The following is a 72,089-nucleotide window of genomic DNA, read 5'->3' as shown; positions in this document are numbered from 1 at the left end:
GACAAACTTGCAGGCTATCGAATGTAGCCTGCCCACAGGGAAGAGTCTGGCAAACTCCCCGTGGCATACCAAATATGCCAAATACCAGTAACAATGATGGGTCTCATTCTCCTAAAGAGCCTTGAATATAATCTCAGGGCTAGGATAAAAGAGACGTTACTGGGGCCTGCTCGAGGCAATCAACGAATAACAGGATGATGAAATGAAATGAATGAAAATGAATTTTATTAAAAATTTTGTGGGGCAGGGCTTCACTGGGGCCCCTTGGAGGGGTGGGCTGAGTTTCCCCCTCTGCCCCGAGCAGAGCCCCGGCAGCCGAAGACCTCCAAAACCAGCCACAGTCATGCTTAGAACCACTCTCTACATGTTCGGATGAGCCTCACGCATGAAGAAACCAGCAGAGGAACCAGGCATGCAGGACCCGGGGCTGAGATCTCCAAGTCTACTCAGATCAGGACTGGGCTGCCTCCACCCAGATCCCCCATCTTCCAGTAGGTAGGCGTTACACCCACCAACTGCCTCTGGCACCGTGTAATCCCATCAACAGCGAGGACCCAGAGACTATAAGACCCAGCTCCTGGAAGCGGCATCCTATTATCTAGTTCTTACTCTGGAGATCCAGGCAGGCTACCGAAAGTATCCTGCCCACACGGCAGAGTCTGGCAAACTCCCCGTGGCGTATTCAATATGCCCAAAACCAGTAACAATGATGGGTCTCATTCCCCTGACCCTGAAAGAGCCTCGAATGTGACACTTTCTAAAATCTCAGGGCTAGGACGAAGGAGACGTTACTGGTGCCTGCTTGAGGAGATCGATGAACAATAGAATGACAGTGATATAGTGATACAGTACAGTAGAGTGATAGTACAGCGGACAGAGCACTTGCTTTTTAAGTTCCATATGATACAGACACTGATACGGTGATACAGTGACACAGTGGGACAAGGCACACTCGTTTGTGGTCAGGGCTTATTTCTGGCTCTGGGCTCATTGGTCACTCCTAGAAGTGCCAAAAGTACCCCAGGCATCAGGCAGTTCTGGGGATTGAACCAGGATCAGCTTCATACAAGGCAAACACCTTAGTCCTTGTCCTATCTCTTGGGTCCAATACATTTCAAATATTATAGTAAGAAGAGAAAAAAAGAGGGAATTTTAAAGATCCTTTTTAAAGAAAAGTTATCATAGCAGTCAGGTTTGGAGAAAAAAGAGTGAAAGCACGTCTTTTTCTTTTTATTTCACTGTATAGGGTTTTGAAAATGTAAATTTACACTTTTGACTGATTGGACCGCATTGATATTTTTTCTCCATGACATAATAAATGACATGTTTTTATAATGTGATGGGAAAAAAATCAACTTGAAAATAAGCCAAGGTCTGTAACTGCTGAAGTGCCAGTCTATACTAAGTTGGCCTGACTGATTATAATTTTCATATCTCTTAAACTCCTTGATACTATTTTCTCTGTATCCCCTAATTCTTTTTTGTTACTGTTGGTTTGGGAGCCACATCTGGTGGTGTTCAGGGCTTTGTGCTCAGGGATCACTCCTGGTGTGTTCAGGAGAACCACAGGTGGTGCCTGGAATTGAACCTGGCTTAATCCCATGCAAGGCTCAACCCTACCCACTCTACTATTTTACCAGTCCCTACTTTTAGTTCTTAAACAAGGCCCCTGTACCTAAAAGATGACAACATGACTTAAATGCAGTAAAAGTTTATTTTTCACTCTCGTAAAAGGTGTAGGTCACAAAGTGACTCTCCCCAGGCAGTGACTGAAGGGCCCAATTCGTACCACCACACTCTTCCCATCTCTTAAAGTCTCCTTGGGAGGGAGGTGTTGAGGAAGAAAAGGGTTTCTTCAAGACCTTGGCCCAGAAGTCTTACATCCCATGGATTGGAGATTACCCACGGAGGCCCGATCTAATGCAAAGGCTGCTGGGAAATGTAGTCTGGTTGTGTAGTCCTTTTCATGGACGACAAGGACACAGACTCAGGAGCAGCTAGAAATCTCTGACCCTGCTTTAAGGGCTATCTCTTCTCTCTTTCTGGATAGTTGTGACTGTATCCCTTGATGCTGATTCTCTGCAAAATGCAAAACTTTGTTATTCCCGGGTGTTTCTTTCCTGCTGCCACCATAACCAGTGACCCCCTGCAGGGCTCACACAGAGCAGATGCATTCATTGTCTCCCAGTTGGGAGGCGCAGAGGAATCTGTGGGCGGTCACAGGCATGGACAGCGCTATTTCCTCCAGGACTCCCTGGAGAATCTGCTCCATTGCCTTTCCCACATCCTCATACCTTGGCTTTGGGCCGTTTTTCATCTTCAAAACAAGCATCTCATCCCACCGACCTCAATTCCATCTCCATCTACTCATTCTCTTACTCCCTGGCCTTCCTCCTTCACATAGGAGGGTCCTTAGGATGCCCATCGGCCCTCCGGGATAATCCAAGCGAGCTTCTACATTGCAGGATTCTTCGCGGTTTTGATTTTGGCATTTTATATTGAGCCACACCTGGTGTGCTCAGGGGTTACTCCTGGCTCTGCACTCAGGAATTACTCCTGGGGATGTTCGGGGAACCATATGAGATGCTGGGGATTGAACGCGGGTAGGCTGCATGCAGGGCAAGTGCCCTACCTGCTGGACTAACTCTCCAGCTATTCTTAGCTAGAGACAGCTACGAGATCTATTCACACCAGTTCCAGGAGCTGTGAATGTGGACACATCGGGATGCCCATTGTCTGCCTAACTGGGGGGGAGTCTAGATGGGGAGCCCTGTGGTCTCATGGGAGGTTTTTCTCTTTATCACTTTCCCAGTGTCACTGTACCTTATTTTATCTTTATCCTCGACCTTGGACCAACCTCCTGTGATATTAGTACTCTTCAATACTATTTGCCCCCTTGTTTTTAAGTTTACTGATCACTTAATTTTTGGCTTTATTTTGTCACTTTTTTATTTTTGGTACTTTGTTCTTTTTCAGGTTCTTGGTGTTTTTTTTTCCTTCGGGACTGCTCCCTGATTCCTCTGAGTCTCAGAACTGGAAAAGAGTGAGTTCTGTTTTTTTCTTTTTTAAATTTTTAAAAATTGAATCACAGTGAGATACACAGTTACAAAGCTGTTCACGATCAGCTTTCAGTCATACAGTGTTCCATCACCAAGCCCTTCACCAGTGTACATTTCCCACCACCAGTGTCCCCAGTTTCCCTCCAGACCAGGACCAACCCTCCTGGCCCTTGTTTCTACTGTCTTTTGGTATTAGTCTCAGTCATATATGTACATATATATGTATACTACCGAGAGTATTCGATATGCCAAACACAGTAACAACAAAGTCTCCAATGGAGACATTACTGGGCCCGCTCGAGCAAATCAATGAACAATGGGAGGACAGTGACAGTGACAATTTTACAAAACATCAAAATAGTCCAAACTAATGGCCATGTTATGCTGATACAATTTGAGGAGCAGAAACTAACAAATTCCTTAGATACAATTGTAAAATAATATGTGCAAATTAGAGGGTGAAAGATAAAGTCATTCAAAGTACCCATTCTTTATCTGTTAGGGTTCAATCAGGAAAGAAAAATTATGTGGCTAATTTCAATATAGAGACTTTAATATAGAGGCTGGAGCGATAGCACAGCGGTAGGGCGTTCGCCTTACTAGCGGCCAACATGGCCGATCAGAGTTCGATTCCTCTGCCCCTCTCGGAGAGCCCGGCAAGCTACCGAGAGTATTTGATATGCCAAACACAGTAACAACAAAGTCTCCAATGGAGATGTTACTGGGCCCGCTCGAGCAAATCGACGATCAACGGGAGGGCCTTTACCTTACCTTTATATGTGTGTGTCCCACAAATGAGTGTAATCGTATATCTGTCCCTCTCCTTCTGACTGAGCATGATACTCTCCATGTCCATCCTTTGTGAGTTCATTTTTTCTAACAGCTGCATAGTATTCTTTTGTATAGATATACCATAAAGTTTCTTTAACTAATCACCTTGTTCTCAAGCACCTGGGTTAGTTCCATATTCTGGCTATTTTTTGAGTAGTGCTGCTATGAACATAAAAGTTTGGATGGCAATTCTGCTTTGTCTTTGTGTCCCAGGGTATATTCCCAGAAATGGTATTGCTGGGTCATATGGAAGCTCAATTTTTAGTTTTTTTGAGAATGCCCATATTGTTCTCCAAAAAGGCTGGACCAATTGTCATTCCCACCACCAACAAATTAGAGTCCCTTCTCCCTGCATCCGTACCAGCACTGGTTGTTCTTGCTCTTTTTGATGTGTGCCAGTCTCTGTGGTATAAGATGATATACCACTGTTGTTCTGATTTGCATCTCCTTGATAATTATCAATGTAGAGCATTTTTTAATGTGTCTTTTGGCCATTTATATTTCTTTTTTGAGGAAGTTTCTGTTCATTTCTTCTCCCCATTTTTTGCTGGGATTACATGTTTTTTCTTATAAAGTTCTACCAGTGTCTTACATATCTTGGATATTAACCCCTTATCTGATGGGTATTGGATAACTAATTTTTCCCATTCTGTGGGCTGTCTTTATATCTTGGTCACCATTTCCTTTGAGATGCAGAACCTTCTTAGTTTAATGTAGTCCCATTTGTTTTTCTTTGATTCTACTTATTTGGTCAGTGGTGTTACAGCTTTAAAGATGCCTTTAGCTTCGATGTCATGGAGGGTCCTACCTACATTTTCCTCCATGTATCTTATGGATTCAGGTCTGCTATTGAAGTCTTTAATCCATTTTGATTTGAATTTTCTTACAGTATTTCAAGTTGAGGTTCTTAAACTGTGGGTAGCAATATTGAGAAATGTTGAAAAGTCTTTTTATCATTTATTATCAATAAATATTTGATTTTTATAACTGTCTTCTATACCTAGATATCTGGGACCACATTTAAAAAAATTCTCAGGTGAAAGAAGTCATGAGGGGAAGGAGCTTCAGAAGCCTTGACTTAGAATATATTGCTTTTTCTTTCTGATGCTTGAAGAATATTTTATTCTGCCTTTTGTTCCTCAAGGCATTACATTTACCCATAAATAAATATGCTTGAACCTCTATTTTGACTTATGAGCAAGTTGACTTAACACTTGCTTCTTCTATTGAATCTCCACGAATGTCAATGTTTATTTGTCCTTTCATCACCCCACAGAAATGCAGCTCTAACTTTGATTTTTAACGTGGTTATTTTTAATATGTTGCCATGGGAGTGGTTCCAACTTCAGGATTTATGACATTTACCTACAACAGTTGTCACTATTCTCTCTGTGTGTGGCTACGAATTGAGTCCTCACCACCAGCTCATCTGTCACATTATCCTCATTTTATTTCCTTCTGCCTAAGTCCACGTCTCACTGTGACAAGCCTTACTCCTTTGGTCCCTGAAGAATTCTTTCTTTCCTTTTGCATTTTATTGTCCTTATTGGACTGTCTTAGTGAGGATCATTCTGTGTCTTTTATATTCCAGCAATATAAAAGAAGATACAGAATAATCTTATTGCCTCTTGATTAGGAGATACTTCATTTTAGAAAGAACGGTTTTGAATACAATATTGCCTTGAGTAGCTTTTCTATTCCCTTTCTATTCCAATTTCTATTCCATTCTTTTTCATGGACACCAGTTGTCCTTGAGTTGGACTGCTCTGTGCTTACTAAATGTCTTTGTCCTCAGCATTCTGTTCAAGTGCCTCCACCCACAGTCAGGCTCGTGTTTTGTTTTCAGACATGTCCATTCCATTTCTGGCAGATTCATGACTCCTTTTAAGCCAGTGTTGCCCTCACCTGTTTCTGATTATCTCCTGATATTTCCCACCTCTTCCTTAAGTCTTGTTTATCTTGAGACTTTTTGAGTGCTCCTCTAGAGCAAAAAAAATCTGCGAAAATTACTTTTCTTCCTTCCTTGGAACAGTGTGACCTTTCTCCATCAATCATCTCTTGCTTTTTTAGGCCGTTTCCACTTGGCCTCTTTTATTTTTTATTTTGAGTAAGATCTTATATTTCAACATAGTGTGACTGAGTTAACCTGTAGCTTTTATTAATCTTTTTTTGAGACCTCTTGCTTTTGCCTTGGAGATTCAGTTTGAGGACTGAGATTTTTGTACCTTTCCCCCCTCCTATTTTCAGTTTCCTGATATGAGAAAGTGGAGCTGGTGACTAAAACTCTGCTCTTAAAACACTTTTAGTCAACATCCTGCTCCTGACTTGTCCTGCCAGAGGAAAACAACCGACTCACTGTGATCAGGATAGTCTCTGATTTAGAATGGACATTAGGCATCAATGGGAATTCTGTCCATGTGGGTCCCATGGGGGTCCTGGGGATGGGGGGGAAGAAAGCAGCTAACTGCCCTCTCACTCCAGGTCAGCCGTTTCCAACCTAACCATTTCTCTCTGACTCTGGGGGCTTCTATTTCCTTCTTCTGCTCCATGACCCCACAGAGTCATCCAGCTCTGACTCTTTCTACTTGGTGACCTGAGGAACAGCAGCAGATGGCTGAGGCAGAGTTGGCCCTAAGGAGACACCTGACCCTTGGTCTCAAGCAGTGGTCATGGCCATGGGCAACCTGCCCTGTCTCTGCCTCTTAGGAGAAAGACCCCCTCCCCCTTCTTCCCACAGTATCCACACTACTGCCCGATGACTCGCTGACCTTCCATCAGTTTCTATTCATGGAGAAAAGAACGTGCGTGTCCTCCACATGCTCCACACGCAGAAAAAAAAATGAAACGTTCATTCTCCATATATCCATAAGGTGCCAGAGCAGTGTTATCATGTAAATCAGATGATGCCATTTCCTTACCCCAAAGTCTCCAACAGCACCTCTTAGCACCCTTTGAGTAAAATGCAAGACATTTACTGGGGAGGTGGTGTGAGGGCTGGAGCACATGTTCTGCATGGAGGAGCCCCGAGTTTAACCTCCAGCACCACGTAGTTCCCCAGTATTGCCAGGGGAGAGCCCAGAGCACTAAACCAGGAATAGCCCCTCAGCTCCCCTGGAATGACTCCTCACATATTCACAAGAATTACCATGGCCCACATACTCTCACAGTATATTCGATGCCCTTTGGCTAGTGCCCTCTGCCCTACGTCCTTTGCCCTTTTTCATCCATGCTCCTTGTATGGGAGAAGGTTATACCATTCCCAAATATGGTCCTTTGCCATGAGGATCGTTTGAGTTGGCGGGTTTGAGAATTAAGTAACTCAGAACAGTTCTCCTACTTCCTGTTTTAAGCCTAAAAGTAGGGCACAAATTTCCCTTTTTGAAGGTTCTCCCCCTCCACCCCCCTACATATAGGGAATATCTGATTGACTTTGATAATTAGATCTGGAGAATGGACACAGGAGTGAGACCATGTAAATCTTTTGGAAGTAAATCCCCACCTTCTGTTTGTTTCCTCGTCACCTTCCAACCAGCTATCATCCCTCATAGCCAGCCCCTGCTCCTTCTGCGTCCCAGAGGACATACAAGGCCCTAAGTTGACCCATTTCTTTGAGTTTTGCTTCTTTTCTGTAAACTTCCGTGCATAGAAAATAGTAACAAGATGTATGTCCTTTCTCCCTTTTGTCAACTAAGTTCACAGACTCCAGATACTGAACCTCAAAGGCTAGAGGCATTCTCAGCCTTCGCTCCCCATCTCCTGCACTAAGCTCCTTTGACTCCCCTGGAATGCAGCACTCATTCTGCCCTGCCCTCATCTCTGCCCAATTTTCCCAGTTTCCACACAGATGTAGTAAGACCTGCTTAGCCCTGCCTATCCGTCATAATGTTTCTCAACTGGTCTCCTTTCATTGAAGTGCTTGGTCCAAAGGCAGAGAGCAAACCTGGCATCTGGACCATCCGATGATTCTAGGCGCCCCATGGGAGCTCAGAGACATTTTGGCGGGGTGGGAGAGGGAGGGGTAAATATAGCATGATAAACAAAAGGTTTGGGGGCTGGAGTGAGAGTACAGCAGGGAGGGCGTCTGCCTGGCATGCAGCCGACCCAAGTCCAATCCCCAGCACCCCATATGGTCCCCTGAGCACCGCCAAGAGTGATTCATGAGTGCAGAGCTAGAAATAACCCCTGAGCATTGCTGGCTGTGACCCAAAAAAGAAAAAACAATAAGCAAAAGTTTTGAGTGAGTTAAAATAAAGGGGTGCCACAGACTCCCCAGGGTCCTCTTTGATACACCCATCTAAAGACCCACTTTCACCCAACTCTCAGCAATCTGTCCACGAGAAGCTCTTCTCCCAGGAAACCACAGGGATGGCAGTCACCCCCCATCCCCCCACCATCACTTCCTCCTTTGCCTGGCACAACCTCAGGGCAGGGGTCACTGCAAATCCCTCTGATAATTTTCACTTCCTTGAAATGGCAGGGTGACACATTTCAGAAAGCCCAGATCTCTCCGAAAAGCCTTTCCTTGTGTAACTTTCCAGAGAATCTCAAAAACGACGTTGCAACATTTTAAAGAGGAGGATGCCACAGGAGGATACATCAACTGAATTAATTATTTATCTATTTTCTGTAAAGCAGCCCAGAAATACCTTTGAGGCGTCTGTGTTAAATTCTGCTAAAAGATTAGCAGTCTGTCCAATTTCTCCCTTTTATATCTTACTAACTTACCCCCCCACTTCTCTGTTTACTCCATTAAAGCCTATAATAGTGGAAAAGATGAAAGAATGCATTCAATTATTTCAAAATGCTAATTTCACCAAGCCTATAGCGGGCTGTTCAAGGTGATTTCTCCTTTAATGAGGAAATGACTTGGTAAATTTCTGACTTCCAGTGTAAACTGTTCCGTGTTCAGTTCACAGCCCCGCTAATGCATGTGTTAATTTGGTCAAGAGTCGTTTACACTGCAAACGCACATCCCCTGCATTTCCCACACAGCAGCATGGTGTCTGCTTTGTCAACATGTCCATCAAGCTTTGGCTCCTCTCTGGAAGGTAGAGACCAGAGGCTGATGAAACTCTGAGTGGGTAGAAATTCGTGTGCCCAGAGATAAAAAAAAAAGGAAGCAAAAATGATAGAAATAAAATCATAGCAGTGGCAAAAATAGACAGAAAACACACTAACCAGGATAGTGGATGCCCATGAGCTGTTACCTGGAGGGACAGGTGCCAGGGTCACCTGAAGAGCAGGAGCAGAAGCCAAATGACTCTCTAGTCTGCCTGTGAGACCTAGCTCTGACCCTGATCTAACTGACAAGAATACAGGACATCGTTTCCATTGTTGGGGGTAGTCTGAATGGGCCATGTCCAGCAAAATGTCCCCAGTCAAAGCCATTGCTCCCTGCCACCCCTTCCCTATTCCCCTCCCCCATACACACACCATGCCCTGCAAGGAGGCAGGCCACAGAGATGATTGACTCAATACTAGTATGCAGAGAGAGGGTAGCAATCTGTCTCTGAAGCAATGGTTAAGTGGGAGATGCCCTTATCCTACAAGTACTCAGCAAGGGTAGGCAAAGTTGTACCAGCCTGAGATCAGAGGCAGGGACCCCAGGTTGAGTCGAGTCATACAGTTTGCAGCCTGGCTCTGGGTGCTGCAGGCAACAGGGCAGAGCTTATACCAAGACACTGTATCTGGTAAGATGGCAGACTTGGGTGGGAGCATGGAAAACTGGGCATATTGGTGGAGGGAAGGTCCCACTGATGTTGGGATTGGTGTTCTAATGTTGAATGCCTGAAACAATTGTGTTATGGACAACTTGATTATTCATGGTGTTAGATAAACATATAGAACAGACCTTGAATTTAATTTAATCTGCAAAGTCTTTTTTGCCATACAAGATATTCACAAGTTTGTGAGGATTGGGATCAGCCCTTCTTTTGCTATTTGGAATAGCAGAGATCATCCCTTATGCCCTGCAAGAAAAGGAGTGTTATAGGTAACTGCTCATGAAAGCAGACAGAATTTCTAAATCTTGAGCACAAAATTCTGCAGAAAATAATACATGTGTGATTGAGTGTGCTTCCTGTTTAACAGATTCTAACAAATTTTGACAAACATGTCAAATGGCTTGATCCTGTTCGTATTGTTCATTCCCCCTCCCTAAACAAGATGTGTAGAATAGTGCATCTGTTTTTTTCTGAGTTAATAGTGACTCTATGTAAATATAAGGGCAGGTCTTTCCAAAAAATCCATTACATTATATAAATGAGTAGGAGACTAAGAACATTTTAGAACTTGATCAGCCTCACTGATGTGGTGAATTGCAAAAGATTCTTCCGGAATCTGTCCAGAGAGTTTCCTAATGCACTGCAATAGCCCAAAGTGATCCAACTCAACATCAAATATTATCACACCATTTTTCTGCTCAACAGTCTTCAATGGCTCCCTATTGGTCCAAGCTAAAGACAAGGTTCTAATTATGACCTGTAAGGCATTTATAATTGCCTTGGAAAGTCATTACCTAAATAATCTCTAAGTGGCCTCCGTGGAGATGTCAACTATCATGGTATAATCAAATTCACATGAACACAATCTGTCCCTGTGGCTGTTTTAAAGTTTATTCCTCATCTTTGGCATTTTGCTTGTTCATTAAAGTGAACTGCAGTTAGAATTTATATTTTATTAATCCTGCTGAAGACTTACTATGCATCTTAAATGGAAGCACCATATCTAACATTGTTTAAAGTTGATTCTGAGTGACTGTTATAATTTTGATAATGGCAGTTTGCACAGATTTTATGTTTTCTCCTTTGACACCAACGTTATGAAAGAAAGGGGGTGGCAGTATTTAGGGCACCATGGTTTCTCCTATCACAGAGGTTGGGAGAGATGATACTTCTGAAGAGGTAACACTTGCATCGAGTGAATTTACTTATGCAAAGGGGTCAAGCTAGGCAGGCATGGTGCTGGATCTGATGTGTGAGGGCTGAGCTTGGTGAGGACTGGGATTTTCAAGAGATCAGATTTGTACCAGGGGAGCAGATTTCATGCAGGAGCCCCGCCTACCATCTGCAGATGTGAGGCACCTATGAAAGAGATTTGTGGCTATGAATTTGTAATAGAAAGCTATTATTCCAAATATTGAAGGTAAGATAAAATACAAAAGAAAAAGAAAAAGATTTGTGGGAAGAAGAGAGAGCAGGAAACAGGGAAAGAAAGCAAGCAGGGTCTGTTGCTTGGATTTTAAATTGCCAACTCTATAAATTCAAAGGAGAAGGGAATCACAGGATTTGATCATCCCAAAGACCAAGCTCCTACTGGCTGCTCTGTGTGGAATGGACAAACGTGGGTAGACATGGAAGCAGAGAGGAAGCAGGCGAGAGGCGACCATAACACTACACAGAGGTGAAGGTGGCATGGACTGAGTGATGGTGGCGAAGGAAGCAGGAACCCAGTGGGCTTGAAATTTACTTTGAAGACTCTAAGCAAAGAACTAAGTTCAAGCAGCAATAATGGAGATGCACAAGTTATGTTACAGCTGTAGTTTGCAGCCTGGAGAACACAGACCCAAGAAGCACTTGGGCCCTCAAGAAAATCTGCTCAAGAAATCTGCAGGGGAGCGTGGTGACTGACGCAGGCACAAAGGCAGAGCCAGTCCTCTTTCAGGTCCGCGTTATGTAAATGAGGCCTTCCAGGAGCATGGATTGGTGGGAAGTTGTCACGTGGTGACTGAAGTAAGTTTCTATCTCTGGCTTGGCTGCCCTGCCTGGTGGTCTCTGCACCAAGAGATACATCTGAGCATTTGGACTTCCTGACCACGGAGACATCCTGACTCTTGTTCTGCCCAGATTCTACAGGGTTCTTTAAAAAAAAAAAAACTTGTATTTAATTTCCATGAGATACACAGTAAGAAAGTTGTTCATGATTGGGTTTCAGTCAGATGATGTTCCAACATCCATCCCTTCACCAGTGTACATTTCTCATGACCAATGTCTCCAGTTTCTCTCCTACCTTCTGACTCTCATCCCAGCCTGTCTCTACGACAGGCACTTTTCTTCTCTCTCTCTCTCTCTCTCTCTCTCTCTCTCTCTCTCCTTTTGGCTTTTCATATTTGTCCCTTTCCCTACTTTCAGTACTCAGTTCTTGTCCAGAGTGACCATTCCCAGCTATCATTGTCATAGTGGTCCCTTCTCTATCCTAACTACCATCCCCCACCGCCACTTGTGTTAGAAGGCTTCTAACACATGGACCAATCCTCCTGACCCTTGTTTCTACTGTCCTTAGGTATTAGTCTCATAGTGTGTTTATATATATATATATATATATATATATGTATATATATATATATATATTCCATGAATAAGGCCTTTCTTTTTATACACTACTCATGAGTAGTTTACTGGGGAGAGTGACCTCCTTCCCCCAAACTGTTGGCGTCCTGGCCAGTTGACCCTGGCACTCTGGAGTATGATCCCCTGGTCACTGGACTTACTCTGTATAGGAGAGGGAGTGGGAAGGGGAGAAGCCTGTGCCGTGGCCCTCTGCGCGCTGCGGACTCCTGCTGCCACTGAGAAAAAACCATGTGGGGTTTTGGGGGGGAAGCTGGTGGTCAAGCAGCAATCCGTTTATTAGCTCTCACACTGGGGTTTTTATATCCATTTCAGGGGGCAATCCACGTGTATCTCATTTACCTTGTGAGGCTCAATACAGATGTTAGTTAATGGTTTACATCTCCCGCTTTCAGGGTCAGTTGTATTAGCTCAGGCAGATGGTAACTATTACATCCCTCATCCTCAACCAGAGCTCACGTGTGGCATGTTGGAGCAAGCCCCCGGGCCCCTGCAAACAGGGCCAGCTCTTTCCTTCAGGGACAGGGGATTTAGTCAAAGTCTCAGGCCAGCTACTGAGACCCCAACACAAACAGACAAAGCAAGGTCTGGGAAAGTATAAGAGGATGAGAAAGATTCAAGAGTGGGAGTCCTATTGTGGACATGTGGGGTTAAGTCCAGCTGGCGACTGGAGATTGGAGGTGACCTCCAGAGGAGAGAACCCAGAGCATTTTCTCACCGACTCCTGTCCTTGTTTTAAAGTCCTGTCCAGCATTGTCAGTCCATTTCCAGATGTCCCCAGATCCACAGCCAAAGAATACCTGAGGGCAGAGTCCCAAGAGGTCTTTGCATGGAAGGAAGCATCCTGTGGTATCCAGGTGGGCCAAGAGGTGAGGGAGATATCTGCAGCATCTGTTATTCTCTCATCTTTGCATCTTCAAGAAGGGGTGGAACTGGGAGAAGGGCCATCTGGAGAGCAGGCAGAGGGTGCCATGATTCCGGGTCAGAGGGCTGAGCAGGCTCTATTTGGTAGATGCAGGATGGGCAATCTCTGTCTCTCAGAAGATCAGTAAGAAGGAGTCAGCCAGAAGAGGAATGTGGGTAGGGTGTGGAGGGGTGAGGAAAGGGGAGTGCTCGAAAGTTTTTGGGAAGGGTGGGGTGGTAGCTTTGCTGAGAAAACTTTGCAGGAGAAGGCAGCAGAATGAGAACCCCCTGGAAGTGGGACCTCTGTGTTGTGTCTTCAGACCCTTGCAATGGTCTTTGAGCTGCTGAATCAGCATTGGGTACTGTCACATCTGTGAAGACAGTGGCCAAAGGGGCTGGGGAGATCAGGCCTGGGCTTCAGCACCCCCAGAAATGCAGGTTTGTAGGTTCTGAAATGCCAACTCTACGTGTTGCCCTCTTTGGTAACAAGTTTGCCAGGGTACAAATACAGAATTAAGGATATGAGTGAATATCTTTTAGAATGAGAAAATAAATAATAACAAATTAAATTCAGTGCTTGCTGCAGACAACACAAAGAGATTGGATGCTGCAGACATGAGACTTGCATCAAGTAGCAAATGATATTTATCCATTTTCTGCCTAATACAGTTTTGTATTACTTTCTCTTTTGGGGGAGGGTGCAGGGTGAGTGGTGTGGTCTGTCCAAGTGACAATTTTGTGTTGTTTCCTATATAGAAAAGAGAAACTCCAGCCTTTTCTCTAATAAGTTGGTTTTTTCCCCTAGTGGTAGTTGTGGTGAATAAAACATGTGGTTTCTTGGAGCTGCAGAGAAAGTACAGTCGGTGAGACACTTGTCTTACATGTGGGTGACCCTGGCATCCATCCCTGGCACCATATATGGTTCCCTGAGCATGACCAAGAATGATTGCTGAGCTCAGAGCCAGGAGTAAACCCTGAGCTCTGATGGGTGTTCCTTCTCTTCCAAAAAAAAAATGAGCGTGTGACTTCACAGAGGTCTCTCACTGAGAGCCATCCTGCTACAAGTTTCTGGGGGCAAGCAGAAATGTGGAAACCCCCTGCAAAGCATGCCACCTGTCAAACAATCCACAGCACGCTGTTTCTGTAGATCCTGTATTCTCACAGTGTTCCTGCCTCTCACTGCAGAACTCACCCATTCCATGGCACAACCTTGCACCTTTGCCGAAATGTTTACCAGGCTGTGCTCTGTAGGACAGTCGAGTCTCCACATGCCCTCGGAACCTGGCAATGAGAGTAGGGTCTGCCCAGTGGGCTGTGTACTGTATGAGGACAGTCAGCAAACGTGTAACTACTTGTGGATGCTGTCCCATGCCTCTAAGCAGATGCCTCTCAGCCCCCAACCCTGTACTCACTCACTACCCAAAGTAACCCAGCCTACTTCTTCAAAGTAACCATGCCCAATGAAAGACCATAGGGGGGCAGTTTGAGGAGACAGATTTTCAGTTGTGATTTAGTACTCATTTTTGTCAATTTTATATACTGCATGCACTGTGGGACCATGTCAAGACCTTGCCCGGGGTCTTGAAAGGGTCTCCTGAAACTTGGAGCCCCAGGGCTTAACTGTCATTGTTCACAGAAACACCTTCCTAAAGCAAGGATTCATCCCAGCCCTGAACTAGAACTAGTGGAGATGGATGGACCCAAGGATTCTAGGCAGTGAGGGGAAGCCAGGTGAAAAGTTAGATGGCTTCTCAAAGTAATCTCGCATACAGCTAAAAGTAGACAAAGGACCAAACATGATAGCCTCTCAGTATCTATACTGAAAACCATAATGTCCAAAATTAGAGAGAGTACTGGGGAAATTGACTGCCACAGAGGTAGGGAGAGGGTTGGAAGGGGGGGAGGTAATACTGGGGACATTGGTGATGGAGAATGTACACTGGTGGAGGGGTGGATGTTTGATCATTGTATGACTGAAACTCAAACATGAAAGTTTTGTAACTGTATTTCACAGTCATTCAATAAAAAAAAGAAAAGAAAAAAAGAAAAGTTAGATGACTGTGATGTGTTGGAATGGGTAAGGTCCATGGCACTGGAGTGGATGCCCTGGAAAGCCAAGTGTCACAGGTCTCAAGAGGAGATGTGAGGTTTGGGAAGTGATAATGGAAAAGAGAACTGGAGTGTGACCACTAGTTTGGGGGCACAGAAAGGGTGGCAGCAATGCTATCCAGATATAAGGGACTCAAGGAGCTGAAAGACCTGGCTTTGTGTCCGGCAAGGCAGCCACTAGCCAGTCACAGTTGCCGCTCACAGTAACACATGCACTTCAAGAGCTCCATAGCCACATGGGCGGAGTGGCTGCTGTATCGAGGGGAGGAGACACAGAACATCCTGCGGTAGAAGCACTATTTATTGGACAGAGCTACTCTAAAAGCTGTTGAGATCAGTGAGATTTATCACCGGCACTGCCCTATAGGGAAGTGACCCAGACTGAGTCCAAGTCCCGGCTCCACCACAGGCAAGCAATGGGCCATCTTGGACATGGCACTCAGCCTGTCTGTGCCTGTTTCACCATTTTTTAAATGGGTATAATAATAGCTCTTGGAGGGCGTAAAGATAAGGTCATATGATAAACACTTAGAACAGGCCCAGTATGAAGGTAACTCAAGGGTTAGCTGTTTGACTTTTAGGAGCCTAAATTCTGCCAAAAAATGAGATGGGGTGGGGGTAAGTGTTGGTCATTGGTTGAAGGAGGAGGAAGCAGAGTGTGAAAATAATTGTGGCTCTGAAGAGTCTCAGGAGGAGGAACTTAAGGATGGTGCTGGAGGAAGCTGGGACCTGGGTGGGGTGGAGGATGAGGGGGGTGGGTGAGGAGCAGCAGGCAGAGGGAGTCCAGGTAGCCAGGGAGCTACAGAAACTTCCCTGGGCTCTGAGAAATAGGGCCTGAAGACCACAAGAGTTGGTCCTTTCTGGGGACAGCTGTAGGGGAACCGGGATCTCAGGGAACAGCTTCATGTCTGCTGGGGAAGAGGGTGGAGGGTGCAGAGTGGGGGGAGAGAACGTTGGTGCTGTATGGTTGGTTGCTGATGGCAGCCCTAGCGTGTCTGGTGACTGGCCCAGGAGGAAAGCTGGGAGGCCAGGAGAGGAGGAGGATGGAGTCCCAAGGCCCACGAGAGCCACAGTGACCATGTTCTTTTGGGCTTGTACTTCTGGGAGTCGCTGCAGCATGGAGGAGGGGAGAACTGGTGCTTCCTGCAGGATGAGGTGGTCCTGGCAGTCAGCCCAATCAAGGTGGGGTATTTACAGTGATGCTCAACATCACCACTTGGGTGGAAAGTCAATGTTTCAAGCCAGGTGAATTTTCCTCTCTCTCTTCATGCCCAGCTCTCACTCCACTCACCCCCAAACTTAGCACCCAACTTACAGCGGGTAGGGCGTTCGCCTTACAAGCGGCCAACATGGCCGACCCGAGTTCGATTCCTCCGCCCCTCTCGGGGAGCCCGGCAAGCTACCAAGAGTATTCGATATGCCAGACACAGTAACAACAAAGTCTCCAATGGAGACGTTACTGGGCCCGCTCGAGCAAATCGACGATCAACAGGAGGGCCTTTACCTTTTACCTTTTAGTCTTTCATTTAGAATTAGAGCCCCTTCCAAGCTTTGCATTTCCATGTGCTTTTTCTCCATTTCTCTTCGCCTGAGTTCTATGCATGCAAATCCTTTGTCTCATTTCTAATTTCATCTTCAGGACCACAATTGTGGCCATCTCCCTCCCCATCCAGGCCCTTCTCCTCTATGCTATTTGCATGGTTTGTGCATGACTAATTAACTTCTCTAATCACAGTAGGCCTCCTCCAAGGCTGTCAGTTTGGGAAGGCTGCCTCAGTAAGCTCTGGGCTGTCATTTCTTAACATTTAATGAGGAGACAATAGGTTGGGATTTAAATTTTAACCAACAGTAGAGACATTTGCCCAGGGAGAGGTGGGATAAAGCAAATCCGTCTCAGTAGCTAATGGGTGGCGGAGGAGACGCATGAATAGGGAAGAAGATGGTTGTAAGTGAGTGCCAAGCCTCTGCTCTTTCCTAATGGTTTGGAGAAAGGATAGTAATAATCTCTGACATTTATGAAGGGTTTACTAAGTGTCGATTTCTTTGCATGTTTTCTTCTATTTAATTATCACTTCCCCTAAAAGATCAATTTAGCTTTTGTCCCATTTTTCAGGCAGGTAAAGAAAGGTGTTGTTTTAGGTTGTAGCCAAACAGATACAGGAATGTCAGGACATACAGCCAGACACAAAAGCAGGAGACCATGCTCGAACCCTCTCCCCTCCTCCTTAATATGTAGGGGAACCCCAGAGGGCTGAGGCTTCATCAGGGCCCACTGAGGAGTGGAAATAACAAGGCCCAGTAGTCATAGGCCAAGCTTGGCCCCTTCCCCCCTCATTGGGTCACCTTGGAAAAGACATTTGACCCTGTGGGCTCTGAAGATCAAGGATTGGGCCAAGTGATCTCTGTGTGTGCTCTGGCCTCAAAGCTGGTCTCTCTATGTCACTCGTTGCTGTTCAGGGACTTCATTTACAACATGAAGCCAAAGATGCTGCAAAGTTAGCCCAGGCAAGGCATCAGCGGAGATGAGTCACAAGGAGCCCTGAAACAGTCTGGACTGTTCTGTCTGGTGAGGATCCCAGAGAAGATTCCAGATATTTGATACCATGGCACCATGATGGGCGACCTTCTCAGCCTCCCTTACAAGAAACAGCTTCTGAGGAGGCTCATAATAAGGGCCCAGCAGAGACCATGTAACTGAGTTCTCCACTCGAGAAACACAGATGAGTATCTACTGTGTACTCTTAGCACAGCTCGAAACTAGGAACTTGTGGGCACAGCTGGGCTCCTACTGTGTACCTAGAAGTTGAACTGAGCACCTACTGTGCACCATGGGAACAGCTGAGTTCATATGTGTACCCATTATCCTACTGCAAGAGGTGTCATTCCCAGAAGGACCAGCAGCCAACCCCGCCATGAGTCTTCTTGCTTGCTCCTGGGCTTGCTGTGCCATGCTTCTTGTTGGTGGCATCAACTGCTGTCAGCAATCTTGACCAGAAAATTCTGGTGAGGCTGGTGAGCAGGATCATTGCCTGCCTGCCCCTTGGGCCCCAAAATCCCAGTGCTCCTCACTTCCCCTCCTGACTCAGGACAGGAGGACTGGAGGATACCATGTGGACTGTGCTCAGTCTTCCTTCAAGTCCCAGGATGTTGTGAAAATGTGGTTACATACCAGAGAGATAGTCCAGAGGTTAAAACACATGCTTGCGTTTGGCTGACCCGGGTTTGATCCCTGGTACTTCATAAGGTCCGTAAAGCACCAGCAGGATTGAGTCCTTAGTGTAGAACCAGGAGAAAACCCTGAGCACAACTGGGCATGACCCTAAAATCAACAGCAAACAAAAATAATGATATGGTTGTATCATCTTATGGTCCCCACCCAAAGCAGATGCCAAGTCTGTTCTCCTAAGCCGCATTGAAGGAGTGTCTGGGGGGCTGCTGGTTTACAGAGGAAATAAGCCAGTGCTAAGTGACAAGGATGTCACTTAGGTTCAGATTAATTCCAACCATGTTCCTTTGTGGGCCAGTACCACAATGCACACACCAAAGAAATTAATGATGATTAGACGCTCTTTTTGTTGAGTGGGATTAGAGGAGTGGTAATTACTTGAGGTTTATGCCTCCTGAAACAAATCTAATGAGCTCATCCCTCCTAGTAGGAACACACACACACACACACACACACACACACACACACACACACACACACACCCTTACCTCAGCCTAGCTGCAACATGGATTTTCAAGGAATGCCAGCTCTGAGAATAACCATCCCAGCTCTCAGAACAAAGACTGATCATACTAAAGCCGATTTTATGGTAAGATTGTTTAGGGAAGTTACATCCCTGTGTCCCCAAGACTTACTGGGCCATAACACACAGACAAAATTATGCTTTGAAATACCTTTGATTGAGCCCAATATTTCTCTTGAAGAAATAAAATGTTTTTATTCCCTTGGCCAAACTCAACCTGAAAATCTACTGATTGAAACACTGGGTTCTTTTCCTACCTAATGATACTTTATATTTTCAATTAGCGATGCTCCTTCCCAGAGAAGTCAAACTTTTGAATCCACTAAAAATTTCTTAACAATCAGACATGTCAATTGTGTCCCTGTTCGTGTGGTTGCAGAATGTGACCTGTTTTGAGCCTCTCAGGAGCACTTGACAGTGTGAAATTCTCTAAAATCTCCTGGGAACTACCATTCAGCAGCAGTTCCATAAAGTGACAACTGTGTTCCTTGCATTTCTGGAAAAATATGGGATTTCTTTTCTGTGCAGGTTTGATATACTCTACAAACAACTCCTAGAACCAAATAGCTCAGACCCAAGGAATTTGTTTTCTACCAAGAAAGCATTTAGGGGACATCAGGGCCCTACTCTACGGTCACAATGGTCGCAAATGTGATGAAATGATGATTGACCCACACAGCCATTGTAGTACAAAGCGTCCCATGGAGTCGGTGCGAAGGACAAACACGAAGTCCCAGGAGCCTCCCGGAAAAGGGAGTTGTGGCACTAACCATGTAAGTACTGGGGCTCGGCCCCTGTTTGCAGCCCTCTTGCTCCCAGGCAGGGACCTCCGGAATGCAGAGTGCCCTTTTAGCTACTGCTGAAATGACTACATAAAAAGAAGATGAATAACGCTATAATTTGGCCTATAAAATTAAATGGACTGGGGGCATCCATAAACTAGAGTTCTGGGCTAATGACTTTGTTCATTCTGGGATGTAATGGGGGTACTTACGCTCCCCCAGGCAGTGACCCTTCCGCCCCTAGGACTAGGGCTGATCCCTATCGGCTCGCCTGCAAAGGACAAAGAGAGTGGCCCTGTGCCCATGTGATGTTACTATTGAGGTTTTAGAGAAACTGCATCTGGGTGGGGATAGAACAAAGATCTGACATCATCCAGGGGGAATGTTTAGAGCTAAAAAGGACCACAAACTCCCCCACACACATACACCGCCCCAACTTTCTGTCCTCTACAGATACCCACTTTCAACATTTCTTGCTCATCCTTCCAGTGAAGCCCAAATGCACGCAGCTGTATATATTTGCATATGCTTTACAAATATTCAGTTAAGCTGTTGAGATTTATATGTATTTATGCATATGTATAATGAATATTTCGATCCTGATTTTCCCTTAATGTGTGTTGAAGATCACATCACAGGACATCTTTCTCTTTAATTTATATTTTATTTTACTTTCAATTGTGGCCAAACATGTCGTAAAATTTGCCACTTTAAGAGTGCAGTTCTGTGCTATTAAGTACATTCATACTGTGGAACTATGTGGAATGATCATTAATCACTTCTGAAACTTTCCACCGTCCAAACGAAAACCCCATCCTTATGAAATAGTCCATCCTAATTCTCTCCTCCTGGTCAGGGTCTGGAACCTATATTCTACTTCCTGTCTCAATAAATGTGTCTGTTTTAGATACCTCACATAAGTGGATTCAGGCAATTTTTATCTTTTGTTGTCCAGCTTATTTCACTTAGGATAATGCATGGCAATTTACCACAATAAAACCAATCAGATTGGCACCTCCAACCCCAGGTTACAGAGAATGAGACAAGCAAATACACAAAAGAAAAACACACAAGGACACACAAGGACTATCTAAGCTCTTGGTTTGCCTGTTCAGTCATGAGTAAGCTCAGGGGCTGGTCATTTATTCAATACAATATCTCTTTGCCCCTCCCCACCCCTACACCCCTATTGCCAAATGATTAATGATGATGGGCCATTGTTTAGTTGACAGAGACTTTAAGGACATGTCGTGAACAGATCAAAATTCAATGGGTACATTAAGAGCAGAAGCTGGAATATTTTACATAGCTAATCAGCAGATACCCATCAAGTATAAAGTCATAACAATTTCCTACTCTATTTTTGCCTGCTGTCCTCCACATCTAAAAGACCCTAAACCATTTTATCCTATCCTTTCCTAGAACTATTCTATTCTTTCCTGGGTGCATGCTTGCTGCCCTGTTATACTTTCAAAGACAAATCTGTTCTCATCAGGGGACTACTGCAACCTTGGTGTTTTTGTCAGGGGGATAATTTCCCACCATAATGTTTTCAAAGTTCATCCCTGTTGTAGCATGTGTCAGAATTTTTATTATTATTTTATCGAATCACCATGGGATAGAGCTGTTCATGATTGGGTTTCACTGTTCCAACACCCATCCTTCCATCAGTGTAATTTTATTCATTTTCATGTCTGAATTGTATGGATTCAGTTAAATATCCAATGCCTCATTATTGCATTGCATGACCACACCACCTTCTGTTGTACACTTATGAGGGACACTGGCTGCTGTCATACAAATAAATATTGAGTCTTTATTTCTTTGGGACATAGAAATATAAATGCAAATACTGGGTGAGATGGTAATTCTATGTTTAACTTCTTGAGGAACCACCAAATCGTTTTCTGGATCAATCACACAAATTTACATTTACTAGAAATTTACATTTCTACTAGAAACCACTTTCTCCACATTCTCACCAACAAATGATATATACTGACAATTGACATATTCAAAATAGAGCCACCCAGGGCTGGAGAGATAGTACAGCAGGTAAAATACTTTCCTTGCAAGCAGTTGACAGGTTTGATATGTGACACAATCAATGGTTTCCTGAGCACCACTGGAAGTGACCCCTGAGCACAGAGCCTTAACACTGTGAGGTGTGTTCCCCAAATCAAAGAAAATAAAAATATTTTTAATAAAGAAAATATAGCTATCCTAGTGGGTATGAAAAGGTTGTGGCTCCTTGTGACTCCCTTCAAATCACACCTCCCTAATGAGGATCTTGGATGTTGGATATTCACCACTATTTTGATGAAATACTTTTTCATTTCATTTCATTTCATCATCCTGTTATTCGTCGATTGCCTCGAGCAGGCCCCAGTAACGTCTCTTTCATTCTAGCCCTGAGATTATATTCAAGGCTCTTTAGGAGAATGAGACCCATCATTGTTACTGGTATTTGGCATATTTGGTACGCCACGGGGAGTTTGCCAGACTCTGCCCTGTGGGCAGGCTACATTCGATAAGCCTGCAAGTTTGTCGAAATACTTTTAACTCATTTTTTTTTTGCTTTTTGGGTCATACCCGGCGATGCTCAGGGGTTACTCCTGGCTCTGCACTCAGGAATTACTCCTGGCGGTGCTCAGGGGACCATACGAGATGCTGGGAATTGAACCCGGGTCGGCTGCATGCAAGGCAGACGCCCTACCCGCTGCGCTATTGCTCCAGCCCCCTTGACTCGTTTTTTAAATTGGGTTATTGAGTCCTTTGTTGTTGTACATTATAAGTATATACACTTTGGAAGTGGCAAAATTTTCATACCAAGTCTGAATTTTCAAACTGAAACTATTTAAGTCATCTCTATCTGCCATGGGCTGGAGCGATAGCACAGCGGGTAGGGCGTTCGCCTTACAAGCGGCCAACATGGCCGACCCGAGTTCGATTCCTCCGCCCCTCTCAGAGAGCCCAGCAAGCTACCGAGAGTATTCGATATGCCAGACACAGTAACAACAAAGTCTCCAATGGAGACGTTACTGGGCCTGCTCGAGCAAATCGACGATCAACGGGAGGGCCTTTACCTTTACCTTTACCTATCTGCCATAATAAGGCATGTTACTCAGCACCACAGAAGGTCCCCCGTGTCTCTATCAGGTCATTGTGTACATTCATCCCCACCACCAAGCTTCTACCTCTAACATTTAGCTCTAATTTGAGATGAACTTCAGACACTAGAAACCAAGCCACGACAATTACATTACTATTACCTTTTCTGCCTGGTTTCTTTTACATTTCTGAACTTGACCTCTGTGGAACTTGGAGCATATTCTGTTCCTTTTATTATTGCACAGTATTCCAATGATGTGACTGCTTCATTGTTTATTCAGCTAAGCTTTGTGGATATTTGGAATATTTCCTACTGGGACTGTTATAAATAGAGCTGCTGGGAACATGTTTAGGTATTTGGAGGATCCTGTGTATATGTATTGGGGTAAATATGCAGGAGTGGTTCTGCTGGGAGATGGGGCGTGTGTTTGTTCAGGCCTAACAGATACTAATAAAGTATCGCCCGAAGTGATTGTACTTAGTTATACTCCAACCACCAGAGCAGTTACCTTGAAATAAGCACTTCAATTCTGGGGCTGCATGCAGCTGATTTGGGTTTGATACCCAGCACCACATATGGTCCTCAAGTCCATGCCAGGAGTGATCCCTTAGTGCAGAGCCAGAAGTAAGCCCTGAGCACTGCCAGGTATGGCCCCACACCAAAAACTCAAGAGAAAACAAAACACTCCAATTCAGTGCAGTCATTCACTATAGATGTCTATAAAAAATTATCTACTATTATTCTGAAGACATTTAAATGGTCTATTTGAGCTCTTCAGAATAGCATAACTAAATAGCATAGGCTAAAGAGAGCGATGAAGAGAAATTTATTGTGAATATTGGCTCAAATAATTTTGTAGACTAAGTGTCCTACAATCTGCTATCTGCAAAGAGAAAATTGGCTGGACATTTGCAGATCAGAATGTAAAGGCATGAGAACCAGAGGGAAGAAAGGCCTGTTTCAGACTGTGTTCATAGCCTTGAGGACCAGTAATGCTCGAGTGTGAGGACAGAGGGTGACTTTTCCAGCTCATGCGGAAAACCCTGGTGCCTGCCTCTACCTAATTTTTCTCTTCAGACCCAGAACAGTTTGGAACATACCCACTCTCATGAGTAAGAACACTGAGCTTACAAATACAAATTCAGACCTCTTCCAGAGACCCTCCCAGAGACAGCTAGAAGTAGTATTTTACCAGCTACTCAAGCACCTCTTGATACAGGCAAGTTGGCACATCAAATTAGCCATCACCAAGTATTTCCAATTATTTCCTTATTTTTTTCCACTGCAAACAATACTATAATCAGCATCCTGGAACATACAAATTTGCAAAATTTTGCAAGTAGAACCTCTGGGTAAATTCCTAGTCTCATTGGAACTTACTTGCCTATGCTGCAGAGGAACACACACTCAACATTTTGATAGATGTCACCAGATTATCCTTCATAGAAGCTGCCAATGTCTTCACTCCCAAGCACATTCTGACATCTACTGTCATGCATCATCTCCCTCTCTTGTCTCCAGCACTTAATTTGCTTTTCCCCCAAGTTGATAAATGAACAATGGGACCTCTTTGTCATTCTGGTTTGCCTTCTCTAATTATGAAGTGAGGTTTTTACTTTCATTTTTAACCCATCAGGAGACAGCCAGCTTCAACCCAAAGGTAGAACAAGAGCATGGGGCTGTCTCTTGCCTGGGTGCTTTCACAATCCCGATTCTCTTCCTAGCCTGTGGGGACAAAGAGGATCATGGTTCCACTGCGACATCACCCATGGCTGCTGATTCAGGTGTCCATCATTCCAGGAGTCCTCACAGCCTCCTCCCACCCAGGTGGTCTGAGCATTGAGTTGAATCTGAGGATACATCCAAGGCTAAGTCTTCGCCAGGGAATATTGAGGATGGGTGAATTCCTTCCCTGCAGCTTCTATAAATAATCACAACCCAAGTGGTTTATCACTGTCACTGTCCTCCTGTTGTTCATCGATTTGCTCAAGCGGGCCGAGTAACATTGTAAGACTTGTTACTGTGTTTGCTCGAGCGGGCCCAGTAACGTCTCCAGTGGAGATTTTGTTGTTACTGTGTTTGGCATATCGAATACATCATGGGTAGCTTGCCAGCCTCTGCCGTGCGGGCGAGATACTCTCAGTAGCTTGCCGGGGTCTCCGAGAGGGGTGGAGGAATCGAACTCGGGTCGGCCATGTTGGCTGTGTGCAAGGCAAACGCCCTACCCGCTGTGCTATCACTCCAGCCCAAGTGGTTTGAGATAGCAGAAATGAAGTCTCACACAATCCTGGGGCCCAGAAGTTTGAAATAAAAGGGATGGCTCTCTCCCCAAGCTTCTGTGTCAAACATTCCCTTGTTGTAAGGACAGAAACCTGTTCTACAGCAGTAGTGTATCTACCCAACTGGCCTCATGTTAGCTTGATTGCATCTGGAAAGACTTTAATTCCAAGCTCAGTCACATTTGGAGATTCAGGGCCTTAAGCATTTAGCATGTGTTTTGGAAGAACATGGCCCAGCCCAAAAATACTGCCTGTTTGGGAAACTTGGCTTCTAAGATCCTATCTTTTTCATCCTAGACTTGCCACCTGAATATTATTTTTTTCAAATTAAGCAACTGTCCTCACTTTATCTCTCAAAAATCTGTCACAGGCCTCTGTGGTTTGCAGAATAGAATCTAGACTCAGCACAGAAAGGATCTGACCCCTACAAATTTTGACCTTATCTTTTATCATTTTATGCAGGTGCTTTTAAATCCAGTGGCCCTTGATCACCTGTCTTACCCCAGACACATTCTTTGCCTTAATGTGTGTTTCTGTGTCCAAAGCATGCCACCCCCTAAACTTGGGTTTATCCTGTAAATCCCCATAGCAAAGTGCCACTTCTTCCAGGAAATCAATCTCACCTGTAAACAGAATCCACTGCTTGCATTGGTTCATCCTGCCTGTAGCAGATAGAGATGTGCCTATCTTCCCTGTTAGAGCATTTGTTCAAATCAGGAACAATCTGGAAGCATCAGTTCTGAACATGAAATGAACACTATTGAGTCTCCTAGAAGAAATACGGGTCATTTAAGGACACTTCTATGACTCACGCACATGCTGACAGCAGCAAGAAAATCATGTTGGAATGTTCCTGTGTCAGATAATCAACAATAGGAGCAGGACATGAAATGACAGAGGGAAAGGACTAGAGGAAGGGACGTTTACCCATACCCTGCCACCACCCCATCTTGCTAGCCTACTGGTATCCATCTAAGGTGAGTTTTACTCTCCATGCTGGTTTACAAATGAGGACCGTCAGTGTCACCCTCCACTCTTAAACTTACCAGCATCTCCATATTTGAGTCTAAAGGCAACATTGTGTGGGGAGGGTATGGTGCCACCAACCCATCAACCTGTACCTGCAGGGTGAGTACACCAGCAGCCTGATGGCTCCTTCAGACTTCCTGACACCCCAAAATTGCCACTGTGCCTTTGGCCAGAACCCAACAATTTGGGATCAAGTTTCCCAAGAAATTAAGTGGCCAAAAGTTAGGTATGTGGGAGCCATGCCTACAAACCACCTCCAGCTCAGCTAAACAAGCTCATTTACCAGCCTTATTTCAGAGACCCATCAATAAATCTCAAAAGAGATCTAAAGCCACAGTTAATCTTGGACCTGTGCATGGCTGAACATATCTCGGTAAATCAGAGGGGACAGGTTAGTGTGGTGTCTGCCCAAGCAGAGTCCCTGGCAGCTGCTTGCTTCCACAATATAAAATCGCCACCATATCTCCAGCCTGACTCCTCTGTCTCAGAATGGAGCTAATCGAGATATGATCTGCTGAAAATTCGAGTATGAGGGTTTTGTGAATAAAATCTCTAGGCTTTTTGGGGGTTGGGATGGGCTACCTACCCACCTCCCTACACTTCTGGAAACCTTGGCAGTCATATCCACAGCCCAAAGCTGCTACCCAGTTAAAAAGCTACGCCAGCCTTGCCATCCCAATAAAAATACTGAATATCCTGAACAAACACCATGACCTCTTAGCACCTGTATTGCAAACTATAATGAACAAAAGTAAAAGGAGAGAGAAAGAAAGAAGGAAAGTGCCTTCCATAGAGGGAGACTGGGGGTTGGGGTGTTGGAGGATGGTGGGAGGAAAACAGGGGACATGGGTGGTGGGAAATGTACACTGGTGGAAGGATGGTTGCTGGGTCACTGTATGACTAAAACCCAATTATGAACAGCTCTGTAATGTCAATCTCACAGACATTCAATTAAAATTTAAAAAAATAATGTGGAGTTCATGCCCACTTCAATCAGCTTAATCAGTGGCTGAAAAAATAGCAGTACTCCTACAGTTAAATAAATGAATAAATAAATGCAACATTGGCATGTGCTGCCCATCTCTCCTGAGTTACCTTACCATCACGGCCTTATTTCCCACCATCTCTCAATCACTCCTAGCTACTCTTCCATCCTTATTCTTGCCTCCTCCACATGAGAGCCAAAGGGTGTTCACAAACAGAAATCGAATAGCGCATAGCCCATAAGTATCCACATAATGTCCACAGACATTCATCTTTTGGACTATTGGTGTTAGGATAAAAATAGAATTCACCGGAAATTCCTATAAGCCTTGCCCAGCCTTGAGAGGGCCTCTCCTTCAGACCCCCTGGCTTAATGCTCACTTGCTGCCATGTTGCTCTTTCCTCAATGCTCTTTTCTCACCTCAGTCCTTTCTACTTGCTACCTTTATTTCCAGAATGTTCTTTCATCATTTCGAATTAGGTTAGGTTTGATCCAGGTTGAATCAATTTTGCCCTTCAAATATCCACTCAATGGGTTGGGGGAAATGACTCAAGTAGTGGAGACCAAGCCTAGCCTGTGTGAGGCCCTGAGTTTGATCCCTATCACTCCATGCTCTTCTCCACAATATCTCCCACCCAGCACTGCCAGATGTGGCCTTGAAGCACTCAGGCCTGAGAACCACCAGGAGCAATCACTAAGTACCACTGGGTCCAAGCACAATCAACAACCCTAGGAGTATCTCCTAAAAAAAAAAAAAACTAAGAGATTTCTATTCAAAGTCCACTTTACTGTAAAGATTTCCTTATTCCTTCAGAATAGGTCTGTTTCCAAAAGCATGAATAGTGGACTCGAATAGCCAGGCACCTATCTTCTTGTTAGCACTTACTGCTTCCACTTTAATGCTTCGTTTTATCAGTAAGCTAAATTTTGTTTTTATTCACTACACCACGAGCTCCTGAGAACAACTTCCACTGCATCCCCATGACTTTGATCAGTACGTGGCGCTTAACCAGTGGACAGCAAACATTTGTGGACAAACAAATAAATCAATGAACACATAGTTTTACACTTTCTCATGTTCTCCCTTGACTGAAAATTCAACACCTTGCTCCAAAGAACAAGGGCAATACCTGGTCCGGGGGAATGTGCCAATGAACATGCAGGTTGACCCCCAAGTGCTATAAGAGAACTCAGTGGGACCCCCACAGCAACTCCAAGGACAGCGGGAACTGACCAGTCGGGCAGTTTCCCCTACTCTGATTGGCACAGACCGGTCCTATGCTGCAGACACCTAGGAGGGGACAGTTCAGTGAGGTTCTCTGTGCAGATCTGTCCCTGGGCACATCAGGTACATGGCAAGGATAATGAGCTCCATTTTCTGCACAGGGATTACCCATGCTGAGAAAATGACCCAAAGGATTTAGCTGCCACTCTGGTCACTTGGTTGGAGAGAAAGCAATGATGGCTCTCTCTTGATTTGATGATCAAATGACAGTGGAAAACAAACAAACAAACAAGCCCTTTTCTGCCTTCAAGGTGCCTGATGGACACATAGATTTCCAGTTAAAGCCAAGGAGAAAGAGAGGCAGGAGCAGCAGGGTACAGGCAGGTTTATGGCCTCAGTGACAAGTGAGGTATTGGAGGAGTGGGGGGCGGGTTGACAGCTGTTCCTCTCATAACCAGGCTCAGAGCAAAACATGCTCAAGGTGATCGTAGCCCAACCCAGAACCTGTAGCTGTGCCACTCGGGCAGTGAGTCTCTGATGGGTCCCATAGAACAAACCCACAACTGCTGGCTTAGCCCTCCTGCCACTAAGTCTAGTCAGTCTCCTGGTCAAACGCAGTGAGCAAAACCCACAGCCCAATGCCAGTCTTGCTAGTTGGAAGAAGTTTGGGCTATTCCTCTAACAACAGCCCTTCAGACTGTTACCATCCAGTGTTACAGGTGAGGAAATTGAGATCTGGACCTTGATAATAGTTTAAGTTCTCTTTCTGGTTTGGATCCAGGCTTCGGAGGATCTCATCTGACTCCTTTCTTAGCAAACAGTCCTCGCTTCTGCCTGTGGTCAGGATCCTTCTCCTCCACCATAGAGATTTCCAGAAACACCGAATAAAAGGGGCTTAGAGGGGCTGGAGCATAGCACAATGGGTAGGGCATTTGCCTTGCATGTGGCCGACCCAGGTTCGATTCCCAGCATCCCATATGGTCCCCTGAGCCCTGCCAGGAGTAATTCCTGAGTGCATGAGCCAGGAGTAACTCCTGTGCATCACTGGGTGTGACCAAAAAAGCAAAAGGAAAAAAGGGGGTCTTAGAGAACCTAAAACCCTGTTGATGCAGAACCTAATGAAGTTCCAAACCAAAACCAGCCCCTTTGCATTTGTGGTCTGTGTTCATGGTAATAATGACTCTGCTCTACTTCCAGGAATGCTAAAACAATTTAAACATGAGTCGGAGATCATGTAACAATATAAAAGCTCTGTATAAAAATTATAAGTCTAATTTAAAGGAATCCTCTCCGGTCTGTCTCTCCAGGGACGTTAGCATCCACCAAGGTGCTTTCCTGTTCACAGGACAGGCTTATCCCGAGACACACTCAGGAAAGGCACCCAAACTACACACACTTCCACCAGGCTGAAATTAACCTCCAGATTTCTGAACCAGCCCCCTTTTCCCTGGGGGTTCTAGAAAGATGTCAGATTTCACTGGAGACCTCCATCAGAATGGGCTGGATTGGGATGGGTGTGGGAGGTGGGGAGGAAGGTCTAAGAGGAGGGCTCATCATGCTGTTGAAATTACCTCTGCCAAGAGAGGAAAATAGCAAACTACAAGTGAGAAATTCCATCAGCGTTTCCCTGACAAAAGATCTCTTTCATTACGACTTCAATGATTCTTTCAGCAGTTCTGATTAAAATGTAGCCACTTTTACATGGGGCCATCAGAGACAGGATTCTGGAAATGACTATAGGCACAGAAAGAAAAAGCCCAGGGTCAGAACAACAGACCTGAGAGTTAGTGAGGTAGGTTTTGGGCTGAACTCTGTCACCATGCCATATCTCCAAGCTCTCTGACACCCCATCCATTATGCTCAAAAGAGGGGTACCCACAAGGGTCCATCACGAGAAGCTTCTTGGGGGCAGGAACAACCTCAGTTTAGAGTAGAGGCTGACTGCCATCAAAGAAGTGCTCATCTTAACTCACTGATCAAGTGACGAGAGAGAGAGAGAGAGAGAGAGAGAGAGAGAGAGAGAGAGCCCAATGCCAGACTCTGGAACAGATGCCTCTTGTGAACAAGGCATCAGGAGGTGAGGGGGTCTCAAGAATCCTGCTGGGCACTAAGGCCAAGTCTTGCATTCCCACATTTCAGATTTGGCTTGTTAATTATTTGTCAAAAATGGAAAGAGCGGGGCTGGAGCAATAGAACAGTGGGTAGGGCATTTGCCTTGCATGCAAACGTCTTGGGTTTAATCCCTGGCATCCCATATGGTTCCCCAAACACCACCAGGAGTAATTCCTGAGTGCAGAGCCAGGAGTAACCCCTGAGCATCTCTGGGTGTGACTCAAAAAGCAAAAATAAATAAATAAATAAATAAATAAAAGGAAAGAGCAACATGTTAGGAGTATGAAAGCACACAGCAAGCTGCCAGCAGTGTAAAGACAGTTGGACAATGAGAGAAGTTCAGAGAATGGTCTATTGAATTTAGACTCTTCCGCTGGGCTTGGATTCGTTGCAATAGGTGCTACTTCCATTATTTAAAAAAGTTGACCCATGCCCTCCTTCTCCATATTTCTCTAAACTAATTTACTTTCTTCCCCCAAATCAAAAAGATAGCCACAATTCAAACCCCGTGCGTTGAGGTCTCAGTTGAAAGGCTTGCACATGGCAGGCATCCATCTCTCTAGAACGCCTGGGTTCCAGGCTGGAATGTCAGCCAGGTTTGGCTGCTGGGAGGGTAGGGGCGAGGGGAGGGAGTGGACGTTTACAGGGCACAGGTTTGAGCCCTGGCCAGTCCATTTACACGAGCATCAGAAATCAAAGTATTCATCTGAATAATTGAAAAATCCATCTGAATAATTGAAAAATCACATGAAAGGCATCTGGCGCTTAGGTCCTGAGCTCTGGGTGAGTGACAGCCAATAATACTCAGATGTGCATCAAAGGCTTCCAAGAGTAAGTGTGCTTGCTTGTCCAGCTTGGAGGCAGGGTCAGATGAAGGCATCCAGAAGTCAGTGACTGCTTGCTAGCTTGCCAGTCTCTTATTTCTTGCCTCCATCCCTTCTCTCCTTTTCTCTGCTTCCTCCAATCCCAACTGCTGGGCTCCCAATCCCTGGAGTGAGCCCTCTTCAATTTGGTTTTGAGCTCTTCTCCCATCGCAGGCTTCCTTTTTCTTTTCTTTTCTTTTTTTTTTTTTTAAAGGTATAGGGAGCGTTAATCCACACCATCATGCCTGCCTGGAGGAGAAAGGGCGTTGCTCCCTTCCGCCCTTCTCCCTCTGGAAAGAAAGATGGCAGCCACTTTGGAGCTTTGTGGAAAGCCAGGTATGAGCCGGTCGTGATGGTGCGACTGAAACCTCATGGGAAGGGGGGCGTTTCCGACTTGTCCTTCACGACTACCGAGGTCATGAGTTGCCCCCCATGAGTGGCTCTCCGGTATGGCCATGGCTCCAGAGCACAGAAACCAATCTCATAATTATCTTACTCTCAGCAGAAATACTTTCAGGCTTAATAAGTAAAATACCAGAAATCCAAAATCATTTGATTCCTGTAACCAGCTGTAGAAAACAAATTATTTCACAATGCCTTTTCAGCATGTCTGATTTGGGGGTGTAAACTCTAAATAATAATGGTGCATCTCTTCTCAAAACAATGAATCTAATCAAAGTAGATAGAGTGTTAACTAGAATTCATCTGCCTCACAGGCATTGGGAGGGTTGGGAGGGGAAAGGCTATTGGGGTTCTTGGTGGTGAAAAAAAAGTGTTGGTGAAGGGAAATGTGCTTGATAATTGCATGACCGAGACTTAAACCTGAAAGTTTTGTAACTTTTCCCACAGTGATTCTATAAATAAATAAATAAATAAATAAAAGGTATAGGGGCCAAAGTGAGATAGTACAGTGGGCAGAGTGGTTGCCTTGCACACGACTGACACGACTGACCCAAGTTTGATCCCCAGCACCCCATGTAGTGCCCTGAAACCACCAGCAGTAACTCCTGAGCCAGAGTAACCCCTGAGCATCATCGGGTGTGGCCTCCAACCCCACACCAAATTTATAGGTACCACATACTCAGCGGTATTTGGGGACTCAGGATAAAAACTCCCAGCAGTGCTGGGTGTATGCTGTAGCAGGTAGGCATGTGAGACAAACCCAGGGCTTTACACATGCAAGCCATGTGCTCAATTGCTTGTGACATAGTCCGAGTTCGCCTACCTCCCTTCTCTCCCCCTTCTCTTCCCAACACTCTCACTCCTCCCCCCCCCCTTTTCCCACCTTCTTCCCTTCAACTCATCTCAAGTTCTATCAATGTCTGTTGGTTTATATTCATGTTCGGTCAGTTCACCAATTTTACATCCTTGTTTTGTACACAGTGGTAATACTTGACTTTTCCCTTTTGACATTTCACTCCAAATAATCCTCTTGAGTGCCTTCCACCTTGCGATGAATGGCAGACTTTTGTGTTTTAATAGTTGAATGATATTCCCTTATAGAAATGTATGACATCTTTATCTAACCAGTGATCAAGATCATCCCTCTCTCAGATTTAAATCTGCATAACATGTTAGTACCTGCTTCCTGACCCTTTCAGATGAACACTTCACTGACCTTTTGTCTATTTGAAGAAGTTTTGCACCAAGTAGGAAGGTTAGAAAAACTACAAAAAGACGTGGGCTGGAGCGATAGCACAGCAGGTAGGGCGTTTGCCTTGCACACAGCTGACCCAGGTTCGAGTCCTAGGTCCCTCCCAGAACTGAGGGTATCCCGCCCACACAGCAGAGCCTGGCAAGCTCCTCGTGGCATATTCAATATGCCAAAAACAGTAACAACAAGTCTTACAATGGAGACGTTACTGGTGCCTACTTGAGCAAATCAATAAAGGCAGGCTGCGGGGGTGGAGGACAGTGGGAAACTGAAGATATTGGGGACAGTGGCGACCAGAAATGTGCACCGGTGAAGGCACAGGTGTTGGAACGTTGTATGACTGAAACTTTCTCATGAACAACTTTGCAACTGTATATCTCATCATGATTCAATTTAAAAATTTTTTAAAGACTTCTATGTTTGATATATAACCAGACATAATTTTTTATGTAACTAAAAATCCTTTTCACATGTAGCCTAAGTTAGTGAAATCACTAGAAAAAAAAATTTAATTCACCAAAAGAGAAAGCTAAAACACAATTGACATTCTTATTCATCATGTTCCAGGAACAGTAGGAGCATCTGGAAAGAGCAGGAAATAAATGGAGGTCCCTGGGGTGGGGGAGGGGGAGTCTGTACCGCCATGCCCAAAATTAGGTTTAAATGTTTTAGAAAATAATCCAGAAAAATTCTAATTAAATATTAACTATACCATCTGTTAACCTATATTAAAGATGCAGGTTTTTGGCTTCTCCTTACAAGTCTATAATTCATTCCTTAATATTTAGAAATTACCAAAAAAAATTCTTCCTGTCTGCAATTACATAAAACTTAAATGCCAAAGATATGAACTCATAGGCCCAAATGGCAGATAACTAGAAGAAATGCTGTTTTTGGGTTTTGTTTTGTTTTTGTTTTCTCCATTCACACCTGGCAATTTTTCCGTGCTAACTCCTGGCTCTGCACTTAGGAATCACTCCTGGAAGTTCTAGGGGCGGGGGTGGGGCACGCTCTATGGGCTGGGGGGTGGGGGGGCAAGGGGGGGTCAAACCCCAGTTTGACATCATACCTGCTTCTGATGGCGACTGAAGAACCTCAGATAAAGCTGCCAGGACAGCTCTAGATGTCTGGGTGTTCACAGGGGTAGGGGTGGGGTGGGGGGTGGGGTGGGGTGGGGTTGGGAACCAAGGCGGGTTGACCTGCATTCCTGTCAGGCATCCCTTAAACAGAACAGACTAAGAACAGAGTTGCCTAAGAAACATCCAAACTACGCCCCCCCCCCAAAAAAAGGGCGGGGGCTGGAGTGATAGCACAGCGGGTAGGGCATTTGCCTTGCATGTGGCTGAGCCGGGTTTGATTCCCAGAATCCCATATGGTCCCCCGAGCACTGCCAGGAGAAACTCCTGAGTGCATAAGCCAGGAGTAACCCCTGTGCATTGCCATGTGAGACCCAAAGGGGGGGGGGGGAACATCCAAACTTGTACCTGAACCAGCCTGGGGACGCACGACTGGCTGGGCATAGGTAGGACCCTGCTCTCCCAGCGCTGGGGAAAGGGAAGTTTGGGGAGAATGCTGGAGAGGACCCTGTGGCCGCCTCCCCATTTCCCTCCCTAGCGGGACTCCGCTCTCGGCCTTCCGCACAGCAGTTCCGTTGCTAACCACCTGGAGTTACACAGACTGCAGTGAAATGCCCCCAAGCCCCCCAAAACCATCCTCACTTCAGAAACCCCAGCTGGAGGGTCCCAGGCTTCAAACCCAGGCAGCTCTCCCAAACTCCTCTAAGGCCTCTGGTTCCTTCCTTCTCAGGCAAGCTTCTTGGAACTCAGCAAAGCACAATACTTAGCCCCGCAGTGTCTCCCCAAATGACTTGACAGTTGAAAAGATGCCTAAGTGAAGGGGTGGGTACCCCAGTGCAAAATGCAGGGCCTCCAGCCCTCTGGAAAATGTCTGTGCCTGCATACACACACAGTCTGTGACATACACATGTGTGCGTGCACACACACACACACACACACACACACACACACACACACACACACACACCACATGCTCTGGGCATGCATACATGTGTAAACACACAAAAAATAAAAAGGCCAGCGGTCAGGCCGTTTCCCCACTTCACGGAGGTCGATGGCGATGGTCAGGCGAAGGAAGGAAACGAGACCAAGCTGGTTGGTTTTAGCAGCCGTTTATTACATGGAAGAGATGTATGTCATGGAGTCCTCAGGAATCCTCAAGCACGTGTGCCTTTGTTCTCTCAGCTTCTGTCCTCAGCCCCATTCCCCAGGTTCTCTGATGCACGTGTCTCCCCCCCCCCCCCCGCCCCCCAAGAGCCCTGAAATCTCCCTTATATAGATCATAGTACCTCTAAAGGGCGCCATATAGTGATGTCATCAAAAGGAGTTACAGAAAGAACACTGAGGCAAAACATACATTGTTTCTTTACATCCCCAGGCCAGTAATCCTGGCCTCACCTTTTTACAAACTACAAGCATTTAGATTAGCACAACAAAGACCAGTCTGCTAGAGCTTGGAATTTACATCCCCAAAATCAGTCAGCCTGGAGCCAGGTATCTACATCCCAAAGACCAGGCCTGGCTTAGCACCTGGGAACTGTATACCTAAGGCCGGCTAGGTTCCTGTGAGATAAGAGAAACTACCTCAATATACTGAAATCATTTACTGAAGGCAGTTTGAAGGGGAGAAAGCAGTCTCATCCAAGCTAGTCAGGACACACAGGAAAACTGCTTCTAGGACGTGTTTCTCCTCTCCTTGTCCAACCAACATATAAGCATACTTAATATTAATCATTTTGTATGGACACAGTAAGAAATACTTTGAGCTTATAGAATTGCTCTCCTAGGGCCATCTCGATCTCAGACTGCAGTGCTCAGGCCACATATCTTTCCTATTCCTAGCAGCAGGGCCCTAGTCTCGTCGTTATGAAAGAATCCGTATTAGGGCATCAAATTTTTGTACTTTAGCTAACTTGCAACATTGCTTTCTGTAAAACTGCTTGGCTGCTTTGCACCTGGGGGAGAGGGGACTTGCAAAGTGAACAGGGCATAACTTCTTTCTACAAGATTCAGGTGTATTTACTGTCCCTGAAATGTATTGTCTCAGTAAAGCACCCTGCAGATTTGGGTAAAGGCTAACTCAGGATGCTGGTGGTTGGGGGAAATTGCCCTTTCCTGGAATGTATTGTCTCACTAAAGCACCCTGCAGACTTGGGTAACACAAAACGAGGATGGTCAAGGGAGATTACCTAAGGCTTAATGATTCCAGCTATAACCTTGCTTGTGCTGACAATCGATGTACGTAAATGCTGATCTTTGAATCTATAGGCTAAGGAGTGAGGTACTTTTAAATGGATTGGTTAAGAAAGTATATGTTGTTACAAATCTATTGGCTATGAAATGCGCGGGCTTTGCTGTACCGGCCAGTGAAGGCCTATATAAGATCCCCTTTGAAGAAGTTCGGGGCTCTCAGCCACTGCCCATTTTTGGGGTATGCTGCGGAGCCCCAGCATGCTGGTCTAAATAAACCCCGTTTTTACTCCTGCAGGAATTGTGTCTATCTGGTCTCTCCGCGCCTCCCAGGGCCAGGGAACTCCCGATCCCAACAGTTACTTTTGGATCATGACATCATTTGCCCATGATCAACCTCTTAACTTATAGTTAAGAATCGTGGCACCTTGGCCTGGCCCATCGCGATGCCAGGGTAGCACATAACTTACCGGTTTGCCCTGGTTCCATCCAGTCCCACGTCGGGACCCTGCCCTTGGGGTGCTAGGAAGTGAGGGCAACTCAGGCTTAAGTTGAGACGGCAGATGCCCAGGAGTGAATAATATTTAAAGCCAATCAATTCCTAAGTTACGGAGCATATTAATTAATTGTCTTCCTGTATCTATACAAAAGGACATTGCATTAAAGTAAACTGCTCAAAAGACATAAGGAGAGGAGAAAGGCAATATTAACTTACAGTACAGCTTCAGTGTCTAAGAAGGATGAGACCTTACAAATTGGTTGGGGAAGAGAGCATAGAAGTGGTTACAGACTGACAAAGTAATGGGAGTGACTCGGGAGCACTGTGATGGGTACAATCTGATAAACCTAAGCTCCGTGTACTCCAACACATACACACACGTTTGTACTCACACACACCCTTCAAAGGGTCAACAGTGAGCCAGAGAGATGGTACAGTGAGTGGAACACTCGCCTTGCATACAGCCGACCCCAGTTCAATCCTGGGCATCACATATATTCCCCTTGGGAACCGCAGTGGTGAGCACAGAGCTGGGAATAAATCCTGGGCACTTTCAGGGATAGCCCAAAAGACAAAGCAAAATAAGTATTACCTGAGCTGGCAATAAATAGTCCTAGTCCTCTCTTTAGTCCAAAGTCCCTCTTCAACTTATCCCCCGAACTTCCCTCTCTCTAGAGGATTCCGACACTGTCCCTAGGGTCAGATCGGGATCATCTCAGTAACACCAGAGGAGCACTCTCTCCCTATATTATTTGCTTTATACAAAACCTTTTCCCATAGTTACACAGACAGACACACACACAGACACACAGACACACACACATGGGGTTGGGGGGGTTACCTAGGAGCAGTTTCATGAATCACTGAGAAATACCACAGGATCCTAGAGATGAAGGAGGGAAGACACCCCATTCCTCTTCCCAGTCGAGGTCAGTCAAGTCTTGGTCCCGAGCAATTCTTGTCCAATCAGTTCGTGAGGCATCTGAGCACTAACATTTCTTTAGGAAACTCTTTAGATGATGCCAGTGCGCATCCCAGACCAGATGCTTCACAGCTTAGGCATGGCCCACTGCTAAAGGTTGATCATCTCCAGCACTGGAGAAAGAGTTCCATCAGTCCCGGGTACTATAGCCACACCAGCCCATCATTCTACTAAACAATTACATTTGGGTTAAGATCCAGCTGGGTTGGGGTTCAGATAACTACAACTCTGCATGTTGCTGAACTTGGCACAGGCAGTGGAGAACTTATGAGGGGCCCAAGGAACCTACAAGGGGCCTTGATTTCCGTGTTGCTTTAGCCATGGCTTCTTGTGCAACGAAGGAACTGGAAAAGTTGACTCATCCCAGCAGATGGCAGCTTGGGGAGCAGCACTGGCATGACTGAAGTATACATATGGAGCTAAATGGAGAAGCAGCCAACAGCGAAAGCTCTAGGGTTCCTTTGGGGCATAGTTCTCCCCCCACCCCCTGCACCCCACCCTACCACTAGTCAACTCCCAGCAAGTACTACAACAGTGCCTGCTGTTCCACACAGTTTCTGAGAATTTTATTTTATTTTTTCAATTTCCCTGTCTTGGGGTGTGTTGGGTGGGGGGGGGGGGGAGTGGGCAGAAGAAGGGGAGGGCAGAAGCCCTAACTTGTGCTGCTGGGATTTCTCTTCTATCCACATAGCAGACTTCCAACCTTGAAGATTTCAAGATGCAAGGAGGAAGATTGTTGGTCTCATCTTGCTGTTTCCATTACTCACATTTTCAAACATTTCATAAGGAATGCTATTTTAAAACAGCACTCTGAAAGCCATATTTTAAACATCATATCTCATTACTCAATTACTTTTTTAAAAAAATGTGCCAGTAAAGTATGACCTTACACCCCGTGTCTCAAAGACTCATTAGAAGAGAGGTTTGTTCTTTTAACCTTGCCGTGAGTCTATTTCCTTACTGCTCGGGTCTACCATAATGACTTTAAACTGCCAGGTAATGTGATGTAATATGAAGTATGAGAAATGAGTAATTTCCAGATTATGGGACTCGAATCTACTCATTATGGGCACCTAAGCATGTATTTATATTTTACCTCTTAAAAAATCACAGAAATGATCCAGAAGTGTTAAAGCACATATTTGAAAATTCCTTTCTGACCCTGTGCCAGGCTGTCTTCACTGGAGCAACTCGGAGGGGGGTGGATTGAGTTTCTCTCCTCACCCCAGCAAAACCCCAGCAGCTGGAAACCTCCAGATCCCAACCACAGCCATGCCCAAGGATGCTCTCCAAAGGCTTGGACTAGCCTCACCTCTGAGGGAAACTGCAGAAAGACCCAGGTAGGAGGGACCCGTGATTGAGATCTCTAGGCTTGCTTGGAGTGAAACTGGGCCTCCTCCCCCCAGCTTCCTAGTTCTCCAGTATCTTGGCAGTCACACCCACAAACTGCCCCCAGCACCATATAATCTCATCAATGGCTAAGATCCAGGTAAAGGTAAAGGTAAAGGCCCTCCCATTGATCATTGATTTGCTCGAGCGGGCCCAGTAACGTCTCCATTGGAGACTTTGTTGTTACTGTGTCTGGCATATCGAATACTCTCGGTAGCTTGCTGGGCTCTCCGAGAGGGGCGGAGGAATCGAACTCGGGTCGGCCATGTTGGCCGCGTGTAAGGCGAACGCCCTACCGCTGTGCTATCGCTCCAGCCCAGCGGATAGCACAGCGGGTAGGGCGTCTGCCTTGCACGCAGCCAACATGGCCTACCCGAGTTCGATTCCTTCGAAGATCCAGAGATCCTGAAATAAAGCTCCCAGAAAGGAGCACAATAGAATGTCCTGAAGTGTGCGGCAACCTCTTACACTCTTGCCCACTGATGTAACAAAATTAGCACACATTTGTTTGGGCTTAACACACATGCTTGTAACCTCTTATCCAAGTTCTTAAATGGCTCCAGGATGAAATACAACCATCTTCACACACTTTCCTCTTATGGTAGTGGGAAGGTGCATGGTGGTGGGATTGATGCTTGGATATTAAATTTGTAATGAACTATTGTAAACAACTTTATAAAAATAAAATAAAATTTTAAAAAAAGAGAAAATTCCTAACATTCAGAAATCTTGGTACATTTCATGGTATGAATTAATATCATGCCTCCATTTGATTTACATAAGAAAAAATGCATTTTAATTCCCAGGAGCAAATATATATAGTTATATAAAGATATTATGTATATATATTATGTGCTATACTGTTAGTCATTCCATTGAGAGCGAATGGGGCGTCAGGAACAAGGCTGTTTCTCATAAACATTGTCTTCGTAAGATTCAGCTGTAGTCCTACCTTTCCACACTCACGGTCAAAGTCGGCCAGCATTTGTGCCGCTTGGCTGATGTTTGGTGTTATTAAAACAATGTCATCAGCAAAGCGGAGGTGGTGTAGTTGCCGACCATCTATCTTCACTCCCATTCCTTCCCATTCCAGTTGTCGCATGATGTTCTCGAGGGTGGCACTGGAGAGTTTCGGTGAAATGGTATCACCCTGCCGCACCCCTCTCTTGATATCAACGATCACTTCTTTGTAGAATGGTGAGATCCTGGTAGTGAATCTGCAATACAGCTCACGGAGGATCCTGATGTATTGGGCTTGAATGCCCTGATTGGCTAGGGCTTCAATGACCACTTCCGTCTCAACAGAATCAAAGGCCTTCTTTAAATCAATGAACATTAAACAGAACGGCATCTTGAACTCCTGAGAAACCTCAATGAGCTTGGTTATCGTGTGGATATGGTCGATGGTGCTGAATCCTTTGCGGAACCCGGCTTGCTCGCATGGTTGTCCTTCATCTAGTGTTCTGCCAATCCTATTTAGGATGACTCGAGTGAACAACTTGTAGATGACAGACAATAGGCAGATCGGGCGATAGTTGCCAATGTCATGGATGTCTCCCTTCTTGAACAGTAGTACGGTCCTGCTGGTTTTCCATTGGGACGGAACCTTGCATTCAGACAGGTAGCGAGTGAAGAGCCGAGCCAGTGTATTCAATGGAACGACCATCTCCGAATGCAACAGCTATGTGTACCTAGGTCGAGAGGTCAGCATGACAAATGACCTGGCACCCGAGCTGTGCAGGAGGAAGAGAGCGGCTTGGAACGCCTTCAAGAATGTTGAAGAAATAGCTAAGAGGACGAAGAACCTCCGGCTCCGGGCACATCTCTTTGATTCCACTGTTCTTCCTGCATTAACATATGCCTCAGAGACCTGGGCCCTACGCAAACAAGATGAGAACGCTATTCAGGTCTCCCAAAGAAGAATAGAAAGAGCTATGCTTGGAATATCATGTTTCACTCAAATGAGAGAATGAATCCGGAGTTCTGACATCCGTCGACGATCAAGGATCAGGGACGCTGTCTCATTTGCCAAGGTGTCGAAAATCAGATGGGCTGGTCACGTAATGAGATTTAAAGACGACCGTTGGACTAGAGCTGATTGGATTCCACGGGATGTCAAAAGACCACGTGGCCGCCCACCTACCAGATGGTCAGACTTCTTCGTCAAGATCATGAACGATCGGTTTGAGGCCCTTCATGTTCCCGGAGCGAACAGATGCCATTGGGCTACACTAGCACGCGACAGGGACAAATGGAGACGTTACTGGCGCCCGCTCGAGCAAATTGACGACTAACGGGAGGTTAAGTGATTAAGTGATAAGTGATATTGGTAGTCTAATTCCACTTCTCATCAATGAGATGCTTTACTCACAAAAGAGGCCACTTGTTGAGGAGCCAATTACTTACCCAGATAAATGAAATTAGATCAAATTAGCCCCATTGAAATATTCACAGGATCAGATCCGGTCTGGGGTGAGAGTCTGTCTGGACTGTTCGCATGGGCATGCCAGCTGCCCTCTCAGTCCTGCTGCCCTTGTGCATCCTGAGCACAACCAGTCGTAACGCTATGATTTATGTCTCCTCTTGACTCTTGTCCAAAAGGTCAGGCTGATTTTTCCCTTCCAGAGAAAAAGCCAAGTTAGCGTTGCTGGTTGAGCCCACATGTGGCCCTGGAGCCTCTGACTCCCAAGAAACCAGCAGCATTTTGCAAGGAGCCACTTTGGTTGCACAGTAACTGAAAGTAGGGGTGGGCATGAACTTCCACCCACCTTCCACCATCCCCCACAGCCTCCGAAGCACTTCCTTTCCCCACCAGCTCATATTAGCCACAGATCTGGATGCGCCGTTGGCCTCACCCTCTGCCACTTGCTGCATGGTGTCATGGGGGTTCCTTAGTGGCAGTGTCTGCTGACTGTGCACTTGGTTCCCTGCCGAAAGACCCAGCCAGGAGCACACGGTGGAAGGATAGTGCAGCCCTGGCCTCATTCCTGGTCTCTGAGGTTCAACCCAGTCCTTCTCCAAAGACCCCTGGACTTCCTGGAGCAGTACCCTGCTCCTGCTTTTGGCCAGCAATTCTGGGTTCCAGCCCCTAGGTCTGTGCTTGCATAATATTTCTTTCTCTTAATCTGGCCATAATCTTTGACAAATAACCTTTGATGGCTCATCTTAGATGTCAACATGACTGGGAGAAGGGAGGCCCAGACATAAGATTAATGATTTCTAGATGTGTGCGACTGCATTGCCACAAGAAATTAGCTTTTAAACTGGTGGGTTGTCCATAGCCATGCCACTGGACTCCGCGGCAGGCTATTTTCACTCGGGGTGCCCAGAGGGAGGGTGGGTGAGAGCCCTCCCAACCCCAAAGGACCCAGTTCCAGCAGCCAACCTCCACAAATCAACTGCCGCCATACTCTAGGCCGCTTTCCACATGCTCAGGCCAAGCCTCACATATGAGTGAACATATTTCTGGACCAGGTGACCGCAAAAGCAGCCATGTGACACTTCATAAAACACTCTCTACTGATTCTCCATAATTACCACACCATATTTGATGGGGTTCAGACAGTAGACAACCAATCATAGGGGAGATATATATATATATGCATATATACATATTTTCAGACATATATACCAAAGCTCACATCACCCAAACTTTGACAACATGTTAGTGATATCCTATAGAATGTCTTAATGGCTCCTGCCAAAATAGAACAATCTTCAGCCTGTTTCCTATATGAACACTTTTTTGTAAGCATGTTCAGCAGTTCTTCGTAACAGACAATACAAAATACATGTTTTCATTTGTGTTTTTGGACAGGGATTGGGGCTTGGGATGGAAACATCCCAAATTTGGTGGTGGGAAGGTGTCATGTGGTGGGGCTGGTGTTTGAATATTAAATGTAATCAAATATTGTGAACTAACTTATAAAATAAAAATTTTTTAAAAAATAAACAAAACATGATTATTAAAAAAAAAAGAAAAAAGAAACCGGTGGGCTAAGCAAAGAGGCCAAGAGGTTCACCCCCCCCCCCCCACACACACACACACTGCAGATGTTCTCTTTCAAACTTCCCACCCCATTGAGGGTGGTTGCCTCCAATTGGTGGATGACCTGAGCCACCCCGCCCAATGAAGGAGGCGTCATCCAATTGTTGGATGAACTTGATAAATGCCAAAGATGGGGGATTCATAATCGCATGAGCCTGCACTTCCCAAGAAATCTAAATCCTTTCTACACAAACAAGTTAGAAGAACTAACAGGGGATGGGGGATGGTCTTGGCTATGCAATTCACTGAGACAGTGATTTGGGTGGCCCCTAATCTAATGCCTGGAGGAAGATGGCTAGGGGCCAGTACAGCAGAACTGGGAGCAGAGCTGGGGAATATGGGGACTCCTGGCAACTCCCTGAGGCTGGAGGGGGCAAGGCAATTCCTCCCTAGAGCCTTCGGAGGGTGCTCAGCTCTTCCGTGACCTTCACATCAGACTTCCGCACCCCAGCACAAGAGGGAGTTTGCTTCTGCTGTTTAACCACCCAGTTTCCTGGCACTTTGTCCCTGAAGCTGTAGGAAACCAGGATGGGGATGCAGTTCTCCCATCCCTTCAGCTTTAGTTCTCAGTGTCTCTGAGAACAAGGCCCCCTTCCTGTGTTCCATTGTCACTGGCTCAGCTAGAGTCTGTGTCCTGGCAGGAAACATCTGTTCTGGGTTGTGTCTTCACCTTGAGAACCTCCCTCAGCCCATGTACTTTGGTTGCTGTTGTTGTCTTTTTCTTCACCCTCCATCTCTCATGCCCCCCCTTTCCTTATTCTTTCTCCTTCCCAAGAGGGGATACAAAGCTCCCAAGAGTCTCATAAAAGGAAAATGCCAGGTGCAAATGGTTTCTGTGTCTGTCCTTGACCACTGACAGCAGATCATATCAGGTGTCACCTCTCAGGTCCCGTGTGTCTCTGAACACCCTGCAACCTGGATGCCAAGTCTAGACCAACTGTTTGAGATGGCTTTCTCTGCCTGGAATTGTCACCTGTTTCACAGGGTAGGGCCTGCATTCCAGTGCTTTAGAGGATCAACAAGCAGGGGCAGAAGGTAACCTGGCTAAAACTTTAGAATTTGATGTTGTCAAATCTTCAGCCTACCCTAATCATGCAGAAAGAGTCAGAAGCAGAGAGACCCTGAGAGGCAAGGGGGTGCAAAAGGGGTCTTCCCATCAAAGAAGCAATTTTCCTGAGATGGGAAGGGGGTGGCAGGGATCCAGTGAGCAAGAGAGAGAGAGAGAGAAAGAGAGAGAGAGAGAGAGAGAGAGAGAGAGAGAGAAAGAGAGAGAGAGAAACAGAGACAAAGAGACAGAGACAGACAGATGGGTTGAGAAGTGTAAAACTCAGGGTTCGAGGCATGGAGGGTCCCAGCCTCCTTCCCCCTCTGAGCCTCAGGCAGAGCACAGAATAAGCCTTTCTGTGCTTACAACCCTTCCCTGTGCCTGGCTTGGAGTCAACCCTGGGAGAATAGAGACTCCTATTTATACATGAGTTAGACACAACCAAAATATGAACACAGACTAAATGAAACATGTGTTCAAGATCAATGTTCTTCAACCTATTTACCTGCAAATTGGTCCACAGACTGGAAGTTAGAACCAATGCAGGAGGCCGGTGATTTTCATCTTTTCTATACCTGCAGACCTGTTTTTGTCCATGGCTGAAGAACTTTTTCTGGAGGATTCCTAGGAGGATTCTTCCTCAACAACAGAGTATATAAAAGCTGATGAACGCCTATACTGAATAGCCCCCCACCACTGACAGGTGAACAATGAGACTCAAACTCAGTGTCAGAAAGAAACCACGATGCAGTTCCTGCAAACACTAGAAAACAGCAAACGGGTCTGGAGTTCTGGGGACAAGAGGCACGACTGCCTTTGGGGGAGACAGGAGAACAGGAGACATCAGGGTCTCCTCAGGCTTCATTCATTTTGGAGGATGTCTCAGCTGAATTCCTAGGATTTGGACACCTTTTGGTATATATATATATATATATATATATATATATATATATCCCTCAAAATTAAAAAACAAAGAACTATGTAAGGGAAGGGAAGTGTCTCAGACAAATGGACAAAGATAGAGACAGTGACAGAGACAGAGGGGAGATAGCCAGGGAGAGAAGGAGCTCCTTCTTGTCTGCCTTAAAAGCGTGTGCTTGTGACCCCTTAGCAAAGCTTGTGGGGTTGGCTGGGGCAGGGAGTAAAAGATATAGTGTTTGAACTACCATATCTGGGTCGACATTCCAACTATTTGTTGGGGAAGGTTGGCACAACTCAGCAACCCCCAAACTGGCCCCCGCCTTCCCTTCCCTCTCACCTGAAACCAGAAACCCTAGTGCCAAGTTTTGAATCTTCTGATAAGCAGAACTGTGTAAATTCTCATAAATATCTATTGCAGGCACAAAAGCTTTCTCTGCCCAGAGACAAACATTTGCACTGGTTTATTCCTGAGAGTGGTAATATATACAGCAGGCCAGGTTTCTTGGGGCGGGGAATGTTATTCACTCTTCAGTAATAGCAATTTAATGATGGTTATAAATTGCTCAAATATTTTCTCCAAAACCATGCTATCACTGGAGTCATGTGGAGGCCCCTAAAACTGTTCTCAGGATAATTCCATCTCGGAAAACGGGGTTACTTCCTGTCCTACTTCCTGCCCCTTATGGTTTTGTCTGTGTCTTAGCCAGCCCTGTGGATATGCATCCACATGATCGTCAGGTGTCTTAGCAAAGCTCTTACTGTGCATTTTTCTGATGGTCTGAGAAATCCTATTGCACCCGGGACCCCTGAACCGCTGGAGGACAGGTCCATATAGCATTAATTGCCGGTGTTAATAGACATCTAAAGAGTGTATATTTGGCTGTGACCCTCATTACTTCTTGAACATTTTTCCGCTTGATTTATTATTCTCCCTTATATAAATGCATGTTCCTAATCCACATTACCAATCCTCTAATGATGCCATGTCAGATCCAAATGTCACCTCATTATTTCTGACACACACAGAACCCACAACAGTAAAAGCCAATTATAGACTGGAGAAGTCCTAGGGGACCTCTCTCGCTCCAGCCGTTAATAAGCTTCAGCATCATTATACTTAGGACATTGGCCCCCACTGTGGACATTTGGGGCTCTGGGCTCTGGGTCGTGGGCCCTCCCATTCATGGGGGTTACAAGAGGCATGGAGTGTCATAGTTGCTGGTCACCACTCTGAATACCCTGGGTCCAAGCCATGGGGTTCATTAAGAGGTAGAGGGCAGACGTGCTGGGGTTTATTCTGACAGAAGCAAGGCACTGGTTTTGGGGGAACAGTGCCTTGACTGATCCTAAGTAGTTGAGCAGGGCCACATGTGTGGGTCTGGGCAAGTGTTGGCCAGAGGAGAAATCTACCCAAGAGCTGCAAGTTAGAAGGGAGAGAGCAGCCGGTGATGTTGAATGGCCGTCATGGATAGTAGGAAAAATACGGCTGTCAAAGTGCCAGTGGGGTGAGCATCCCACTAATTCTCATCCTCCCCTCAACATGCACCCAGAGCCTCTTCCCAAATGCCACCTTCTGGACAACCAAACCCTCAGGCCCACCTCAATCAGGGAGAAGAAGTTTCTGTACTCTGGCCTCCAAGGGGAGAGAGACCAGAGCTGCCTGCCTTCTCTGACTTTCCCAAGCAACTGGTTCAAGGCTCTTCTCTGATCTTCCAGAGCCCCTTCCTGTATCCTCCTTCCAGCTCAAAGGACAGCTTGGCCTCAGAGGGCCTGGAGGTAGCCCTGGCCAGCATGCCCAGTGAAGCAGCCTTGGGAACACACACTAACCACCAACATTTATGTTCACCTGTGGGGGATGTGCGTGTGTGCGTGGGGGGGAGGGGGGGCAGAGAGACAGCCAGCCTCTCTCCTCTGAGCCTGCACATCCACCAAAAGCAGAAACTGAGCTTCACTGGGAGTTGATAATATCACTGGCCCTGGGCTAAGTATCTTTCTACATAAAGGATTTCATTTACTTCTCTCCAGGACAATTGATAACAAAGGAGTTATCATGAAGTCCATTTACAAAACAAGGTTAAGGAACTTGTCTTGTAAAAGTAAATTCCAGATGTAAATTCTGTTGTGCTCCATCCTCAGCCCCAGATGTAAATTCTTATTCTTCCCATTATTTAGTGGGAAAACACCCTCCATCTGCCCTGCCCCCATCCCATGCCCCCAAGCCCAGGCAAGGCCCCACCAAGGACACATTCAGCAGGAATCAACTGGCCCCTAGATGAGATTGCCTCATGCCCAGAGCTTTATAGTGAGTACAGAGAAGAAAATGCCAATTCTGAAAGAGGGTGATTTTGGCCTCTGAAAAAAGCCTTATTGGAGAACACTGGGCAGGACAGTATGGGGTACAGTACACACAGAGGCTGTTAGGTTTTTGATTTGTAATAAATAAAGATATTAAGTGACACATCCAGCTCAAAGTCAGTAACCTGAACTTTTCTTTGTTAATCACCAAATGAGTGGTGGAATGAGCAATGAAAGGAGAAACAAATCTTTTTGGTCACTATTGTTCAGAGGGCCTCATTCAATAGTGCCAACTCTGAGTGTGTGTGTGGTAGGGGTTACATCTGGTGGTGTTAGTGATGGGGCATATGGTTTGGAGTCTTCCACATGCTAAGAATGTGTTCTCTCACTTGAGTCACACCCCAGGCCCCTGAGAATACCTGCCTTTTATGGTGCTTTGCTCTGAGATGATCAAGAGGAGAGTCGGTTTCAGAGAATGCCCACCTTGGAAGACAGACTGTCCATGTGAAAGATAGCCCCATGACAATTGGGCCCTAGCAAAGCAAGTCCCAGCCCATATCCCGTCCTGCAGCTGCGGCAGGCTAGCAACACCTAGTACCCCCAACTCCTCCCTGCACCTGAAATTCACCAGATAAGGCCACAAGGCTGGAGAAGGCCTAATGAGGCATCTCTTTGTCCTGGAATCCACCCAACAAGGCCCAACACCAAGAACCCCCATCTCCTCCTTGCACCTGTAATTCACCAGATAAGGCCACAAGGTTGGAGAAGGCCTAATGAAAAGGCCTAATTGACTGCCCGTTGGGAGGGCCTGGTGACAGGTACAGAAGAGAGTGGCTGGTGCTGATGACTTGTTGCAAAATGATTGGCTGCCTGCGTGCAGCATCTAATGTGATAATTCAAATGCATTGGGTGATTGGCAGGCTTTCTGAAATGCGCGGGAAGATGCCCTATAAAAAGCCCCCTTTGAAGAGGCTCGGGGCTCTCAGTCACTGATGGTTTGTGGTCATGCTGTGAGCCCGAGCATGCTCGAATAAACCTCTTGCTTTTGCATGGACTTGGTCTCTCAGAGTTTTCCTTGACAGGTGAGGCTGTCCTGAGCTCGGACCCTAACACATGAAATGTGCATTTGTAGGAGTGGAGATTTAGAAATCCTGTAACCAGAAAATGAGCAGGTGAAATCACCAATGGGTCAGATGATGTTGTGGTATCCATTCAACTGAAAGATGCTATTACTCCAAGTATCATTTGTGCAGGAGGGTTTGCGGGCCCTGACTCTCAGGCCCTTTTCTTTTCTTTATATTCAGAGAACAGTACTGCATTTCCCAGCTGCTCAGAAAGTGACTGACCAAGGTAATGAAGTCCAAACTCACCTGTAATTGAACCTGCCTTCTACCTTCTTACCAATTCAAATCAAGGCCAAGCCATTCATCACTCTGGCAGAGCCCAGAAAAATTGCACACATGCATCTATCAAATGATATCACCTGCTTCTCAGGGAATATTGAACCTTACCCCTCCTTAAGAAATTGAGATGGTGATTTCATTATAATTTCAAAATATCATTTATAACTTTTGTGTGGGCCTGTCACAAGGCAATCAGTAAATATATACAATCCAAATGGATGTGTTAATGAATAGGACAGGTTTGAGTTTACCAATATTCTTCTTGAATTGATTTTTCTTTTGTAAGTCAGGGAAAATATGCAAAGACTGAGTGGAAACTGCAGATACAAGTGCTCCTTGTTGGCAGCATTGATAAGAAACAGTCTAACTGTACGGCTCGACCCTAGAAGGATGAGACTTTCTGAAGGCTATCAGAATTTTGGTTCTGAGGAATTCCAGTTCTCTGGAGCTATGACAAAATAAAATAGATCTCTGGGAGAATGAAAATGTTCAAAGGGCATAAACCTGCCAATTGGGCCACACTGACCTCAGATCTGCACAAACTGGACTCTTACATCTCCTTCCTTTCTTTTAACTCTCCACCTGTTGGAAGAAGCAGCCTCAGTTTCCCCACATTCAAGCTCCTGTGAGGGGCTCTCATTTCAGTTGTTCCCATTTGACATTTTAAACATTCTGGGACTCTCTCTGACACTTGCAATTTTGTCCCAAATCTGGGGCACACAGGAGATTAAGAGATATTGGCAATACCTGGGAAGATGGCCAAATAAATAATCTAAAAGATCTTAAATAAGCAGATAGCCTCCCTAACAAAAGTGGAAATACAAAATATACACACGGGGCTGGAGCAATAGCACAGCGGGTAGGGCGTTTGCCTTGCGTGCGGCCGACTCAGCTGACTTGAGTTTGATTCCTCCGCCCCTCTCAGAGAGCCTGGCAAGCTACCGAGAGTATCTCACCCACACAGCAAGGCCTGGCAAGTTACCCGTGACATATTCGATATGCCAAACACCGTAACAAGTCTCACAATGTTACTGGGCCCGCTTGAGCAAATCGATGAAAAACGGGAGGACGGTGCTACAGAACAGTGCTACACAATGTTAATCTTAGCTTAGCACCACACAAGGCCCTATAGAAACCAGGTATTTCTGGGAAACAAATGGGAGCTCTCTGATACTTAGTTAAGAAACACAAAGACGCAATTTTCTTATAAAAGCCCCTTGCTGGGGAGTTTCTTTCTTATCTACTTTTCATTAAACCTTTCTATTTCTAACTCTGAGTCTGGGCATCTTTATTTCTCAATATCTTAAATCTTTTATTTTTTTTTAATTGAATCACCGTGAGCTATCGTCACAAAACTTTCATGTTTGAGTTTCAGCCATACAATGATCGAACACCCATTCCTCCACCAGCGTACATTTTCCACCACCAATGTGCCCAGTTTCCTTCCCCCGCCCCATCCTACCCCTCCCCCTGCCTCTATGGCAGACAGTTTCCCTCTTAGTCTCTCTCTACTTATGGGCATTATGATTAGCAATACAGATAATGAGAGACCATCATGTTTGGTCTTTTGTCTACTTTCAGCACACATCTCCCATCCCAAGCAATCCCTCCAATTATCATTGACTTACCTCTTTTTTTTTGATAGGTGTCTAACCTGATTATTTATTTATTTATTTATATTAGTGAAACACCATGAGGTACAGTTTTTGTACTTGGGTTTCAGTCAGACAATGATCGAGTACCCATCCCTCCACGAGTGCCCATTCCCCACCTCCAATGCTCCCACTATCCCTCCCACCCCACCTCCAACCCACCATCCCACCCCACCCCTGTGGCAGGGCATTCCCTTTTGTTCTCTCTCCTTTTGGGTGCTGTGGTTTGCAAAAGAGGCATTGAGTGGCAATCATGTCCTGTCTATAGTCTATTTTCAGCATCCTGGGAGGATACTCCCAATACCCTTTACTTGGTACTCCCCCCTCTGTCTGAGCTGCCTTCTCCCCCAGCATGTGAGGCTGGCCTCCAAGCCATAGAGTGAACCTCTTGGTACTTATTTCGGCTATTCTTGAATGTTAATCATTGACTTAGCTCTTGAAAATATTGATAAGTCTGCGAGCCATGGACCAACACCAGGGCCTACTGTCACTACACTCTTACATCATGATCAATTCCCCCCACATGATCACTCTGTTAACTCTGTTAACTTTAGAAAAAGAAAAAGAAAGAAAGAAGCCATAGTTTTTTTATCTTAATTCTAATTTCTTTTAAGATAGCCAGACCCAAATTAAGAATCCACTTACATTTATTAAAGCATCTCTGCTATATGTGAGTTTAAAATCTGTGAAGATTTGACTGCTTATATTTTATAGTCCCCCCACGTGGTCTCTTAGTATCGATGTACCTACATATCTACCATTTAATTGGAAAGCTACAAATAAATGTAAACCATGTCATAAAATATGCTTTCTTCAACAAGAAAATTCTCTTCTCTAATTGAGGTCGTCTGTTCTATTTCTCTCTTTTTCATAAGTTGCCTTAAGAAATTGTATCTTGATATCCCCCATGGAAATTTGTGCAGATCTACTTTCAGTTTATTTTCTAGAACATTTCCACTCCATTTTCCAGTTTTCTCTTCTCCTTATTACTTTCAACCAGAAAGCAACAAACATGCATTATAGAGATTTAATTGTCCCTGAAGTTAAAACTAATCCAAGCACTTTTCCCAGGCAGTCTAAAATTCCAAAAGCAATGATGAGTAGCAGATGGGCTGCTTATGGGTAAACACAAATAAATATTGTGCCACCTACTTTATCCAGACCTTTTTTCAGGCAAAATAATTCCAGGTTCTTTACTACATTATTAAGGTAGTAAATTCATACAGCTAGAGGGCTTGGCAGAGAAACAACCACCACAGATAGAGAAGAAGAGTCAGGGAAATGATTCAGTGAGATCAAAGACCAGTGCTGGAAGAGACAGTAGGAGGTACATAGCCAGATTCTTCACTGAAACTTCCTGCCACCACCAATGAAAATAGCTTCTGCTAAATGTAGTCTAAATCTTCTTCCTGATGCTTAAGGATGGTCAAGCACAAACAAAGCAGTAGCATGATGACCAAGAAACTACAGGATTGCATTAGGAATAAGAGGTGTCGACAGGGACCTCTCACTTATATGTAGGACCTGGTCATTTAACCCTTTGGACCACGACTCTACATTTTTTGGTTAATGGCTATGCACTCTATAAAACTACTGTAGAGTTCATGACATTTATTTTTTTTAATGTAGGGTACAACTATTATGTGAAACTTTAAACAAAACTGTGCTGGTCACTGTCACTGTCACTGTCTTCCCATTTTTCATCGATTTGCTCGAGCGGGCCCAGTAATGTCTCCATTGGAGACTTTATTGTTACTGTGTTTGGCATATCGAATACATCACGGGTAGCTTGCCAGGCTCTGCCATGTGGGCGAGATACTACTGCAAAAAATGGGGTGCACTGATTATGTGATGGCAATGATTATGCTGTGATAAATGGTAAAAAAATAAAAGTAGCCCTCACCCATCTGGGAGAACTGTAAGTCTAATGGGTATAATAGCACGTGAACTCATTAGAGGTGGTTAGCACCTCAAAACAGTATGGTAAGAGTTCAACAAAACGACAGGCATATTCTGTTCCTTGTAAATGTCAAATACTTGAGTATTGACAAATTAGACTCTATTGTTCTTTCATTTATCTTGAAATAAATGAACCACTGGTTACCACCTTGAATTATAGATACTGTAAAATCCATCAATCTGCTAATTATTCTTAGAATTTTACAGGTTGTCAATATTTAGACCTAACAACATTTATGTACACAGTTATTTACAATTTTCAGAACACTTAAGAAATTTTCAGTCAAATAGGGGGGAAAGGAGTACATTTCTTACCACTTACATTTTAGATATTAAATTTTATGCTTTGACGCCAGGAATTCTGAGAACTATTAAGACTTGATCGTTTGTTAACATTAGAAAAAAAATTGGCCTGCAACCAGGGTACCCACATTTCCAGACTTAGTTTTGTACCTTGAGCTTGTCATCTCTCCTCCCTGAGTTTCCTTGCTCCTATGAGGAAATTCTAGGCTCTTGTTAGATCTTGAGTTTAAATAAGATTCATTCTAAATCAATCAAAAGTCAGCTGCTCAGTAGGTAAGGTGTAAAAAAGCAGTGTGAGGCTGCCTTTAGGCTCAATGGGAAACAGTGCCGAGATGATTAGCAGTGTCTGAGATGGTCATCAGAAACTCAAACGTTGTCGCAGCACTAGCCAGAAGCTACCTAGCTCGGTTCTGTCCAAGGTCCTAAGTCCCTGTACATCCCATGTGGGCTTCGGGATGTTGTTTAGTGTTGTTTCTCTGCTTCAGAAATCTAGTCTGAGCCCTCTCCCTGAGGAAGGAAGACATGGGGGGAGGGATGCTCATCTTTAGAAAAGACCCCAAATTGTCTCTAGTTCACAATATGTTCTGAGAAAATCCAAAGATGGGGCTGAATGAAAGAAAGAAAGTGAGCAAGTCCCAGGAGAGGGTCAGAATCTACCCTACTTTGCAGTTACCTCCTTTGGCAAAGGGCTCTTTTGTCTTGTTGTTAGCTGAAGACAATTGAGCAATAGCAAATGCCAAATGCCAAAATATCTCTCCCCTCCTCGTTTGTCTAAAAGCTGGTTCAGAAACAATCCATCTCTTTTCAGCGCAGAGATGGTATCCAGAATAGTACACACATAGCGTTACTAAAACAGCCCTTCACTTCCATTGGCTTTCAAAAATTTACCCCTCCATGGTTTGCAACTCTTGAACAAAAAAAAACCGTTTTCTTGTATATTCCTGCAGGTGTGTTGTTCTTTGTTAAGACACGATATCATTCCCAGAAGCACTAACTGCCTGGATCATTTCTTGTGAACCATTGCATATATTACATGTATTTAAAAACTCTGTTTTACTCTCTTTAATCATTTATCTGATTAATTTTCTAGACCAAGGAAACCTGGGAGGATAAAGAAAAAAGTTTTCCCCATTCCTTATACCCCTAAAAGAAGAGGCATTCTATTCTGTAAGAAGCTGTTTCCTTTTAGAAATGTCATCCTTGCCTCATAACTGGAAGTCCAGCTGTCCTAACCCCTGCTCTGCCTCAGTGAATGAGTGAATCGGGTGGGGGTCTTTGGAGGTGGGGTTCAGGAACAGGCATTCAACAAGGCCTCCAGTGATTCTTACCCCCCTCACATCTGAAAAGTCCCACCTTAATTAACTCCAGACTTCTTACCTTGACCTCATTGGAGAATACCAACATATAGCCAAGTCCAAATCTTTAATCTTCCATCAGTTACAAAACGAGCAGTGAGGCTGTGGGCCAGGTTCTCCTGTTTGGCCAGGTTTGCTTGTATATTTCTTTCTCTCTATGCTAATTTCTTGATTGTGAAATCCCCTGTCTGTGCACTTCTTGGCAAACTCTCCACTTCTCAGTGACCAGAGGGCTCTTTTGCATATTGCCACGATGCAGCAAAGCCACGGGGCTGCCTGTGGAAATCCCACAGCAGGGCCCTGAAACTTCTGATCAAGATAGATTCCTTGGTCCTATTTCCAGAGAGTCCGATTTGGGTTATTTAGATGAATCTCGGGAATGTGCATTTTAACACAATTCCTTGGGTTCCTGGCAAGCATGTGGTAGAGGGACCCACAGTTGGAAATGCTGGTCACCTGGCGATCCATCAATCAAAATTGCTAGGAGCAACCTCCTCCTGAAAACACCTGATAGTTCTTTGCATCTGGTGACATCCATCAAACATGTTAATGCTAACCACAAAATTAACTAATTTTAAGCCATTTGTGTAGGTAGTTGCCCATGTAATCAATCTTAATTTGCAAACACCGCTGACTGCCCACACAAAGATAATGCGCTCAACCTTCACACATAAATCTCTCAAATGGAAATTAAGCAGGTAGATGTCAGACTCCAAAGGGCATTATTCAACATCCTGAGCAACAGCATTAAGTTAACAGGATGGCAGCTGAACAGTCAATTGGACCATCTGGAAAATGCCTGACCTGGCTTTGTCTGGTCAGTCCTGAATTCCTGTTCAGTGTAGGGACCCCTTGCCTGCAAGGTGTTTTGGGAAACTAGAGAGCGGGTTGAGGTTGAAGTTCTCTTGAAAAGAAGGGTAGTAGGAACAAGAACCACAATTCTGCACATCTCCACATAGGGCTCATACCCACCTCAGAGGGTAACAATGCCTTCTATTTTGGAAGACAAAACTCAGACATTCATTACAGTGTAGTTGTCTATTCAATACTCCTTTGGGAGAATATCTTTTCTCTTCTGACCCAAAGTTCTAAGGACCTTATGGGTAATAAAGCTGAGCTACTCCTTAGTAGAAAGGGTAACCCAGGTCTCCTTTCCTCATTCACAGTAATTGGGCACAAGAAAGGTCATGTGGTCTACCAAAAGCCAATCATTTCCTCTCATATTTGATATGCTTATAATTGAGAGCTATGAAGGTCATGCCAGTAGCCAAGTTAGCAGACATAAGACCAAAGCCAACCTGGCATTAAGTAACAAAGGTAGGAGATTAGAAAGAGACAAAGCCATTGTTATACATTCCCCGTCTATCCATATTATGAAAAATGTATTAATGAATTAATGGACTAGGACGAAGGAGACATTACTGGGGCCTGCTCAAGGCAATCGGCGAATAACAGGATGGTCGTGATCATGATCGTATTAATGAATTATTTTGTGTTTGTTTTTCATAGTTGTGGGTAACATATAACATCCACCATTATCCTATTATAGTACAAGCATCCCTAGAGTCATCACCAGCATTGGAACCCTGTAATATGAAACACTTCCCATGTGCCCAACATAGTAATTACCATATTATTGTCTGTCTTATGATTTTGATGACTTTAATTATGTAAGTGGAATCATACAGTACTTATAATTTTATGCTTGAGTTATTTCCTTCAACAAAATGTCCTCAACGTTTATACATATCCATATCCATATCCATTTGTCAAGGTTTCCTTCAGTGAAAAATATTCCATTATATATGTTCACATTATATTCATTTATTTATCCACTGGTGGACAGTTTTCTCAAAATCATCTCTCAAAACAATGGTCCACTTGGTGGGTGCCATTTAGAGTTTCCCCTCCCTTTCTGCGATATAGTTCTCTGCTATTTGAGGTGAATGGTTTGGGCAGCCTTGTGACAATTCATTTAGCCACCTGTATGAGGGTTTATTTCTGGACCCTCATTCTATCATGCTAGTTTGTGTGTGTGTGTGTGTGTGTGTCTGTGATAATGTCTCATGATTGTGCTTGTGGTAGGTATGCGATAACTCAATCTTAAAAAACTAATCTGAGTTTTTAATTTCAATATGTGAGACTTTCAAATTTGTTCCTTTTCAAGAGTTTTTGTTGAAAGATCCCTTGAGAGTTTAATATGAATTTTAGGGCAACTGTTTTAATTTCTTCAAAAAAAGAGCTTTGGGATTTCAATAGAGATTGTGCTGGCTCTGTAGATCACTTTAGGTGATTTTTTATACCATAACAATTTTTTTTCCCAGTCCATGAACATGGACTGTCTTCTGTTTATTTGCATCTTACTTTGTTTCCTTCAATAAAGTTTTACAGTTTTTAGTATACAACTCTCCTTGGTTAAGATTATTTTTAATGACCAATAAGCATATGAAAAAGTAGTCTTCATCACTTATCACCAGGGAAATGCAAATCAAATCAGCAATAAAATATCACCTCATACCAGTGAGACTGGCATGATCAAAAGAGTAAAATCAACCAGTACTGGTGGGGATGTGGGGGGAAAGGAATCTTCATCCACTGTAGGTGGAATGTCATCTAATTCAGCCTCATGGAAAATAGTATGGAGACTGCTCAAAAAATTAAGACCTGAACTTCCATATGACCCAGAAATTCCTTGTTGATATCTACCCCAAAAGCCAAAATATGATATTTCAAAAAGATAGTTGCACTCCTATGTTCATAGTGCTATTTATAGTAGCCAAGATTTGGAAACAACCCAAGTACTCAAGAACAAGGACTGGATAAAGAAATTGTGGCATAAAGACTGAATATATATATATATATATATATATGTATATATAGTGGTATGTATCATGATACATATATAGTATATATAGCTGAATACTGCTCTTCTGTAAGACAAAATCATGCAATACACTGCTATGTGGATGGAATTATGGGGCATCATGCTGATTGACATTAGTCATAGAAAAATGGAATTTTCCCCATATGGTTTTACATATGTATATACATACATACTACATTACCTGCATATTTATCTATAAATAAATACAGAAAGGGAAAACAAACAGTCAATGACAACAGACCCAGATATTACTGAGTTTGTTGGGAGGGGGAGGAGGTGAGTAAGAGGAAACTTGAGACATTGGTGAAAGGATACAGACCCTCTTGCAGTAGGGATGGTGTTGGAATACTATACATGTGAAACTCTAAGAATTAACTCTATAGTATTGTAAATCATGGTGCCTAATTAAAAAATGAAGAAAAAAAGGGTTATTTATAAACATTCCATTTTCATTGACACAGTCACAAGTAAAATTGTTTTCTTAATTTCCTTTCCAGAATGTTCACTGGTAGTTTAAAAAAATACACTTGACTTTTTTTTAATTAATTTTTTTTATTAGTGAAACACCATGAGGTACAGTTATAGAGTTATAAATTTTTGTGCTTGGGTTTCAGTTATACAATGATCAAGTACCCATCCCTCCACCAGTGCCCATCCTCCACCACCACGGTCCCAGCATCCCTCCCATCCCCCATCCCCCCCTATCCCACCCTGCCTCTGTGGCAGGGCATTTCCCCTTGTTCTCTCTCTCTACACTTGACTTTTTTAAACACACCTACAAGCTTAGGTTGTCTGCAAAGATTTTACTTCTTCCTTTACAACATGGCTGTCATGCATTACTTTACTTGATTTTTCTGACAAGGATTTTTAGGATGCTTTTGAATAAAAATGGTGAAAGTAAAAAAAGTGGCAAAAGGAATAAAAGTGGCAAAAGGACATCGCTTGTCTTGTCCTGATCTTGGAAGAAAAACCTTCAGCCTTTTGTGAAGTATAATGCAAGCTGTGAACTTGCACATAAACCCTAATTTGTTGAACTGATTTACTTTTATTGCTAGTTAATGCATTTAACTCTACATAGTTTCCCTTAGATACTGTTATTTATAATCAAAAGTTTCCAACTAAATTAGCATGTTGCATGCATGAAAGTGCTCAGTACTGGCAAAGGTGAGCACCTATTGTTTACCTGTAGTTCAAACACATCACAGTTACCAAGCCGCCTGAATCAGCACTTGGATGGCAGAGTGGGTTTCTATGAAGTCTACTGTGGGTTGGTCACTTTCCAGGGAGATAAAACACTTATGGTAAGCATAAAATTTGCATATCTGCATGTTAATACTCCTTTTACTCTCTAAAGAGATAGGAAATAGACCAAGAAATTTCACCTCAAATAGCAGAGAACTATATCGCAGGAAGGGAGGGAAAACTAGCCAGCATCCAGCAAGTGGCCATTGTCAACGCAGGAGTTCGAGAGAAAAAGTTTATGTGCTATGTGACCACACGTGGCCTCATCTTCTTGATCCTTACACACACTCCATGCTGCTTCCCCAATCCCTGGGCTTATCCTTCCTCTCTTACCCCAAGCAGGGTTCACCAAACCCTTGAGGGATATGGAATTTTTAAATTATTCACATGGGTTATGGAAAAAGAAAGCATTAAGTAGGGTACGGTTCAACTAGACTAGGGAGCATTGATTTTCTTGCCCTAGGTGTTAGCATTGGAATTTGGGGTCGCACGCTCACTGCCAGTGATGACAAAAAAGATCAGAGACCAGCTGACCTTAGTTGTGGTAACTACAGTTGGCTGCACAGAGAATTAGACAGCCTTGGGTTCCACATAACTGAGTTTTTCCAAAGTCTATTTATCTTTACTGTCATCCAATCTGTGAGCTACAACCTGTGACAAAAATCCTGGCTGACATCTTTTATATACAAAGCTGGCCACATTTGTCATCCCTTCCCTCTGTGGTCTCATTTGACTTCTGGATGACTTGGCCCCTCATCCCGCAGCAGCTGCAGCAATGACGCTGTCTCAGGCAAACCCTCCCACCCCCAGACATGAATCACACCTTCAATGGCATTTGTGCTTCCACTGAGCACTGTGGGTTTTCCCCTTAGCTCCATAAGCAGTGGTTGAATGATGCCTCTCTCCATTGGTTGACAGCCCCTAAAGCAGGAAATTTCTTTTTGTCCCCTTTATGTTTATAGGCACACCTCATTTTATAGTGCTTTGCTCTATTACACTACACAGATAATGAATCTTTTACAAATGAAAATTTTGTGACTTCCTTGCAAGGAACAAGACTCTTATCACAACATTTTCCAACAGCCCACACTGCTGTGTGTCTCTGTGATCCATTTTGATGATTCATTAACTAACATATTTTCGTTATTATTATAATATGTATGAGAATTCATGATCAGTGATTTGTTTTGTTTTTATTTGGGGGCCACCCAGCAGTTCTCAGGGATAACTCAAGGCTCTGTGCTCAGGGATCACTCCTCAAAGTGTTGGGGACCATACACGGTGCCAGAGATTGAACCTGGTGATTGAACTTGAAAGGCAAGCGCCCTACTCATTGCGTGATTGCTCCAGTCTCAAGATTTTTTTTGTATGTTACTTTTGCATTTTGGGGGTGCCATGAACCATACCCAGGTAAAACAGAAAACTTAGTTGGTCAATGTGTGCTTTCCAACTATCCCACCAGCAAACTGTTCTTCCATCTCTCTCCCTCTCACCAAGACTTACTATTCCCTGTAATATAGCAACATTAAAATTAGATTGATCAATAGCTCTAACAATACACTCTAAGTGTTAAAGTGTTTGCTTTTAATCAATCAAGCTAAAAATGATTAAACTCAATGGGAAAAACATGTCAAAAACTACACGCTAAGTGCCTTTTATCCACTAGCCAAGTTATGAACACAAAGGAAAATTTTGAACAGGAAATAAAAAGTGTTGCTCCAGTGAATATGGAGATGTTAACAAAATGAAACTGCCTGATTCTGATACAAAGAACAGCAAGTGGTCTGGATAGAACAGCAAGCCAACCACATTCCTTCCTAAACCACACCAAGGCCCCGACTCTCTATAGTCTTCTGAAGGCTGAGAGAAATGAAGAAGGTACAGAGAGATTCTGGAAGCAACAGAGGCTGGTTCATGAGGTTACAGGATGGTAGAAGCCATCTCCACAACCTAATGATGCCAGGGGAAGCAACAAGTTGCTTGATGGAGAATCTGCAACAAATTCCCCCCAAATCCAGCTAAGACTCAAAGTAAAGGTAGAACCAATAAACAACAGATTTTTCATCTTGGTGAAACACTCCACCTGGGAAAAGAGGTCACTTAGGATTCTCATAACTACAGTGGATAAACTGTTGGTTTCTGGCCTCCAAGCCTCCAAGGACAGCCTGAGTGTTGTTCAGGCTAATTCAGCTGGTGGCTTTAATGTGAAGCCAATATTCAATTCTAAGACCTTTAAGAAGTATGCTGAATCTATTCTGTCTGTACACTCCAAATGAAACAACTCAGCCCTGATGACAACATGCCTTACTAACATGGTTTACTAAATATTTTAAGCCCTTCTGCTGAGAAGAACAATGTTGACACTGCTCAGGAAAAAAATTCCTTTCAAAATATGACTCCAGTATTGACAATGCATCTGGCCATCCAAGACTTCCGATGGAGATATAAAAAGTGATCAATGCTGAAATGCTAGCTGGCCTGATGTCAGGCCCACTAACCCAACATTTGTTTACTAGTCCCTGAATCAGTCATTTTGACTTTGTGAGTCTAGTTATTCGATATGCCAAAACACAGTAACAACAAAAGTCTCCAATGGAGATGTTACTGGGCCCGCTCGAGCAAATCGATGAACAACGGGAGGACAGTGACAGCGACAGTTATCGAAGAAATTCATTTCATTAAACTGTAGCTGCCACAGATGGTGACTTCTCTGATGGATGTGGCAAAAGTGAATTGAAAATGTTCCAGAAAGGATTCACCATTCCAGGTAACATTAAGAACATTTGTGAGTTGCAGGGAGATGATGTAAATAATATGAACATGTAGGATAACATTGGTTTGTTCTTTCTCCCTTGCTGCAGGGAGCTTAGATTTATCCAGTGATACCCATCACAGTGCTCCTGGAGCACCTCCATTCCTCTGTGTTTATTGGAATGTAACTCTAAACATTTTAGGATAACATTAGTATGTCTTGTTTCCCTTGACACAGGGAGCTTAGGTTTACCACAGTGCTCCTGAGGCACTTCCATCTGTAAAGTCTTCTCTGTGCTCTCTTCCCCAATCGTTCTACCACCTTCCCCCTCGCCCCCCAATCAGACTCTGTTAACTTGTAAGGTCAGATTCCTCAGAAGTCTGTGATTTTATATATATGAGTGAAATATTGCCTTTCTCCTCTCCTTATGTCTTGTGAATAGTTTAAAACAATGTCCTTTTTGTATAGACACAGGAAGACAGTTAATACTATGCTTTTGTAATTTAGAAGCTAATTGACTTCAAATAAAATTCCCTCCCGGGCATCTGCTTTCTTGACTTAAGCCTCAATTGCTCTTAGTTCCTAGCACTCCGAAAGCAGGGTCCCAACGAGGGACTGAAAGAACCCAGGGAAAGCTGTGAGCCACCCTGGCATTGAAATGGGCCAGGCCAAAGTACCACAATAAGTTAAGAGCATGGTCATGGACAAATGCTGTCATGATCCAAAAAGTAATGGCGAGATTAGGACCGTGCTAATTAGGAAAGACTAATCTGGCTTGAGCACTGTAGTCTGAGATTGAGATGGCCTCAGGAGTGCAATCACTTGATTACTTGATTTCCTGTCAATCATCAATTTCCTCGAACAGGCACCAGTAATGTCTCCCTTTGTCCCTGTCACGTGCTAGTGTAGCCCAATGGCATCTGTTCGTTCTAGGAACACGAAGAGCCTCAAACTGATTGTTCAGGATCTTGATGAAGTCTGACCATCTGGTAGGTAGGTGGTCACGCAGTCTTTTGACATCCCGTGGAATCCAGTCGGTAACAGCTCTAGTCCAGCGGTCGTCTTTAAATCTCATTACATGACCTGCCCATCTGATTTTTGATGCCTTGGCAAATGAGACAGCATCCCTGATTCTTGATCATCGACGGAAGTCAGAACTCAGGATTCTTTCTCTCATTTGAGTGAAACGTGATACTCCAAGCATAGCTCTTTCAATTCCTCTTTGGGAGACCCAAATTGTGTTCTCATCCCATTTGCGTAGGGTCCAGGTTTCTGAGGCATATGTTAATGCAGGAAGAACAGTGGAATCAGAGAGACGTGCCCGGAGCCGGAGGTTCTTGAAGAAACATGGAGTGCAATACTACAAGCTTAATGTATCTCTTACTGTGTCCACACAAAATGTTAATATTATGAATGTTTATGTTTGTTGAACTAAGGAGAGGAGAAACACACCCATAATTGGAATTTCAGTCTTGGGAGAGTAGTCTTGCTGGATGAGAAACTGTCCTAGAAGTTTCCCCTGAGGAAAATACTTTACCTCTGTTGATTGTATGACCACACCTATGTGTAAACCCCATCCCCTCGTGCTTTGGGATTTAACTGGGCTGTAAGAGTGGGCTGGCGTATCAAGAAGAAGTATGAAGTAGGAGCTAGAAGGAGAATGAAGCAGGATCCAGAAGTAGAATGGAGTAGCATGTGGGAGGAAGAAGCAGGAGGAGAATCAGAGGAGAATGGAGAGATTGTAATAAACAGCAACTGAGACCAGCCAGCCTGGCCCTCATTCCTTCCTTTGTCTGCCCATCGCCATCGACCTAGCCGGGATGGGGGACATGGCCGGAGACTACCAAACACAGGCGGTGGAGAGAGAGCCACTGCCACTGCATGTGAGGTCCCTTTGTATTTTATTTAGTAAATACACATGAACAGGAATTCAGGAAAATTCCTGTTCCCAGGCCTCAGGGATGACTTTCATGTGAATCTTCATGCCAGTGAAGATTGGTGAAGTAGGTCTGCCACTATAAAATAATGACTTCACGCCTTTGTGGATTATGGCATCTCCATAACTACAGAAGTGGTGGAAACAGCAAGCAAACTAAATTGAGAAGTGGAGCCTTAAAAAGTGGCTGAATTGCTGTAACCTCTCGATCAAGCTATGATAGATGAGGAGCCACTTCTAACAGATGTGCAAAGTGGGCTCTTGAGCTAGAAACTACTCCTGATGAAGATGCTATAAACAATGTTGGTATGACAACCACGGAGTTAGTAGCTGACAGAAACTTAGGAGAGAAAACAGCAGTGGGGTGTCAGAGAACTAACTTCAACTCTGAAAGAAGTTCAACTGAAGATGCTAAAACGACATCAAACAGCATCACACGCTTCTGAAAAATCTTCATGAAAAAGAAATGGCCAACTGTCATTTTTCATCTCATGTTAAGAAGTTGTCTCCCATGGGCTGGGGAGATAGCTCTGTGGAAGGGACATAACTTGCATTAGCTAAGAATACGAGGAATTCAAGTTCACTCCCTGGCACATGTGGCCCCATCCCCAGAGTTCCAACATTGCTCTGATGGCCTTTAGGACTCCAGGACCAAGAAAACCTGAATTTCTAGTCTCAAGCATTGAACCATACAGCTTATGTGGACAAGTGGGGTTTTCAGTGGCCCCTGGATCTCCAAGCACTGCCTGCGAGCCCCCATCCAAAGAAATTTCCAGAGCCTCCCAAAGTTCGGTCACTACTATCTTCATCAGTCAGTGTTACCAGTATTGAGACAAGACCCTCCTCTATACAGCCTTGCTGAAGGCTGGGGTACTGGTCAGAAGTTCTTAGCAATCGAACATTTGTAAATTAAGCTTTATATTAAGTATTCAGTATATATAGACTTATTGAATACTTAATGTAATATAGTGTAAACCTAGCTCTTTGGGGGGGGGGGAAATAGCACTCCTGTGACTCATGTTTATTGCAATATAGACTTTTTTTGCCATGGGCTGCAACTCGGCCCCCAAATCTTTGATGCCTTCAAGGTGTGTATAAATTCCATCTTCTTCTGGCAGAGCCTAACGAAGTGTCCACACATAGTAGGTGCATAAACCACACATATTACCTCAAAAATCAATGGAATGTCATAGCAAGAGGGAATTACTACCAGAAGCAGGATTGGAACTATTAGGTGTTGAGAAGGCTCAGATGAGGCAGCTGCCAGCAAGTAAGGACTTTTTCTGCAAAAAGAAGCTGCAGTACAGTCACAGGAGCTGGGAGCCTTCAAAGAGCTCTGAGTACATTGCTCCCTACTGTGAAGGCACTCAAGTTCCCCTAGAGCTCCCTCATTGCAAAGCCAGCCACCAGCTGCCAAGGGGAGAGCAGAGCAGTGAAGTTTTCCACTCACTATTTCCCCTCCACACCCTTCTCCAAAGAGAGAATAGGAGACAACCTTCTAGAGAATTACATGAGTTCTTCTTATTCGATTGGTTCCATGAAATTGGATTCCAAGGGGAATAAAAAGTTGAAAGAGAATCATTATCTGTTCATATCCCAGGGAAATATCCTAAAATAATGCATTGCTACCCAGCCTAAGAGAGGTTCTCTTGGTGGCAAGACCAGAAGAGCTTTATTACTCATGAGTAGAAATGATTCTGTGTTTCAAAATTATAATATCCGTAAACCCAGGGCATCAGATTCATCTGACACACACAGAAATTCTGATTCAGCTGGAGCCTTTGCCTCAGCATTTTATTATTATTTTTGGGATTGTGAATAACATTTATATGTACACACATGTATATAAGTGCATTTCAAAACGTTTGGGAAATTAATGCTCTCATTCTCAGATTCCTCAGATGCATGCACCAAGCACCCCTGAGAATAAGTGCAATACAGGAATTGCACACTTCTGTCTAGTTCAGTACTTCTTGAACTTATTTGACCAAAGAGCATCATTTTTTCCCTAGAAATTTCTTGGGTACAATTGAGGAAATTCTACTTTTTAAAATCTTTTTTTATCTTATAAAATATGATGCAGTTAAGAGCTAAAACTTTACTTCAAGTTTTTTATTTTTGATAGTGAGACCTGTGTGACAATTAAGACAATACCATGAGCTTAATATGCACATGGATAACTAATTTTGTTTTTCAGCATGATCTGTACCCCATAATGAGACAGCTAAAAAGTGTGTACAGTAGTTAGGGGTCTTGCCTAGCCATCGAACCATGGCTGACCCAGGTTCAATCCCTGGCGTACTATGTGGTCCCTGAACGCTTCCAGGAGTAATTCCTGAGTGCAGATCCAGGAGTAACACCTGAGCATCACTGGGTGTGACCTCCCCCCCACCAAATAAGAGGAGGGATATTGAGACTGGAAAAATAGTACGGTGGATAAAGTTCTTACCTTGAATATGGCTAACCAAGATTCAATTATTCAATTCCTGGCATCTCATATGGTTCCCAAAACATTCCCCTCCACCCATCAGGAGTGATTCCTAAGCACAGTGCTGGGAGTAAGTCCTGAGTACCATGAGGTGTGGCACCCAGTCAAAAACAACAAGAAAAGAGCAGATATCAATAAAAGGCTGACTCTTCTAAATTTATCCCAATGTCCATTGCTATAGTCTGCCACGTAAACAGTGGCAACCTTAGTAAACGGTGGCACCTTAGCAGTAATTGAGGAAAACGTTGGTATTTAACAGGTACCAAGAGATGCGAACCGTGAGATAACAAAACGACAGATCGCTCTCCACTCCAGTTTTTAAACCAAGCTTCCTGAAACCCTCATGATGTTTCCCAGATCTTGAGAAAGTCTTTTGATGTAATGTACCACCTCTGCGTGGGGCCCTGATGACCTCTAGGTGAGGTGGTAACCAGAAAGACCAGCCAGGAATAGAAGTTAGGGGTCTTCCACCCTCTGCCCTGCTGTCTTGAGAAGGAGGGAATACAATGGAACCTTTGTGGAACCATTGATTGGGGGTGCCATGTTTTGAGTCTCTAGTACTTACAGCTCCCCTTCACACAGAACATCTTCTCGTTGAGTTTTCAAGCTTGGCTCTGTCTCCCAGCTGGAAGCAAACAGTCACCTCACCTGCCAGTGCCCTGCCTTTACACCTGCGTTTAGGTCTCTTCCTGCTACTTCTGCTCGTGGACTGGCATCTCTGTCTCTCTCCCTCTTCCTCACCCCCTTGCACCTACAGGCCAACCCTTGGCACGTAGCTATTCCTCTTGGGTGCTGTGGGCAGTGCATTCACATGGGAACCATGGCCTTTCAAACAGGGTCTGTAGGTTCAATTTCTGGGTGGAGGTTGGGCAGATAGGACTGGGCTGGCCTCTCAGCATGGACTGTGTCCTCTGGGCCCTGATGTCCCAGCATGGCCTGGAGTTGCATCTTGCTCTGTTCCTTACATAGCCCTGAGCCAGGGGAAAGCCAAGTCACAGGGGAGGCAGAGGCAGGATTTTTGTTTTAAATGAACACAAGCTGATACTATCTGGGGAATCAATTACAGCACTGTTTTCCATCTGGTAAATTTGAGTCGAGCTCCAGAGAGTAACGTTCTATCGGAGTCAGCCCACATGCAAGAAAGCACAGCGGGAGGGCTCCCGGCAGAGGCAGTTAGAGGGCTGGGCTGGAGCAGTGCGATGATCAGATGTTTCAGGGGTAGATGTGGTTAGTTTGACTTACCATTTCTGAGATTCTCATCTGACCGCAGCACCCGGCAATCTGTCAGCCTCTTGTAAAGAATGGAGCTATGACAAGACAGAGAGAAGCAACAACAAAAATATATAAACACGGCCCTAGCCTACATTAAGAGAGTTTTCTAAACTATCTGGGGAAAAGATGTTGTCACCAAAAAGATTTTTTGTTTTTGTCAGTTGGAAGAGTCACTTCCACCCGATACTGTTTTCAGGACTACCTGGCATCAGAAATACTTCAGATTGCTGTAGAGGATCTCCCTAAATTTACAGACCTGAAATGAAGACACTTCAGGACTAGGTTTCGAAGTGATCCAAAGTTTGGCATTCGAACACAATTTGAATCCACCTTTGTTCTATTTGAATCCATGTTCTAGCTGTGTGGCAAAGCACATAACCTTTCTAGAGTTTGATGTTTTCGTCTTTAACTAGGTATCGTGGGGCCAGAACCATAGTAAAACAGTTAGGGCGTTTGCCTTGCATGCAGCCGACCCGGGTTCAATCCCTGGCATCCCATACGGTTCCCCAAGCACCTGAGAAATAATTCCCGAGTGCAGAGCCGGGAGTAACCCCTGAGCATTGCTGGGTGTGATCCCAAAAGCAAAAATCCAACCAACCAAACAAACAAAAACCAATTAGGTATTGTGATCATGGCTTAGGAAAGGAAATGTTCTGGCCAGCCCTGGGATGTTTTCATCTGTAGGATGGGTACAGGGAGAGCAGCCATGAAGGGTCAATGCCGCCATCAGCCATTCTGGGCAGGGTTCACTGACTCTGCTGAAGCTTTTAGTCCTCTTCTTTAAGGATGGTTAGATGCAAGAACTTCCTGCTCCCAAAAGTCAAGTCCCAAAGCCTTACTTGCTCCTGCTGTCCTGAGGGAACTGATGAGTAGTGAAGCTCAGTCACCTGGGCACCCATAGGTGTCATTTAGGGGGGCAGAGGAGCACATCAGTGGGCAATGCAGACTCTGTTCTGTTGGTGGCCTGGCTGCATCTCAGGTACAGGGACAACAAGGTCATTGTGCATAGGAAGTCTCTGCCCAGGCAGGAGCTGTAGGTGAGCACTGTTCCGGCTGTCCACCCCTACCCCTACCCCCACCCCCACGCTCCCACTCCAAACTTACTACAGCCCCCAGAGGTTTCCAGCCTCCCTGTGTTGCTTCCTGTAAATGTCTCTTCTACTCATATTAACCAAGAGGGTCCTGTGCTAGGAGAAGCAGTGCAGAAAGTTAAACGAAGAAAGAAAAAGAGTGATAAAGACCGGACTAGAGTGAGTGATGGGGTGCAGTAACTGTGTACACTGACACCATGTACTTTAGTACTAGCGGAATCATTTCACCTCAGCTATAATCACTGTATCACTGTCATCCTATTGTTCATCGATTTACTCGGGGGGGCACCAGTAATGTCTCCATGCATCCCAGACCTGAGATTTTAGCAGCCTCTTCTTACTCATCTTTCCCAGCGCTGCCATATTGGAGGCTCTTTCAGGGTTAGGCGAATGAGACTTGTTATTGTTACTGGTTTTGGCATATCGAATACACCACGAGGAGCTTGCCAGGCTCTGCTGTAAGGGATCAACTATAATAAAAATATTAAAATGAGGGGCCAAAGAGATAGCAGGTAAGACACTTGCCTTGCATGTGGCTGACCCAGGTTTGATTCCTTGCATCCCATATGATCTGCTGAATCTGCCAGGAGTGAGCCCTGAGTCAGAGCTGGAAGGGTATGGCCCAAGAAGGAAATAAAAAAAAAAGAAAAGAAAAGGAAAAGAAAAAAAGAAAAAGAAAAAAATCTCCCTGCACCATGGAGAAAGGAAATTTAGTAAGATTTTAAAAAAATTAAAAAAAAAACCCTATCTTATGTGTCTAAAGAAAAACAAGGATTGAAACTCCTTTTCCAGGCAGTGTAGTGGTCCCCAACTTCCTCAGGTCAGAAGAACCAGTTCCAGCCAGTTATTAGAGCACACTCAGTGTTCTGAAACTTTTTCACTTTTCTCCTCATTAAACCCCGACATATATTAACTCACAGATCCCCCCACCTGCATAATTACATGCTAATGATAAATGTGATGTATAAACTTAAGTATGCGGCTCTTATAAGCATGTGTAACTTTAGCTCCGCCCAAACTTGCTCACTCATGTCCAACCCCTTATGCACTTTCCTCACCCTAGTTAACTTGCTCCTAAAAAATCCCTTACCCCCCAAAACTGATACAAGGCTCTCTGGAAACACAGACACAGACACACACACAGACACACACACACACACACACACACACACACTATCTCAGGTGTGTACCAAGTCTCTGCTTATAACTATACTGCGTTGTCCTTGAAATCTTTCTCTGTACCACAAAATGAGAAGAGAAAATAATTTTCCCCCCCACTGGGTCAGTGAGCCTTCAGGGTAAATTAATGTACCAGAGGAAGGGAACATGGGAACTCCCAATTTGAAGCCAAACAGAAGTGTGAATAATCTGGGAGCCCCCATTTTCAATTTACATCTGAAGTAAGGGGTCATCTTGTGGGCCACAGCCCTTAGCGTTGGGGTCTGCACCAACGCCAGGTAGTTAATATCACAGAAAATTAAATGATAGGATGTCAATTGTTACCCAGAGAATCTGAGAGTTGCTTGTGGTGTAAAAACCCACTTATTTGGTGTCAGGAGGGCTGTGAGGGGAGATAGTTTTCATTCAATGCCTCATTGCAAAGAATTCAAGCCCCCTGGCACAAATCAACATTTTCATCCACTTCACTTGAAAGAAAATTGACCACACCATATTTCTCTTAAACATCATACTCAGGAAATCTAAGAACTCCTAAAACATATCACCCAAGAAATGTCTGCTCAGTCATTTCACAATTGAAAGTAAGCCTGAGGGGCGAGGGGCAGATCCCAATTTTGGATTTCTGAAGAAAAAAAGACCATGTAGAATTTCTTTGTATCAAATCCGTTTCTTTCTCCCCTAATAAAAGTCCTTCTTCAGAATCCGATCTCTATCTTGGGCTTATATCAATTTAAAACAAAAATCTGTTGTGAAGCATACAAGGTTGCTAAAAATTCCTAACCAAATCAGGCAGTGGGAGGTTGAAACTCTCTGAAGATGGGAAGGATATCTGATACTATCACCACAGCTTACAACAGATACAAGGCACATGAACCCGTGTGTGTGTGTGTGTGTGTGTGTGTGTGTGTGTGTGTGTGTACAGACTATAGAGAGGAATTTGTGTTGAAGATCTTGCAAGTCTGAAGTTCACAGGTCTAGCAAGCTAGAAACCCAGCAGAAGCTGATGCCACAGTAGTTTTTGGCTTTTTGCTTTTTTTTTTTTTTTACTATGGGCTGCCACTAAGTTGCCATTAAAAAGGGAATATGTGTTCATTATTTCCATACACGAATAATAAGGTATTCCTCATTCCTCCCTCCTCTGCTCTCAGGACCACAGCTTATTTTTATGTATGGAAGCAGTTATTGCAGAATTTATAAGCTGCTTGAAAGCTCAAGTAGAAGAATAAGAAATTCTGGCAAAACTGTGCTTTCCTTCCTTCCTTTCTTCCTTCCTTCCTTCCTTCCTTCCTTCCTTCCTTCCTCTCTCTCTTCCTCTCTTCCTTCCTTCCTTCCTTCCTTCCTTCCTTCCTTCCTTTCTCTCTCTCTCTCTTTCTTTCTTTCCTTCTATTCCATCCTTTATTTGTTATTATTTATCCACACATTTTGCAAATATTGTAAATAGCTCCTATGTTGGATTCTACCACCAATGTTTCTCCACCATTATACAATGAACTATACCACCTTACCACCCTCCCACCCCCCAAAAGCAGCAGCTGCACTCTCAAAACAGAACTCTCAGGACTGTTTCTACAACCCAAGATTGGTTTCTTTATATTCCATGATGCTGCAGACTTGCAGTAGAAATTCTACTTTGGGAAACCTCCACTTGGGAGTTTAAGACTTTAAATTAATTGGACAAGACCCACCCACGTTGACCCCAACCATCTCCTTTGCTAGAGTCAACTTTGTTCATGTAAACCATATCTACACAAAACCTTCGTGGCAGAACACAGAGTAGAGCTTGATCAAATAACTAGGTACAATACCCAATACAATAAAGTAGCCATCTCATAGGCTTCGCAGAATCCAGAAATGGTTTCACACTGTGATCCCACCCCACAACAGCCAAGAAAATTATTTAGAAATCTATATAGACCATAAAAATAAGCAAATCATTTCTTCAATTTCATTTATTTTCTAATACACCAGTAATTTTATATAAATACCATTCTTGTGAGATTACTGGTATATAAGAAAATAAATGAAATTGAGGAAATTATATACATGTTATATTTATACACACATACACACAAATACATAGACGCACACACTCTGAGGCAGTATCGGCAAATCACATTCAGATGTGTCTGCCCCAAAACCCATTTCCTGCTCATTTCCTTACCAAACTGGCTACATTCTAAGTGAAGATTTTAAATTGCTTTTTCTTTGGATAACGCTTGTGGGTTCATTACATCTCCGCCCCCCTCCTGCACTTTTGCAATGATGCTATTTAACTTGCATTTTCATTTCAAATCATTATGTAGTTATTGTTTAGAGTCTGGGAAATGAACCTGCTGTCTGCCTGTCCTTTGGTTATCAAGGTTTTTGCCATACTGAGATTAAAGCCAGGAAAGCTGTGTGACTCGTCTCGAAGCAGTGACTACAGTGCAATGGGACATTCGTTATTCATTAACCTCTTGCTTGGCCAACGTGCTTCCAAAACAACCAAGATGAGCTCCATCCCTGTATGTCTACAACAGAGGCCAGACAGCAGTAGTGTAGGACAACTGAGCTTCGAAGTCCAGCAATTATTTCCAGCATTAGAAGAAGACTGGATTTTAAAATGAAAAACAAACAAACAAACAAAATCAACGGCTCTCCTTGCTTAACCAATCTTCATCTCTTTGTTTTCTAGAGACTTTTCTATGGCCATTTTGTTAGATTATTCCCTGGACAAGTCATAATTCAGGGTGATTTAATTAGCCTTAATAATAACATTTGCCCCTACTTAGTGTTTCTGGAGATTCATTGCAACATTCAGCATAAATTGGCAAATGCCCGCAATAGGAAATGGTTGATTATCACACTGGGCTCTGTATGCTCATAAAATCCAAGAAATATCGCCGGCCCCTTCCATCTTCAATTTCCAGTGACTAATTTGCCTTCAACCTCCTGTCAGGTGACAAATGACACCCAAGATCTGGTCGATACTTGACATAGAGGCATTGTCCCTGAGACAAACAAACTCACTTCGCAACTATTCCCAGAAGAGACTCTCTCCCTTGAATTGGTATTTAGATTGGTCTTTTTCATCAGTATAAAAACTTGGCTT

The sequence above is a fragment of the Sorex fumeus genome, unplaced genomic scaffold (assembly GCF_029834395.1).
Source record: "Sorex fumeus unplaced genomic scaffold, SorFum_2.1 ptg000043l, whole genome shotgun sequence".
Lineage (NCBI taxonomy): Eukaryota > Metazoa > Chordata > Mammalia > Eulipotyphla > Soricidae > Sorex > Sorex fumeus.
Note: the sequence above shows the minus strand (reverse complement) of the source record.